Source organism: Anastrepha ludens, chromosome 6 (genome assembly GCF_028408465.1).
Source record: "Anastrepha ludens isolate Willacy chromosome 6, idAnaLude1.1, whole genome shotgun sequence".
Taxonomy (NCBI): Eukaryota; Metazoa; Arthropoda; class Insecta; order Diptera; family Tephritidae; genus Anastrepha; species Anastrepha ludens.
Window position 1 is genome coordinate 37,431,457 of NC_071502.1, and position 72,089 is coordinate 37,503,545.

A 72,089-nucleotide genomic window follows, 5' to 3' on the forward strand; every position below is an offset into this window, starting at 1 on the left:
GGATTAAGTTTTACCTCTTTTTAAAAGAAATGGCATACGCACATAAGCACTATACCCTTACATCTGAAAAAAAAAAATTTGTTTGACAATTTTATATGGCATACTAGGGAAATATTCGGGTTACCTTTTCATTACTTTCACGCACGGCTTACGTTATACGTCCAAGTGCGTAGACCTAATTTAAAAATTATTACACACAAATGGCCCACCTGCAACCTCAAATAATCGCCAACATTGATAAACATGAAACGACGGGACGCCTGGAGACTAACGGCAGTCATAACTGGCTTCTGTTCTGCCGGAGAACAAGCAGCTAAAATGGGAATCCCTCACAACAGTAAAGTAAAAGTATTACAGAAAAAGTAAACAATCTTCCATTTCCTCTGAGAATGCCCTGCCCTTTGGAAGGACAAAATGTTAACCCTGGGCAAACCACAGTTCGAGAGTCTCGAACAATGTCAACAACCTAATAAGGTTCTTAAAGCGCACAGACTGGATATAGTCTTGTTGTAAATAACCGATAAACAAGTTGGTAACGAGGATGTGGCAACAAAATGGTGTGGAAGCGCTTGTTGGATTCTTGATGAATCACCTCTTTAACCAACCAACACACAAATGTTGCCAATATATCAACCTTTTAATAGTACTTTTTATAAATTATCATTAAGAATTAATAGGAATATTTTAAATTAAAATGCTTATTTTACTTAAATACAAACACCGAGAAGGAACGGTATTCATCTACGAGTATAAACACTCTTTATTAATTGAACATTTGATTTAAAGCTTTTTTTACTAAATAATACTTTATGTTCTATTAAAATTCTCTTATTACAAATGCTCTTCTAATCCTTTATATAATAACGTGCATAATAAATTTGCGGGACGAACTGTCATAGGAACGATAGTGAGAAAAACAAATAAAAAGAAAATATAAAAAAAAAGAAAAGAAAAAACCCAGTCAACCAAAAGGGAACATTTTTTATATACTATTTATTTCAGAAAGCAGAATTCTACATATTAGTTGGGGGATATGGTCTTGACCGCATCCGCACACCGAAGGCCTATAGACTTCAAGCGGACGAGCCACACCAACTTTTTAACTTTTTCAGGGATGAAGAATCGCTATTCTGCACTCTTTTTTCGAAAAATTCAAAATATACTCTTTTTACCCATTATGAATTATAAACCTTGCTTAAATGTTAATATTTTAAGATATAAGTAGGGAACCGTTTCGCTGGAAAAAACCAAAAAGTGAGGTTGGGAAGAATTTTTGTGGTTTTTAAAAGAGTGAAATTGACCTTTGATCTTCAACAAACTAATGCTTTCAAAAATAGTGAAAGTTTAGACTAAAAAATCGTATTGTGAGGCTAATGGGATGAAACGAACAAATAAATAAATAAAAATTGATTTATTTGTAGTCTTGATTATAATTAGAATCTTTTTAACATTTTTCTAATTTTTTTTATTTAAAAACTCTTTAAAAAAATTGGTTATCAATTTTTGTGAATTTTTTGTTTGTAACACAGGCCGACAAAATTTAACCAACATTCAGACCCAGAAGCCAGACTATATATTTCCGAAGGTTTATGATGCGCTAAATCCAAATCTGGCCACAGAATCGCTCTATCAGTTTTGGTTTTCGAGATATCCTAACCTAAAAGTGCAAAAAACACCATTTTTGCCCATATTTGAGGTTATGTAACCTTGCAGATGTTTTCTTTCACCAAAATTAAAGGATGGTATCTTTAAATACAAGCCTTCTTTTTTCAAATGGCGTTGAGTTTGCTCAAATATCATTTTTTTTTTGCTGAGATATCGCATTTTGAAATTTTCATGTTTCTAAATTTTCCTACACCTGAAAAGAGATTGAGATAACATAGACATGATATAGTCGATTACTAATTTTCTTGAATTGAGTCTTATTTTTCTTAAACCAAACTCACCACACTCCTACACTATCTAACCTTTGGGTACCGAGTCACACACAGCCCTAACCCCTAGAAACCACCCCTACTATACCGCAAGCAGGCTAGCCCACTTAACCCTGGAGACAGTGAGTTTAGTCACATATCTTTCTTGAAAAAAATCTTATTTTTCTTGATGTCTCATAACACAAGTAGGCTTAACCACTTAACTCCTAATCCACCAACCCCCACGTATCTCCTAATCCCTAAAAACCATCCCTACCAAACCACAAACAATTTAAGCCACCTGACCCTAGGGAAAGCGAGTTAAGCCGCATATTTTGTTTCTTGTAGGGTTAAATGAGGTAATTTCAGCTATTAATAAAAAAAAAGAAAAAAAAATTTGCAAGGAGTTGTTTCTTACCTAATAATTTTGAGAAGGAGATACATTTTTTCCCAAAAATTTTTTGTAAAAGGAATATTTTATAAACAAAAGTTTTTTAAATGTTAAAAAGATAGAAAGATATTTCACTTTAAAAAAACTTTATAAAAAAATTTTTAGCATTGAATAAATCTTAAAATTATTAAATTTCTTTGAAAATTGTTTCAATTTATTTCTTATAATTCTCAAGCTTTTTTTCAAATTTTTCTTCCATCCCCCCTTCAAAGTTCAAAGAAAAGCGACTCCTCGGCGTGTAACTTAAATAGCTATTGGACTTTAATGAGTTCAGAACCATTCATTTCTTACCCTACGCCAATTAGTCACTAAACACCGTTCAAACTCAGGATGCCCATGTACTTAGGTACTTATAAATTAAAACAAGTGCAGTTTTTTATATTACAATTTTTTCTTATTATTATTTCATTCAGTTGATTTAATTCAATTTATCCACTTTTTCTTAAACTATTCCATAATACTTGTTTCGCCCTTTGGGCGCTTAATTGTAATATTTTTTTTTACAATTTAATAAAACGTTTGTTATTTGCTCTAACTTTTTTTGAAACAAAATTTTCATGAATAGTAGAAAAACTTAAAGCTACGACTAATTACACTGGAAAATATTGGATTTGCATATTCTCGCAATTAATTCAGTCTTCAGCTTACACATCTACAATATTTATGGAAGTAACAATAACTACATATAATTTATATTTCCATGCATGCATATACATACATACATTCGATTCATATTATTATATAATAGAATATATGTATGCATTATAAGCAATAAAAGGGTTAAAGGCTTAATGATTTATGTATTTAGAACTATTTAACTACGTTTTGCATGGCAATCATTGGCGATTGTCAAGGTGAGTTACAAAAATATTTACTACGTTCGTATGCATAAATGCATATTTTATATGTAATATTATTCTTTTCTGTTAACTTTATTGACTTGCAATGAAGCATCAAAGCCTACTTAAATATGCAAAGAAATTTAAGCGTATACAACTTCAACTACCATTATATCACAGTTCATTTGAGACAATTTTCTTCGTTTCGCTTTGGAAATACCCACATACATATGCAAACATGCATATGCATGTACATATATACTACTTGTGTACACATGTTTACAGGTAATTAGCTTTTATCTAGGGCTAAAGCAGTCGCCCTAGCGCGTTGACTAAATTAAATAAAAAATAATGCATGGCCTAACCCGCGACGCGGCATTGATCATTTTGACATGTTTCAGATATTTTATCAGGATTAAGCCTTGCGCTCAAACTCAAAAGGCCTACATAATGATCGCCCACTTAACTCGAGCAACTGCTTTAGATATCTGCTTATTGCCTAGCTGTTAAACTAACATCCGAATTTTTCCAACTCATTCACCGTGTAGAAATTTATTGCTGGTGTTGTAGGCGTCTGCGGCGTATGCAAACTACTGCCATTGCTGTTGTTGCTAACGTCTTTGCTTCCTGGCACATCCAATGGCGCAAAAGGTATCACAAATACGCTCGTTTTGGCATCGTGTTGCATTTTGATCACTGTCTCGTAGCTGGGTGGCGCAAATTCACTGTACGATGGCGATGGTGTGGGCGGCGCGATTGGTGTTTCATTGTCCAAAACATTGCGCCGATTCTGCGTACAGCGTCTTTCTGAGCAAGCCATTAGTAGAAAGAAGGCTGCCAATGCCAGAAATGTGGCCACATACCACACGATCGTTATGATATCCATGGCAGTCTGTGATAATTCGTGGGATTGTTCACGCAATGCTGAAGAAAAAAGTAAAAAAAGGAAATGGTGAATGGCGTTAATGAGCAAAAAGATAAAATTATACAAGTAAATACAAAAGCTGACGGCTGGGATTTAAGTGTGCTTTGTGTGCCCAATCTATAGGAATGGTAATTCTACAGTCTGTGCCAGTCAATGTCCAGTCTGTATTTTTAATATTGCCTAATCCTCACTCCAGCGACTACTCAACAATTCATATTCTTGACTACTGCCAAAAGTGGAAGGAATGTAAAACTGCGATGTTTCCTAACTGCAAGACCACCAATTTAATAAGAAAAGCAGATATGAATAGTAATAATGTAATTTGTAAATTCATTTCACAAACTAGATTGCATATATAGTAAGCTCAGTAAGCTCTGAACAAGTCATACAATCCACATCAGCTAACCCCTGGGCAGACCGCGGCGTTAATCGGGATAACCGGCGCAGTTAATTCTAATTAGAATTGTAGTCTGACAGACGGTTGTTACGTGGATTAGTGAACAGCTGATTTGCTTATTGGATATTGTTGTTAGCAAAAGATTAACCGCAGGCAACAAATACGAGTATTAGCTATCCTGGTACTAAGAAATAATGCAAAAGTTGCATTATATTTCATTAACAATAGATATTAACCGCCATTTTTCGGCAATGTTGCCATCGAAAACTCCCGAAGTTTGCTTAAAACATGAAAATTAAATCTAAGTCTCTTAAGTAATTCCAGAAATAATTCCAAATTAAGTCGTTAATCCCAATTAACGCCATCGTCTGTCTAGGTTATTAGAGAGTTCGTGGAAAGTATTCTGTGGATGCTTTATGAGTCTCTACGGCAACTGCGATTATCGCAAGTTTCATCGCCGCTGAGCTGCGAAATGAAACGATGGCACAGACCAAAAATGCGAAATAAAATACAGCATCTCCGCTCGCTGCAGCTGATGCGGTGACTGCAAGTGAAAGAGAACTTGACCACAAATGATTTTCCTAATTGACAACAGTTCTTCAAAAAAAAAGCCAACAAAATGCTTTGCTAAAACGTCATTTAGTTATACAGCAGTAGAATGAGTCATGGATAAAAGCGAATACCCACTCACTCATTCAAGTTGCGCTTTGTGTATGCTTTTTTACCTTTGTTTTGATGTTATAATCTCATATTCAGTTTACAAAGAATTTCACCACAAAGGATTCTGCTGACTTGCAAAAGTGATATTCAATAAAACTTATATACAAATGTGTATATGTATGCACATATGCCGTCAATGCAAGCTGAATATTAGCTACAATTGCGAGTTCTTTATAACTTTAATCTCTCCCAATTACACCTGAGTCAGTCGCGTGTCATTAACTGATAAACGACGAAACTTCAATTAATGGGAACAAATTTACTTCCAGTACTGACTGGCATAAGAGGGGAAAAAGTACTGACTGCCAAAGAGAAAAAAAAATTACCAAAAAGTAATTAAACTAATTTATAACTTCAAATAGTACAAAGCATCCTTAGGGTAAATATATACAAATAGGAAAGTTTGTTGGTTTGTTTGTAATTTATAGGCCCCTTTACCGCTCATACGATTACATTGAAATTTGAGCTATTGTGAGTACGTCGAGATATACCGAAATATCGGCAGCTCTTCACCATAAATACGGTCCGATTTAGTTCATACTCGGAGTGTGTCTTGTTTAGCTAAAATTAAATGTATTGGCAAGAAGAATACTAGAAAATGTTTACAAAAACCTGGATATCATGGTAAAGTCGCTCGACTTTTTTTCACTTGTGATCAGAATAAAGCTCTTTGAATTTACTAATAACTATACAAATAAGCCTCCCGAGTTTTGGAAACAGGTAATTTTTTCAGACGAAAGTAAATTTTGTATTTTTGGGATAAGTGGTCCTCAAATTGTTTGACGCAAATCAGGAACTGCTCTTGAGAAACAAAATATTTTTGGTACAGTCAAGACTGGCGGCGATAGTTATGATGTGGGGATGCATGATGCATGGCGGCAAGTGTGGGTCAGTTAGAATTTATTGAATCAAAAATGGATAAATGGACGTATTTGAACATTTTAAAAATGAATTTGAAACAAAGTTCGAAAAATCTTGGCTTACCAAAAACGTTTTGGTTCCACAAGATAACGACCCAAAGCACATAGACGAGATTGTTAAGCTTTGGATCTTGTACAGCGATCCAAAACAGCTCAAAACACCCCCACAGTCGCCCGATCTCAATCCTATTGAGCAGCTGTGGGATCTTTTAGAAAAACGAGTTCAGCAGCATGTATCATAATAACAAGAAAGGAGGCTTTGCAAAGTGTTATGTGGGAAGAACGGTCGAACATTACAACTGAGGAAACAGAGAAGTTAGTAAACTCAATGCCAAATAGATTGAATGAAGTCCTAAAACATGGTGGCTGTTCAACAAATAATTATTTTCGTTTTTTGTATATAAAAATTTCTCAATATGTTGTAAAACTGGACTTGTTGAGAGGCGAGTTCGGTGAACATTTTATTTCACGTTCGGGACCTGTCAATTGGCCACCCAGATCGTGCGATATAACGCCTTTAGATTATTTTTTGAGGGCTATGTTAAAGCTCATGCCTATTCAGACAAGTCTGCTTCAATTAACGCATTGGAAGATAACATTAAAGCATTTATATAGGGTTTTTCAGTAAGAGCGCTTCAACTTTTGAACTTTTTAGAATAAAACACAAACGGTTTGACTTTTTTAACTAATTTTTTTTTTATTATCGAGTTTGAACATATACATTTAAGTATGAAATTCGATTTCTTTTGCATGACCACCGCGTGCACGTTTTACGAAGTCCAATCGTTGAACCCAATTTTCGACCACTCTTTTGCATAAATCGGCCGAAATTCCAGCAATTTCGCGTTCAATATTGGCTCTGAGCTCAAAATCGTCGCCGGCTTTTTACTGTAGACCAATGACTTCACATAACCCCAAAACGGGACGGCTTGTTAAATGGACCGTAAAATAGCCGTAAGGCTCTTAAAGTAGCAGCAACAGAACGATTATTTTCATAAAAAATTTGCACGATTTGCAATCGTTGCTCAAGTGTGTAGCATTCCATGATGAAATGTATTCTAATGAAGTTTACAAATGACAAACGAAAAATAAAAAATATTGCGTCGTTCGCCCTCCCTATCGGAAAAAAGTTGAAGCGCACCTATTGAATAACCCTATATGTGAGATACCGGCCGAAACATTGGAACGAGTATGCCAAAATTGGACTAAGCGGATGGAATTCGAAGCGCAGTCGCGGTCAACATTTGCATGAAATAATCTTCAAACATTAAATTATATGGGCTGTACTATCGAATTAAATAAAAGTTGCATGCATTTTTCTGAATTTTACGTACGTTTTTTTGAAAAAATTTCCTATAGCTCTTAAAAAATCACCCTTTATTTATAATTGGCGCTTTTTACTCTTTTCTGGGTGTTTGACCGAGCTCCTCCCGATAAGAATCATATTTGAGCTCTCCCAGGTAGTCTACATGGCTTGCTTAGATGTATTTATTATATTTTGCTAGATAGTCAAACGTGTTTATTCTCTTATGCGCTGTAAAGATATTGGGGTTGCCCTACAGATGGTCGGTCTTACTGTTGTATGCCCCCTCTGAACGATTGAAGATTTTTTATGCGCTGATTTTTAATGGCAGAACAATTCAAACAATTCAAATCATTTTCGAATGGAACAAATAAAAAACAGCAAAATAATTTTTTTAGTGTGAAATGTCACCTTGGAAACGACCATCAACTTTAAATTGTTTGATCGATCCTTTAAGAGATATCGGTCACTACAACCATCTACCGAGAAAATAATGAATTTCGAAAACGTACTATTTGTTAGAAATAACGCTTCCATGGCAATCTAAACTAATTTGATTATTTTTTGACTAGGTCTTAGTTTTTTACGACTCATAAGCCCCAACTGCCTGACTAGATGGTTTTAAAAACTTGGTTGGCCGGTTGGCCCCTGCCTGCCGAATAACGAATCACCTTAGAAAACTGCTTAAACCATGTCAATATTAACCTTATCGCAACACTTCTGTTTCCGATGTGTTTTCTTAATTATTTCCATTTTTTGACAAATCGGTGTAATCACAACTTTCTTATAAATAAAAATTAAAAGTAAATCGATCATGCGTTTATTTATAGAATTTCATAATAACTGCAATGCAATCAACTTATCGAAATGGGCGCATATATTTGTATGTATAACATAGAGTATTTGCTATTTGAGTTGGCACATTTAGACGTCCATTAAACCATCCCCTCTAAAGCAAAAAAAATTCGAACATTTTACGTGTGCTAATAAAAATAATTAATGGCACCATATATTGGAATATTCATGCTGTGAACTAAGTATATACAATATCTGTTATGTATGTACAATATTTGGCAGTAAATAATTTTAGTTGTTATGTCATTTTTGTTAGTATGTCAGTGTGAAGTCGCAAATGGGTCGTAGGTAATGAAATTGCTGATGAAGTCGCTAGGGCGGGTTCGGCAGCAGGTTTTCACGGTCCAGAACCATTCTGTGGTATCAACTGGGCAGAAGCTAAATGCAGGGTAAATAGTTGGGAGAATACGCGAAGACTTATGCATTGGGAAGTCACACAAGAACTTCGTCAAGTCAAAGGCTTATAAGGCCTCTTACCTACACTAGGGACTGACACAACACGACATCAGGAAAATCTGATACTAGGTTTTCTGATTGGTAACTATAATGATGAAAATATATATAAATAATGATGAAGAAGAAATTGAGTTGATACAATATCTCCTCTGTGAATGTCCAACACTTCAAAGAAGCCGTGGCAAATAGGCGGTACCTAGGCGATGACTTATTTGAATACCTGGAATATTTACAAAATGTCTCACTAGAGGGACTAGTTACCTTTTTAAAAAGTTCTAGTGGGTTTAAGCAACTTAGTTGGGGGATAGAAATCAAATGCATGTATCACAATGGGCCTTAGAGACACCGAGTGTCTTTTCTTAGACAAACAACCTGGCTAGCCTAACCAAACCTAGTGAATCAACTAACGAAGAAACTCGATGGATAAATAAGAAAGTTTTGAATGACCAAATGAAAATACCCCACTAGCGAAATGTCAATGGATGTGTGTATACCTGCATAAAGGCAAAATTGTATATCCTGGATCTCAAACTTATATGCTTACATATATATAAATGTAGTTGTACACAAAATAACAGGCACAAAAATATCAAAAGTTATAAGCCGGTGTTGTTTATCCCATGCATAAGTTTTCGCAAGGCACGAGCGAGTGCAATCGAATGCAATCGAGTGCAAAAGAAATCGTCTATGAAAATCACTGAATTAGAATTAGATACTTCTCACATAACTGAGTATTACATTTTGACTACTCTTTGGGTCTTCGTGAGCTCAGTTAAAAATTTGTGCCATACTAACGAGGCGATAATATACAAAGTTCACAGCCAAAGTTGAAAGCTAAGTATTTCGTTGTATCTTTCGCTGTATGGAGCTGATTTAACACCTTTCACTTTTTCACTTTTATCTATCATATTACCGAAAACCAATTGCGGATGGAAGGAAATCACGATTCGATTTAAGCCATACAAGACGGCGATCACAAGAACTCTTAACAATATTCATAAAATATGCGTGCATTGATAACTTCGAAAAAAGCGCAAAATTGTGTATCGAAGCAGACGAATGTATTGATTAAAAAATATCTATTTTGCGCGAAACACTACTTTTTTTATTAGTAAAAACCTTTTTTTTTTTTGTTTTTTGAGTTCGAGGCGTATTTGTTTTGTTATTATTAAAAAAATTGCACATTTCGATAAAATAAACACCCCTTCATAAGCACTTTGCACTCTTTTTTCCACTTATTAAAGATTGCATCAATCAGATCGGCACCAATACTCACTGCTTTTAATAACAATTATCGTTGTGTTGTTGTCATCAAACTCGTCATGTGTTTCCAAATGCCTATTCGAAACTGTATCCGTGTAATTCAGATGAGCGCTTAAAGGTGTATTCAAGAAAGCTTCCCGTGAATTGCCCTCCGCAAAGAAGTTGCGTTGATTTTGTCCCAAACTGAGTAAAAACGATTGACCGAGCGTTCCTTGCACTAGTACAGTTAAAACTGAAATGAAATAACATACAGAGAATCAATATTAAAAACTTCAGAAAAATGATAACAAAAATATGATAAAAAATAATTATGTGCGCTGTGGTGAATTTAAATGAAAAAAACGGAACATTATCAATTACTGAGTGGTGAATAAACGCGATAACGGTTGGCGACGTAGCCAAAATTTATACTCAAAGGTAAAATCAAATATTGTTGCATATGAGCTCAGTACATATCTATAAATGCCGTAATCGCAAATATAATCCGTGCACATATAAATATAATGACACAGCTGGTCCTACATACATATTTACACATCCATACGTATTTGCAAAAGCAACCGTGTCATCACCGGCTGGCATTGGCATATGGCACAGCGTTCGTTGGTGTGGACAGGAAGGAGAGTAAGGTGTGATATTGAGTCGCACCTCGCTTTCAAATTTCTTGGACAGAAAGTGCACGCGCTTTCGCTGTGATAAGAGAGGTAAACAAAACTCACCCTCCATCAACGGCCGCGCCACTTGTGCTTACATACATATCCACATATATTGCAAGTGCGCAAAGTACGTTGCGCGGGAGTCCCGGATGAATTCAATATTGCCCTGAAAATTACGTTGCAAATTGCGCGATTTTAGCAAGACTAGTGAAATTTTATAAACTTATATTTCTCTTGGAACGCTGCTTGTGCAAATCGTACATGAAAATAATTACAAATATAAATGAACTGTAAAATTTAACAAATACATATGTATGTAATAAAATAATTTCCTTCAAAAAAACTTAAAGGAGGTAGTAAAAAAACGGTCTACCTACATTGGAAATTCTCTAGTTGTATGCTTTAAACTTATTCAATCATTTTCATATTAAAAAAATAATCATATTATTAAACTATCTACATCTACTTTTTATAAAATAATTTCCAAAAATTTGCATGTACAATAATAACATAACTATGCGCAGAACGCTGCGATTTACAAAGGGCTCATTGAATTTTTAAGCTAATTCTTCTTGTAAGATGTTTTTCGCCATAAATTGCGCAAACTTGCAAAAGACTCGCAAAAACTTGCTTATACATATATAGACTCGTCATAAGCTAAAATGTGTTAAAAAATCATAAAATTAATTTTCAAACTGCAACAAATTGAAAATGGATTCCACCGAGTGGAGCACTGTTTTATTGCTATAAAACTTTGAAATGATTACTATCACTCTGCATTAACTAAATTTATCATAGCTTCTTAGGTGAGGTTAGCTTTAGAAAAGCCAACTTACGTCGACCATGTAGGTCCGATGTGTTACCACAGTGTAACACGGGAGCCTCAGAGTGTATTAATCATGGAATATTTAGACGCTCTTGTGAAGCGTAGGATGGGTTTTATCCCACCAACAAGTTTTTCCTAACAACTCTGCTCTACTCCTAGCTAGGACCGGACAATTACAGAGGAAGTGTTCTACTGTTTTTTCATCTTCCAATTATTTACAACTTCTGCAGAATTCATAAGAAAATACTCATAGTCTAGAAGAGTGCCTACTTAGCAGTCATTGACTGCTAAGGCAGACCACGACCTTCGAGATGTTTTCAATTCTCCTGAACTTTTCATATCTATCTGTGGCCAAATTAGCCATCATTACTTCTTATTACTATTACAATACAATTTTGAAAACAAAAGGAACATTTTTTCAAAAACTTGCTGTTTTTGTGAATGCTCGCTTTGGGCCAAGCTCCACTAAGCGGGAGTAACCATTCAAGGAAGAGATAAAAAATGTATCTTGTAACACCATTTTGAAGGTCATCTTCATCGCTTTAGGCAAAAAATACCACCTTTGGAATAGCGTTGCCACCTGTGAGTTAAATATATAAATGAAATAAAATATTGGAGTGCGTTTAGCTATGGAAAGACATTCAAATCCACTTTTATCAAGAAATAAGAATTTAAAATAGGGCTGCCACCTACCAAAAAATTTAAGTTAAATATATATATGTATATATATATACAATATTAGTAAGCGTTTCTATTAGGAGTACCAGACCAAAGGTAGTTGTGTAAAATGTATTTATACTCTCAAACTGTTGTACTCGACATTAGTTCGGTCGAGTTTAGAATACGCGGTATTCGTTTGGAGACCGCTTCAATCAGTTCATATTAATATATAAGAGTCTGTTCTGAAGGCTTTTGTGCGCTTTGCTTTGCGCTTATTAATCATTAATTTAATTAATTTTTTACTGGCTAGAGTAATAAAGAAATAAAAAAAATCCAAACGAATTTTTGAAACCGTTTGTCATCTACCTAAAAAATTTAACTAGTTTAAATATCAAAATTAGGATAATCACTGAAAAAAGTTTTCCAAGATTTCTTAACTTTATTTAAAAAAAATAGTATCCAATAAATTTCCACTGCACTTCAGTGCAGAAGGTGGTATCTACGAGAAATATTGATTTCTTAGCTTTTGTTGTTTGAATTTGTTTATAACTTTAAGGGCATCAGATTTACCACCACAAAAATTGCTTTTGAAGAATAATAAAAATAGTAAGTCAATAATAAATTTAAACACTAATCTGGAACTGAATACGTCACTACAGCTAAATTTATTCACATCAATAAAATATCTGATATCCATCTGATCCACCCATGACCTTTAAAATGATAAGAGAACAATTTCCTGTACAAGTAGACTTCGCTTCTATAGATAAAGCACAAGGTCAGATACTTCAGTGGCAGGATTATAAGCATTTACCGCGTTATTATATTTATTTACAGCTGCTCGTGTATGTAACTTTTTCACGCGATCACGTAGATTCAGCGATATTTGAGTTTGGATTAAGAGAACGATGGCCACTTTATCACATCAAACATCAAAAAAAACAACTAAAGTTACTTTCGTTGATAAATACTGAAATTTGTATTACTTACAATTTGGTAACTGCGAATAATTCGCACAGTTAGCGCTAGTATTCCCTTATTTCTTTGTTTATCTGCTGTGAAAAGTACAACTACGCATTAAATTATTAAAAAATACTGGACTTTAATGACAAAGCCATCCATGCCGCGTATTTGATTATTTACTGCGTGGAAAATATTTTCATAAGAACGAAATAAGAATGTATACATGCAGTGCCTCACAAAAGTATTTTTTCTCGGTTATAAAATATCAGAAACTCCTTTCACTTTTTTATCTATTGCTCAAAAACTAATTCAGTCATTTCATTGTGGTCTACGCTTTAATTTAAACATAAAAATATTTTTTTTTTCATGCAGAAGCGTAAGAAAATAATACATTGACGTAAAAACTATGTGAATTCATGTCACAAAAGTATTCGGAAAAACAATTCCAAACAAACATTCATGATAGTTTTAAATAATATTTAGTAGCGTATCCTTTCATTTTTCTTCACTTCTCTTAATCTATTCTGCATTGAGAAAACCAATTTTCGCGGTCTCAAAGCTCATATCTCTGTCGATTCTTTGTGAGTATCGCTGCTTTACGGCCGTCTGTTAACGCTTCGAATCTAACCACAAGCCCTCGGCCAGACTTAGATCCGGCGACTGAGCTGATGTTTCCAAAACTTTCGGAATGTAATATAATATCCAAAGCTTCGTATTGTGAGTGTATGATTTGGGTCATTATTTTGCTATATAATGACCCGAAAGCACAAGTTTATTGGCGCTAACACTCAATTTCTCATTTAATATTTGAATTAAAGCCCAGCAGCTTTATGCGTTCTTCGCACAGTTTCAACAGTTTTGGGGCCAGAAATGCGTGGCTCTGGCTTGATTTTCCTAATTAACGGCCTTATCGCGCCATTTCAATTTCTCAGGCCTTCCTGGTCGCTATCCTAAGTTTATCGAATTCCTCTACAAAATGCTGTGGATGGTTGAATACATCTTTTTGTGGAATTTGATATCTATTTTAATATTTTTCCTGCATTTCGTAAATTAAATATTATTTTTCTTTCATCCAAAGAAAATTGTTTTGACCTTCTACCCATATTTTAAACAACTTCTCGTATTCGTATCGAATTTTACTAACAGAATGAATGTTAAATTGTACCAACAGTGACGCGCTTTTGTGTGGATAATGACGCCCTTTCAAAGCCTATTTCGATTAGAAATACCGAATACTTATCTAATGTGGATTCAAGTCAGTTCATGTTTATAGCAGCTTACACTCATAAATTTTTAGAGATGTTGAATTATTTCTTTCAAGGACTTACTATATACCATATGAATTAAAAAGCTAGTTTTGAATGTGAACCCGTGATAAAATAATATTTTTTTGGACTTTCTACTAGGAAAATTTGAAACTTTTGTGAGTCACTGTATGCTACATAAGCTTTTAACAACAACAGAAAAGGTAAATAAATCAATATTTGTACATATATGCATATTTTAATACATACAGATTTTGATTTTTTAACTTGAAAAAATGATTGAGCTCCACACCACACCAACAGTGCTTTTCACTTCATTCAATTTTTTTTTTTGGTATTAACTCTTTTGCTGCCACCGAAACCCACACCATATTGATTTACGCATACATGCAAACAATCGAAGCCATATTTGTGACTTTGCCATTTTTTGGTTTATGATACGTGTCAATCGCAAAAAAGGTAGACCGTAAACTCTCAATCATATATTTCTTTGGTGACAAATTTATATACATATGAATTTATACACAAAGCAGATAAATAAGTACATACTTACATATGTAAATTGCATACAACTTTTTCGGGAACTTAGTAACAGCTCAATACAGACTTTTTTTCGCTAATCAGAATTTGAGAAAATTTCAAAACTATCCACAAAATTGACTCTTTCCTTGGTGTTTGTTAGCCAGCCAATTCTATAGTTCTAGCAAATGACACTCATAATTAAATGTTATTATTGACAATCAATCGCAAACATAAATAAAACGCTTCAATTTACTATGAGTTGTTTGCCTTAGTCAGTTTACTATGAGTTGGCAATTCAGCTGATCGATATGAGTAGAGTTCAATGTTAGTAATGTGAGTTGTAATTGTTCGAGCAAATATACCTACATACATATGATAAATGACGGGAATGATATCGATACTAGGAACCACTACATAATATAATATGTGAAGCAAAGTACTTAATGTGCAGCATTTGTGTATGCATGTGCTAATGTACTGTTGCTGTATCCGCATGCTTTGTACATGTCCACCATGTGGTCGATCGTTATGAGGCATCAAATGGTAGGAAAGGGTTTTCAAATTACGATTGCCTCTTGGGAGGCATAAGTCTCTAGTACATAAAAATAGCGGGCATTCATAAAAATTTAGGAACCCCTTTATTAGTAGCACAAATTGGGGAATAAACTTAGCCAAATACTCAACAAAGGATCTACTAGATTTGCAGCAAGTATACACTTTACAGTCCGCGGCAAATGATAGCATATTAACATTTCGACCTCGCACTCGCGTATCGGCACCCACGTCATTGTTGATAACTATAATTTCGAAGTTTTAAGAAACTTCGTTTATCTAGGAACAGGCATCAACACCGATAACAATGTCAGTCTTGAAATCTAACGGATAATCATGCCAACAAGTGCTACTCTGGACGAAGTAGACAATTTACTAGTAAAGTTCTCTCTCCACGAAAAAAACACTTTATAAAGATCTTGTCATGCCCGTCCTATCGTATGGCGTGGTAGCTTGGACGATGACAATATCCGATGAGGATGACAATATCAGTGAGCTGTATGAGCGTTACGACTACTTGCTGAATCGAATAATGACCCATCGGCTACGTTGGCTGGGTCATGTCGGCCGAATGGATACAAACGTCCCGACTCTGAAAGTATTCGATCCGGTACCAGCTGGTGGAGCAGCCGAAGAGAAGGTCTCCTGGTGTTTTCAAATGGCGCCGGTTAGCACGAGAAAGTAACGACTGGTGCGCTTTGTTAAACCCGGAAAAAATCGCAAAATCGCAAAGAAGAACTTTTCAACAAGTTTTAACTATTTTTCTTTCTTTTTAATGTTCATTGTTTCTTTTATAAAAGTATAGCTCATTGTCTAACAAAAATCTAATCGTTCCATTAATTTTCAAACTTAATGCAAAAATTAAAAAAATTTCACACATTTTTCATCACTATTCCAAATTTTTTAATCACAAAAAAAGAAAATTTTGGTATGCAGTTTAATAGCTCATAAAATTTTAGTTAGTTAGTATAAAATAAAAGTGCGTTGATTTTTTATAATTTTTTCCCCTGGCGGCGTTGCGCATTTTCTCTCTATAAAAAAATGCCGTACCTACCAAATATTTGCTAAGTAATACTGAATTTATTTGCTTTAAATCTAGTTGAATCCAACATACGTAGCAACAAGAAGGATGAAAAACTTACTAACTCACAAGAAGTAATGGGAAGATGGGTGGAGTGCTTTAAAGAATTGTTCAACGCCGGAGATATAATCACACCTGCAAATGAAATCCTTTTTCATGTAGACAGTTTAGATAACAACGACCGCGATAGATAATAGAAGATACGGTTAACCAAATGAAAAACTTTAAATTTCTTGAAGAAGACGAGATTACGTGCGAGCTTCTAAAAACTAGAAGCGGTGGTATTTATGGAAAAATTACATCATCTGATGGCATTGATATGAAAAGTCGAAATGATACCGAGTGTTTAGAACACGGCACTTATAATACCAAATATCGCAGAATTTTTCTTCTCAATAAAACATATAAATTTCTCGCAAAACTCGTCAACAAGAGGCTTATTCGTGACGCTGAAAAAGTTTTATCGGACAACCATTGTGGTTTCAGGCCTGGTAGGTTTACGACAGATCAAATATTATCCTTGGAGCAGTCAATCAATAAGTTCTATGCGTTCATCAACTACACATGCTGGAGACTTAGAATACATAGACTTTAATCTAGCATTAACAGAATTATAATAATATACCCGTAAAATTTGAGCAATGTGGAATACCCAGAAAATTTACGCGCGCGGCAATGATGATTCTGTGCAATATTGAATCGAGAGCCTTTTCAATGCAGACCGGAGTTAGAGAAGCCGACACACTTTTCTCAACCGTTTTTAATCTTTTACCGGTAAATACGGATTTAGAATTAATGAGAGGAAAACAAAATACTGTGAGGCCTCTTTTTATGAGGATTATTTTTATGCGATTTTGGAGTTGTGTGGTTTGTACACGATCCAAAAAATCTGCCTATAGACTGCCTCCAAAAATCTAAGATCGCTCAAAGCTCACAATATTAGTTCACTGACTTCGTTTATAGGACAGCTAGATCTATAGGTCAACTATAAAACCAACAACTTTAAATGCCTGTTGGAAAAAGGTTTGGCCAGGATGTGTAACAAGCAATACAACCATTCAAACATCGGAGATGGTTTCAATACCTTCAGCCATGATGATCTAGATGGATTGCTTGCGGATGGTGCCTTAAGTGACAATGACATTATTGATCTAACTTTCGATGCCTTTGTTGGTCTAGAAAGCTATAATGTTGAGAAAGAAAAACGAATCCCCCTCACTGCAAAATTAATTCGCGAAGGTCCTCCAGTTGCAGTAAATTAGAAAATCATTTTCTTATTAATGACGCCAATTCTGAACGAGTCTTTAAACTACAACATTAGCTGCAGAGCTACATGTTAGGATGTCGTGAGCTACATAAAAAATTGGTAGAATAGGGCAAATTTTAATTATTGTTTACATTGTCAGCATTTGTTGTTTAAACTAAGGCACGACAATGCAATGAGCATCACGATCGCCTAAATAATACAATCAGCATATACATGGAGCATTCTAACTTTTTAAATCAAAGTTGTTGAACAAGCCTTGCAATATTACGTTTTATAAATCTGAAGTACGACCAGTTCTTTGCTACGGCTCAGAGTCGTGGACAATACGTGAAAAAGGCAAAAACAAACTCCAAATATTTGCGAGAAGCAGGCACTACCCTGAGATAAGATATCTCACCCGACCTTTTGAGGTGAAATATTCAGCCAAATAGCCAAATAAAGGTACCATTCCTAATGGTTATAGATCAGGGGAAGCCTAAGCATGTGCCATTATAATTATAGGTACATACAAGTAGGTACTCGATTCGCAAGTAAAGTACCTTGTTCTCGATATATTCGTGAAGTGCGTACAGAAAGTACTTTGATCGGTAAAAAGTACTTATATATTTTTATATGTACGTAGGTGTTGTTAAAAATTACGATATTAAGCGAAAAAATCGAGATAATCTTAAGTGGAAAACTCAATAAAACTGGACAAATACTAAAATTTATTGAGGAAGTTGGGTTCAGGGAATTAGATTTTTCAATTGGCAATGCTTAAGCTCCTCGTAATATTGTAATAATAATAAAAAGTAGAAAAAAGATGAAATCACTTTGACGCTATTTCGACCTAAATATCGCTGAATACATTCTGATACTTCGATTTTTGTGGAATAGGCAAATACCGTAATTTTTGAATACACTCGTCTAATGTGGAATGTGCGCCTTAATGTTCTCTAGCAAATGGGGGGCATACAATTTTTATGCCACTACGAGTCGGTCGCTGTTTCCTTAACTAACCTTAAACTTCGCGGGCTTCTCCAATTGTGGAACAACATTAAGACACACACCACAAGTAGGAGGAGGAGCTCGGCCAAACACCTAACCTTATTTGATTTTTTTTTTTTTTCAAATCCTAAACTTTCTAATTAGATTAGGTCTGTGAGGGGGCAGCAATCAACTAGTCACTGCGACCAGAATTAATCTTTTGCACCATTCGGTTACGAATCTTATTAAGAAGTGTCGCAATATCCTTGGGCGATATACCATTTTAGTCGTTTGTTTTCAGTTTCACTAATCCTATGGTCATAGCAGGTGAAGTATTGGCCTGGTAAGAGCATAAAAAAAACGTATGTATTATTTACTCAACGGCTTCCTCCTTCGACTTGTCTGTTCTAATACATAGTAAAACCACTATAACGTCAAGCCTGACAAGATTAAGGCGTGTTTTGTATCTCCTTGCTAATATTTCCGAAATTAACACCTTGAGTATGGATTTATTTTAGAAAATAATTGCACAGTGGGTTGGAGTAAATGTAAAAGCAGTACATGTTGCATAATAAGAATTAATTTATTTCTAGAATATTAGGGGAATATTTAGTATTAAGATGATTCAGGTAATCAAAATTGCAAAACAAAAATAAATTAATAAAAACAAAACACGTCATCCGCTCCTAGGGCAAACAAGTGTCTCATACGTCAAATGTATGTTCGCTCAGTACTTTTGAGTTTTCGTATTCATCTAATCTATTTTCTACAATAGACAATACTATTTGATCTTTGGGCGGGTACTTTAACGTGTTAAAGAGCTGACTAGTTACACCTCTCTAATTATTCACTCGTATGCTTTTGCAGAACGTATCCTAATACAAGGGGTGACTATTAAATAACGATACTAAAGCTGTTGTAGAAGAAGTGCACACGCGCCAAACGCCATCAGTTGCATGCTGTTTAGCGGTAGTTCCATCTAAACTCAGACCTCTTTAATTACTTGTTCTTCTACTTTGTTTTTAGTTACTAACCTACTTGCCTGAAAATTTTAATTTTACGAAGTTAATTAGATAATTTTTTTTAATTTGAACTCAGCTGGTGATTAGTAGAAATTTTATAGTTGCCTCACATCTGCTACAATTCTACCTGCGCGTACTATCAAAGTTAATATCAACCACTACGAGTAAGAATGAAGAATTATGGAAACTGCTGTCAAATAGGTATCAACTAGGATTTTGCGGAATATAACTTACGTGCATACAAATTGTTGAGTGCCGAGCAAAAACTTGCTTATCAAAATGTCCACAAAAATGGATGTACATATGTATGTATAGAAATGTGCTGGTAAAACAAGAATTGGCACTCGGCACTAAGGTTTTGCAGAAAAAATGGTAAAGGTTGGAGAATTCGAAGCTATTGATATCACTTTAGACAATAAATATTGGATCAGAAGAATTTCGTGAATTTTTTCTATCACTAGTCGTTTTCTCTCTCAAGTATTGCGTAATTAATTTATTCATTATTTTACATTCAACAGTGTTATCTTATGAGTGGGCGAATTTACGGTTATATTCCGCCTTCGTGCGACTAATGGTTTTTATGAAAAAAATTATCATAGTAGAAATGCACTTGGTGGTTTGTCATAGCCTGTCGACAGGTGAGCGGGTTTGAGAAATTATTTTTTAATTTTTAATATCTCAGTATTTGTCAATTCGGCATAAGTAGGAAGTTAATCTATTACAATATCCGGTACATAATTGTGCCAGTATAACGCGGGTCTCCCGAGGTAGCTAAAGCTTTGCATCTGTGGTGGGACTTATTGAGTGCCCTTTCGAGAGATAACTACCGCAATATGACTCCATTAAATAGAATGATTTATAAATAGTACGACATTTGGGTCCACATTGGATTTTTAAGTCTGCTTAATTGTATTTATATTTCGTGTATAGCTCTTGAATATTGCAATTCTAGTATTCTCAGAGAAACCTATACTCCATAGCTTTTAAAGAAAATTACTGGAAATCCGGTCTTACTTCAGTTACTATACCGGAGACTATTTTGGCAGGAGATACTCTGTACCACTACAAATCATAGTTGCCAACTTGGTGTTTTAAGCACCAGATGTAATGCCTTTTAAAAATAAAAACACCAAAAACATTTTGTTTAGTTTCTAGTGCCCTTTTTAATGTTTTTTTCTGAACTCAAGTTCAATTTGCATGAATTTCTTATAGAATAATTTTAAATATTTATTATATATAATATATATTATTATACGAGGACAATACGAAGTACCTGCTGTCATCAAACAAACAGTCGGCGCACTCGCGTATCGGCACCCACAGTTGACAGCTATGATTTCGAGGTTGTAAAAGACTTCGTATACTCAGAAACCAGCATTTACACCGATAACAATGTCAGCTTTGAAATCCAACGTAGAATCTCTCTTGCCCACAAGTGCTACTGTGGATTAAATAGGCAATTGAATAGTAAAGTCCTCTCTCAGCGAACAAAACTAACACTCTACAAAACTCTCATCATGCCCGTCCTTACGTATGGCGCAGAAGTGTGGACGATGACAACATCCGATGAGGCGACGCTTGGAGTGTTTAAGAGAAAGATTCTGCGTAAGATTTTTGGATTTTTGCACGTTAGCAACGGCGAATATCGCAGACGATAGAACGATGAGCTGTATGAGCTTTACGACGACATAGACATAGCGCAGCGAATAAAGATCCAGCGGCTACGTTGGCTGGGTCATGTCATCCGAATGGATACAAACGCTCCGGCTTTGAAAGTATTCGATGCGGTACCAGCTGGTGGTAGGAGAGGAAGATTCGTTGGAAAGATCAGGTGGACAAGGACCGGTTAGCACGAGAAAGAAACGGCTGGCGCGCTTTGTTAAACTCGGCCAAAATCGCATAAGCGGTAATCGCGCTAATTAAGAAGAAGAATATATTATATAATTGTCGCGTACACCCTTTTTCGGTGTTTGGCCGAGCTTATCCTCCTATTGGCGGCGTGCGTCTTGATGGATGGAACTACAGCTTTAAACTGACTCCAAACGGCAGATGATTTTTATGAGAAGATTTTTCAGGGCAGAAATACTCTCAGATGTTTGCCAGGGTTTAAAAACAAACGTTTAATATGATTTAATGTTTCATGCAAGGGCATTCGATTCAGCGCCCTTCCGAATGGTAATCACGAACTAACCCATTCGGCTATGGTGGCCGCATTACATTTATTTCTACTTCAAAATGTTTTTCACAGAATCGTTATAAAGGAATAAATTTTGTGTTATAAAATTATATTGTATGATACAATATTTGTTTGTGGTGGTAAAGAGTATTCTTTGATTAAAAATTTTTTTAATTTGAAATAGTCTACTAAGAGCACACTCCCCACATCAGAGAAAGAGAGAGAACTGCTGCATGGTTTTTCCAATGAATTATTAACTTGGCACAGAGACCTTAATGACAGTCTCCAGATGGATTATGTTAGAGCACTAACTACTTGGAAGAAGTGGAGGGAGCTTATATCACTCTCTATACTGAAACAGATTTCAGAGAATTCAATGTTTACAATTCTGATGTAGAATTGTTAGCAAGTAGATAGGCGAATTTCGAGATTCTTGTATGTGCAGAGTATAAAACGTAGAAAACTGGGGAATTGGTATTTTTTGAGAGAGAAGACTAATGCCCGTAGACACAACAATATTGGTAGAACCGATTTATGAATTGCACGCATGGATACGCAAATATAGTCATTCTAAATAGTTGAAAATTCAAACCATTGATTATGTTATGATATTCGTATAGAGTTTATTCCAAAAAACCAAAACCCGAACTTTTTATAATTAAAAATAACCAATGCATAGGTAGTTTGTCACAGATATTTTAAAATCAGTATCTTCTAACTACCTCGATAAACAATTTTGTGCATTTTTCCAAGTTCTAAATTGAACCAATTTTTTATTTTTTTTTTCTACATCAAATGTAGAGTTGGGTGTTATTATTCCATACTCCTTTAGGAGCTTAAGGATTCAACAAAAGTATTCCAAACATTTCTATTTCTAGACATAAATCTCAGCTCTTTAACGATTTTCCAGTTTCATTGCGGATAGTCCTTTGCCAAGTCCTCACTGGTCTGCCTCTTCTTCTCGTTCCTTGCGGGTTCCAAGTCAAAGCGGCATGTGGTATTTCCTCATAAGACTTTCGCAGAGCATGCCCTATCCATCCATATTTTCTTTTCTTTATTTCACTGTTGATGCTATTTTGGTGCCTACTTCTCCAGAGTTCCTCGTTTGTTATAACTCTTGGCCACCATATCTTAAGTATATTATGCAGACACCTGTTTATAAACGCTTGCAGCTTTGCGTTCGTTGCCGATGTCGCAAGCCAAGTTTCCGATCCGTACAACAGCACAGACTTAACGCACGCGTTAAAAATTTTAACCATTGTGCAAGTTTTGATGTTGTTGGAGCGCCATATATTTCCAAGCCTAGCGAATGCGTTACGTGCCTTATTTATTCAGTTGTACATGTCACTTTTCGCACCACCGTCTATGGAGATCGTACTTCCCAAGTAACAAAAACTGTCAACGTCTGCAATGGTTTCATCACCAATTGTAAACAGCTCAGCATTGTTAGCTTTGATGCGCATAGATTCCGTCTTTTTAATATTAATTTTGAGTCCTGCTTTCGCGGACTCCTGCTGAAGCAAATTAAATTTCATCTGCATGTGTTTATGCGAATGCGAGAGTAAATGTAGGGTGCCAAAACCGGAAAATGCAGTAAATGGTGCAACGAAATTCAGAAATTCACTCACCACTATTAACCGATGATTTGGTGCTTATCGTAATCTGTCTGCTGTCAAATCTCGAATTGAGCTTGCGAAAATCTAAAGATTACTACAAAATGCAAACCACACTCCAGTCTGACAAATTTCCAAATCCATTTCAATGGTTCTCACATTTAAATTATTGATCACATATGTATGTATCTTATCATCGTTTTCTAAGAATAATTTACTTTGAGGGATTTTCGTACATTTTCAAACAAAATTCGCACATTTTTTAAAAGATGGCACCATAAGCTCTTTTAAGTTAAAAATTCGGTTTTTCCGGAATAGAGGGTATATTATTACTCATTGATTGAACGTAGCTAAATTGCGTGAACTTTGTATTTACTAATAAAGTGGCGTGTTCTAATAAAGTATTTTATTAATGCTAATATAAAGTATTTCCTATCACTCTTGAACGCATGCAATTCAATTTTTTTATGACGGATTGATACGCCATATAAATGTCTTACTGCCATTCATAAAACCAGAAGCCCAAAGTCAATAACTTATAAACTTACTAAGCGGTGAAAGTTTAAAGCGCAATAAGCAATCAATATACCGTTAATTTATTTATAATGAAAAAATGAAGTAATAATATAAAATCATAAAAGCATATAAAAAGTGCCATTAAATGTAATGAGTCTAAAAATGAGAAAAAGATTTGCTAATGGGCGAACAATAAAATTAGTAAGGCGTATAAGAAGCTTAAGCTCAAATATTTATTCACCTCAGTAAAAAAAACAAAATGTGCTAAAAAATACGTACCAAAAAATAAGGTGCCTTTTTGGCTAAGATTAAAAATAGAATGCCATTATCTAATTAGATTTTTCGTACGTTACTGCATCTAATTTTATCAGCAAATATTAGTCAATAGAAGGTCAAGGAACATAGAAGGAAATGAGAGAAGTGATAAGCTGGAAAGACAGGGGGCTTCCTTTAGAGTATTCGAAGTGGTAGAAATGGGTTATCCACAAGGCGTGAGCAAAAGGGAGACCTTCTCGCTATTTCATAAGCAGGCCGTAGACAGATGGACTAAGACGGATACAAAGATGAGAGTAATGCCTGTCGTGCGCGCTGAATCATTAAGTTTTTCTTTACACTATATGACGATTTTTCAATTGGTTATAGATGATTTTAAGCTAAAATTACTACTTGACTATCTGAAAAAATACATAGTTCCGATAGTTTCTAATTATCCTGCAAGCTTCACTTATCCAGAGAACTTCTGCTTGAAAAATACTATTCCAAATCCCAGGTTGAAAATACTTGAAAGTCTCGAGATCTTTCGAATGTACACCGACTCCGCAATCCATTATGGATCCGTCAAGTATTTTCTTTGACTACTGAATTCAAATTCCATTCCTTTGCTAGGTCTAGGGCAGCGATAGTAAAGGGTTTTCCAATTACAGGTGTTATTGGTGAATGGATTGCCCTATCGAGAGATGATTAACGATTTTTTATGGCCGGAATTGGATGGTATTGATCTGGGCAAGGTTTATTTTTAACAAGACGGCGCTACGTGCCACACAAGCAAAGAAACCATTGATCTTTTACGGGAAAAGTTTCCAGACCGTGTTATCTCTCGAAGAGCTGATCACAATTGGCCACCGAGATCTTGTGATTCAACATCTTATGACTTTTGTTTTTGGGGCCACATGAAAGAGAAGGTCTACGCCTACAGCCCAGGGTCGATTCAAGACCTCAAAGATGGAATTCGTGAGGCTATCGAGGACATAGGGCAGCCACTTTGCAATTCGGTAATGGAAAATTTCATGAAAAGGATATTATCCTGTAAGCGTGGTTGTGGTGGTCATTTGCCTCATGTTATTTTCCACTATTAACGACATACCTTCCTCTTTATAATGAAATAAACATCCGATCATCTACATATATTAAAAAATAGCATTTTTCTTTGAATATCAAAATAACACCTCTTATTGGAAAACCCTTTAAAATCTGATGAGTTGCTAGTAAGCCTTTGGCTGTCTAAAAAAACACTATGGTAAAGCATCCTGGCATTCCAAAAACCATTCGGTATTCATTCCATTGCCATACTCCAATAACTAAGTTGAGCCGACTTCAGCGCAATTAATACTCTTAAAATTAAAAAAAAATGGCATTGAGTTTATAGTTATTCGCAGCACTGTATAGACTTGTATTACAAATAAATTTATTATCTAAAAAAAAGTTCGCTGATGCACTAGAGCCCTAAGTCATGAAAATGCTATAAATGCTCTTGCAAACTCAACCACTCTATCCGCCTGATCTGGCCCCAACTGGCTGTTTTCTTTTCCAAAAACTGAAATTACTGCTTCGTGGCAGTTGCTTTGACTATATTGAAGACATAAAATAAAATTCCATCCCATCTTTGAATGTCTCAAAAAATGGAACAAGCATCGGCAACCTTTTCTCTTCCATCTGGAGGGCATTACTTTGTAAGCAACAAAATAAACTGTGTGATGATTAAATCAAACTTCTGCGTTTTACTGACAAATTCTGGGTAGAAGTTTGGCTGTGTGTACATATGTAAATTTAATCTCCGACTAGGGAATCTGCCGCATTTCATTTCATACGATTATCCAAATAATTATCATTAAGCTAGAAAATGTTCCTACAATATTTCAATATCAAATTAGCACCGCACAGATAATAACAGCTGACGGTTGAACATCAAAACAATAAATAGACTATAGGGTGGGGCTGATGATAGTACCCACAGGAGATGGCTCCATATGCGTCAATGAATGTTTTGAATTTTCAATTACAAACAGAAAATACCTTTTAGTTAGCCGGGTAAACATCAAACTTCAGTGCTATTTGTATTTGTATGATTGCTATTAAAATATCCACAACACTTCAACTTCGTACAAGTTGATGCATTGCACTCGCTATTAGTGCGCCATTATTAACATTTAGCTTCATTTTGTTTGTTTAAATTAGTGTCAATATGCACAAGTATGTATGTACATACGTATATACATCACACAAAGTTATCGGTATAGTAAAGTTTATAATTTTAATTTCAGCATCTCATTCACTGTCACACCAATTTAAAATGTTTACATTAGCTTTTGGTTCGTTGAATGCCCAAGTGACATACAAATAAAGTGATATCAATGACTTATACGAATACATATGTACATACTTATTTACTCATACACTAATGGTGAATGGTGAAAAAATGTATGGAGAGAAAAAATAAAATAATCTATTAAGAATGCCCATAAAAATTTAAATAGATTTCATTCCTTCCTTTTTAGTCCACGGCGCGCCAGTCATCTGACATTTCATTATTTACTAATTAAAAATTATCTAGCAACACAACCAGAGCTTTTGTCTTTAAGCTCGAAGCCACGGACATGAAACAGCAAATCATATACAAAGTTTTTTTCAAAAAGGGGTTACCGGCAGGCAATGTAGTGTATTTTTGCCACGGAAATGCTCCTCCTAAAAAACCATTTGGCGTTCGGAATGGCATGGAACTGTAGGTCAGTTCATTGGTCGAAAAATATCTAGACGCACGACAGACATTGAGAAAAAGCTTGGCAGAATATCCAATAAACGGTGTAAGCGCCAATTATATATGGTATATACAAGTAACATATGTCTGAAAGTCATCTTAAATCATTTCTTATTCATATATTACAATATTTCATCAATTATTTTGCATCCAGGTTTTCAATGCATTTATGTATATTATTTATTTAGATGGCCATAAGTGTATAATTTGTATAAAAACTATTAAAATAATGGATTTAATTTAGATACGCTGGTCTTCAAAGTAAAAAGGTTTATCCACATTAAAATCGTAATTGTTTGCCAAATCATCATCATCATGTAGAGCACTACCCCTCAGTGTGAATCTTAACTTCCTCCATCATTTTTCTCCATGCATCTCGGTCTATAGCCATACTACGGCAGTTGGTCACTCCCATGCTTCTAGATCGCCCTCAATATCGTCTAACAATCTTTTCCGCTATCGCCCTATTCGCTTTTCACCATACATGCATACATCCAAAACTTTGCGAGGTATTCTTTCATCTGGCATTCTGCAAACGTGTCCTAGCAATCGGATTCGCTGCGATTCGGTAAACCGCACAACGTTTCCCCCTTTTAGGAATTCGTCTAGCTTGCTCTTATATCTGATGCGATAGAGACCATTTTCTTGACCAAGTATTCTCCTCAATATTCTTCTTTCCAATATGCTTAATTGTGTAATTGTATCTGCCTTCAGAGTCCGCGTTTCACATCCATATGTCGCCACTGGTCGAATCAGTGTTTTATATATTTTCATTTTCATTCTTCTACTCAAGAGCTTGTTTTGAAACAGAATCTATAAACAGACCATGCACGTTGATTTTCTAATCACTAAACTTTTTAAAAATTTGGCAAACTTCAAAGCTATGATCACTCGTCGACCTTCCACGCCTAAAACCACTTTGGCGCTCGCCCGTACCCATTCAATCTCTAGTGTTATACGCCGTACTTAATAACGAAATTCAACGATAGTTGTTGCAATCACGTCTATCATTTTTCTTATAGATTTGTACAATTATGCAGAATGGCAGATTAATTCTCTTACATACATTCTGTCAAAAAAACATCGGAAATTGTTTATTTAAAAAGCGCGGTACGCATATGGCTAATTAATTAGTATCGCAGAGTTCGAGCGGGATCTGTCAATTAGCTTGTTTTTGGCATTTAAATACTATATATCAGTCAACCGAAGGTGTGCACTGCGATTTTCACTATGGATGAAAATATCGAACAAAGAATTTGCCTTCAATTTTGTGTTTTGAACGGCATTTCGTGTGCCGAATCGTTTAAAATGTTACAGAAAGCCTCGCCATAGGCTTTATCAAAAACACGAGTGGTGGAAGGCCTTTGCAGAGGGCCGAGAAGTCGTGGAAGATTTGCCCCGATTTGGTCTTCCACGGATGAAGTTCGTGACCTTAGTGTGTCTCACGAATCAATTTGCAACATTTTACACCATCAATTGGGCATGAGAGGCGTGGCTGCTCGATTCGTTCCAAGAGAGTTGAATTTCTTTCAAAAAATTCATCAGAAGAAGGTGGCTAAAGACATGCTTGAGAAAGTGAATTCGGACCCAACCTTTACCCAGCGCATCATAACAGGTGATGAGACGTGGGTATATGAGTTTCACATGCAAACCAGTCAACAGGCGGTTGAATGTCGCTATCCACATGAGCCGAATCCCAAAAAACCACGTCAAAGTCGGACAGAAATGAAAGTCATGCTACTCGGAATTCGTTCCAAATGGTACTACGGTAAATAAAAACTATTATTTGGAAGTTATGCGACGTTTGAGAGAGAATGTGCGTAGGAAATGGCCCAAATTGTGAAAATAAATTTAATGGGTCTTACACCATTGAAGACTTTTTTGCCCAACAACTCGATAAAGATCATCGAACAATAAATTTTGATTATTAAAAAATTATTTTCCGTTTTTTTGAACAATTCCAGCTACTTTTTTAACAGAATGTATATAAAAATATTCGGGAATTTCGGAATTTCATCTGACTTCACAATAATTTTCAAAATGGCACTTTTAGGTTGAATAATAGTGGTTACCACTCTCCTTGAGGAGGTAGAGGGCCCACAATGGCAAGCCTTCCAATGCATTTCTGTCAAAAGCATATAAGAAAATATTAAATGGCGTTCGCAAGCGGCATAAAATGGCGGAATAAGCCATAAAGCAACATAAAGACGTTTGCAATAAATTAGAGGAGCAAAACGTCAACTGCAGTCAACCTCAGTTAAATAAAATAAAGCAAAAATTAACTGGGTATAGTTAGTTTTAAGATCCTCAAAATCTGCGAATCCATCACAGTAGGTAACGAAGGCTGTAACTAATGTTTTAGATCTGATATTTAGGAAGAATAAATGTCCGCCATATGAAGTGGGATACGGCGCAATAATTTCTCAATATCGCTCGGCGCACATGCGACGGAATTGGTTGCAATGTACGTGAAAATTCTCAGTTGAGAAATCCAAGAGCACCTCTATATGGCTCTTGGTGCAATTTTTTGACCCATACTTCATTAGAAATGATACTGTTTCCAACCTGACTTTCGAAAGACAACAGAAGGAAGAGGAAAAAAGTAATGGCTAATAGTGGACAATTTATTCCTTTTATTATTATTGGTCATAAAGCGATATAATCAAGTCTCAAATATGTAGTACTAAATCAAATTCACCTAAATTTCACATATTTTGTTTTTTTTTCAATCCAATTTTCCCATTTTTCAAAAAAAAATATTCAGAATGATGGAATAAATCGATCGAGCCATGTCTAACTATCATTTCATGCACAGTAAACTTCAGTAAAAATTGATCTATCTTAACGACGACCTTTTACTCTATGGCCTGAGATAGGTATTCAATATCAAAAATGAATTATAGTAGCTATATACTACAATAATAACCGAAGAATTGATTGATTTTTTTTAATTTCTAGAATACGACTTTTACATCTTTAACAAACACTTCCCACCCGCATTGCATTTAATTTTAGTATTTTTAGTATTATAGTTTTTTTATTTTTATTTTAGTATTTAAATAGTATTATCTGAAATATGTATGAAAAAATTAGAGATAAACCACCACCGTGCGACTGCTTCTATATGACTGTGACTGGGGTCAAGTTGAATTCATTCAAGCTGCTCAAGCGTTATAGCAGCTGATTTGTGTCTTGACTGTCGAGGCAGCTTGCTCCTTTGTTGCTGTTGCTGTTTGTTGTTGACATTCCTATTGAAATTTTGGCATTAAGCATCACTTTTAAAAAAGCAAAGTACATGTACATGTTATTGTTGCTCAAAAGATATCACTTTCAATAGATTCCTTTTAGCTAGGACATAAAAATTTCGAATTTATACGATCTGAAAGATTTCTCTACATGCTATATTGTATTTTTCGCCCTAAGTGTGATTTCTCTCTCAATAACTGTGATACTCAATAATGATAGATTACCAAGTTTGGCCATGCCAAACAAAATTGTAAGAGTAACCACTGTATAGATTGATAAGTAAAAACGCTTTCAGTTGGTCGTCAAAAATGGCCACAGCTGAGATCACCTGATTCCGAACCGCACTTCTATGGTTGCATGAAAAATTATTACAATTCCCAAACAAAAATTGTATACAATTTTCTTAAAATTGTCGTACGAATTTAAATATATCTCAATAGCTAAGAAATATTTGTTACTGTAAATTTTCCAAGTCAAAGATATTATATTATTTTGTATTTTTTTGTTGTCGATATTCTATTGTTCTCAATGTTACTATAAAATTCTAATTTGGCATATCAATCCCGCCAATACACTTAACCAATACACAAACACATACTATTACACACTTAGGTGCCTGTCAAAAAATAGAAAGAAGAAGAGTGTTTGTACTTATATTTTTGTACGATGGGACTAACTTCGGCTATCACGTCACCGGGAATTACTCAGCAGAATTCAGCCCGCTTATTTTGTCAGTTGTTGTTCAGACGTCAAGGAAATAAAATCGGGTGTAACTGCGTTGATTTTTTTCGTATATGACCAACACAATCTCAGTTTTTTCGTAGAAAAACCGCCGCTATAATCCCAATTTCATCAGGAAATCAGCTAATTCCTTAAAAATCGCTGAAAGCCGGTTAACGATCTGATATTGGCCACACCTCTGCATTCTGTACATCGTGTATAATAATGAAATTTTCTACCATGAGCATCAATGAGCATAAATGCCTAACAGAAACGCAAACATATAGTGCATACATAACTATAGGGTGAGCAATGTAAAATTTGCTTTTTGAATCGGCTATAAAAAAAAATCGAATCAATATTTTTTCAAACTTTTTGTTTTATTTTGAAGATTGAACATTGTCATTTATGAATGAAAAATAATATCGTTCAAATGACTGCCACGACTGGCTTTACAGTAGGCCATTTGATCAACCCAATTTTTAAGCACGTTTTCGATTGCTTGGGCTCCGTTCTCCCTGAATTCTGAATGGTAGTCACGCACAAACCATTCGGTTCGGCGGCCGTATTCGTTACTGTGCAGAAAATTTCTGATAATTTGTGGGTGTATGTCCACAATTCCCGACTTTTCAATTGAGTTAGAAATGTTAATTGCAGACATTTTCGAGTTCTCTTTTATTAAACGTATAATTATTAATTTGGTTGTTTTTGAGCTAATTTTGGAAACTTTTACAGTACCACTTTTTCTAAAAAAAAATGGTTTTCATTATATGTTCTCAATGTATTAAATACTGTCGAATTAGATTTTCAAAATTTCCGCGATTCAACGCACATTTTTCCCTCCACTCTTTTTTTAAATAACTCGATGTTTGCTTATTCATCTGCACTCTTAAAAACTTCCAACGTCAATGGCAAAATGTGAGAAATAGAAGTAACTTCGTCAATTCCGTTATGAAAAAAATAACGGAATACACATATTTTATTTAAATGTGCTAAAAAATGTTGGTGTTCCACTCTTTGTTTGAATAATTATGCTATTGCAGCTATTACGTAAATAAACGGAGTTGCCGTTAATACATATTAAAGCAACAATTATGCATATTGAATAGTTATAAATGAAATATACTCCCCGCAAATGAATTCTTAAAAACCGTGAATAATTTCTTTACTTATATAAATTTATTTATTTTTTTTTTTAATATTAGTGTCCCTGTTTGTTTTTGGTTCAACTGTATATGTACAGTGGCTCAATAAAGAACTCGGACACCCAAATGATATGGTTTTAAATAAAAAAATATATATTAGAACGCAAATCTAATGCATTTATAGGTCACATTTATTTTCGTTCTTCAAACGTATTTTTCAAAACAACAAAAAACATAAACAAATTTCAACTTATTCGTACATAGAAAATACAAACATATAAACTTTGCAAACTACATGGCAAAAAAGGAACGCGAACATGTACAATATATAAAGTAGAGTTAGGCAAATAATATTTAAGAAAAAACCACATAATTAATATTTAGTCGGCAAGCTTTTATTTTTTCTCACAGCATTCAGTCTACTTGGAATGGATTCGACCAGTTTCTTGCATGATAAAGATCTATTTTCCCCCACTCTTCTTCAATAGCATCTTCCATGTCTTCTTTCTAATAACATACTTTTTCAATTCAAATACGTTCAATTACATTGACGTCTGGAGATTGTGAAGGTGTTTCAAGTGTTTTAGAGCAGTTGTACATAAGCCATAGACGTACATCAAGTGCCTTATGCTTGGATTGTTGTCTTGATAGTACTGGAAATTGTCCTTAATTCTCAACTTGGACCAAATTTTTTTTCATAATTGTTAGGTATTGTTTGTGGTGTGTGTTAATGAAGTGCAAATTGCCAGTACCAGCAGCAACCCCATACCATTACCGACCCCCATGTTTAACTGTCGGACGTTAGTTTTTTCCAGCAGCTCTAATGAGGTCTTCGCCACACATATGATTGTCCATCTAACCTAAATATGTATGTTAAACTTGCTTTCATCTGCAAATAAAATGTGCTTCCAGAACTCGAAATCCTTATTCCCATGACGGTTTGCGAATATTTTATTCTCTTGTGTCGATTAATCTCGTTGATGAAAAGTTTTTTCGAGCAACTCTTTCATTATAATAATTTTTTCGCAACACTATAAGTATACTTTTTGGGTTGCAGTTAATATTATATATTATTAAGGTGTTGGGCGACTTCTGTTGCGAGCTTTGCGTTCCACTATCCACCTTTCATCTACATCCGAAAACAGTTTTGATCGTCTCGATTTCTTCTTATTTTCCACAGATTTTGTTTCTTTGAAACGTTTTATCACGTCGAACAGAGTCTATTCACTATTTCCCGAACGGTTTAACCCTTTTTATGATGACTAATAATTAAATTTCTGACTTCAATTGAGCTTTGTCCACGCTGCCTCCTCATGTTTAGAATTTGGACTTTTATTCAACAAAACACGACTAATTTTGATTTAAGGTTTGGTTCTTTCATTGCGCTGTTCTAGTGAGAGATAATAAATTGTGGGACTTCTCGTTTTAAAGTCCCAAACAACCGCATTAATGCCAAATGTCCGACTTCTTTTTTAACACCAATTTCGCGAATGCTGCACTATTTTCTAAATGCTATTTGAATGCCCTATAGAAAAATATAAAAATAAAAAATATTTAACTGCATTTCTTACAAAAATTTTGAATTTGAAGCTGCATGTTATGTATGTCCGAGTTCTTTATTGAGCCACTGTATGTATGTTTTTGTAATGCCATATTGCGTATATTCATCGGTATTTTTTGATCGCTTAACCAGAGATACTTAAAGGCGCATTTCTTTTAGATAACACGTGCCAATTATGCCATACAATTTACGTGTATTTTGTAAACTTTATATAACATTTTTGGCCGAGCGGCTGGTCAAAATAAGCGGGGAAGCACTTTAATCGGGGGATACTGAATACAGCTCAGCTGTATTTCCCAGAAAACGCCATAACTTTGGTTCAATATGTATGTATGTACGTATGTATCTGCGCACAAAACTCTTTAGAAAACCAATCATCTTTTATCAGCTTTTAACAACTATAGAATTAGATTAAGGAAATTTCAGGAGCAAGTACATATTTAAGTGTGAGCTTAATATAAAGACTTTCGAATATTATTTATAAGCATTTGCTAAGTTCAAATGTTGAGGCTCACCTGTGATTAATTTAAAAATAAATTTCAGCTTTTGATTGGCGTACGTTGACATCTTGGCGCTTGTTTGCTATTATTTCTTCTTTTTTTTTTTGTTAAATCAATTGATTGTTTTACTATGTATTGTTGTTTTATTTTTATTGTATTCGCTGTTATTGTTTTGATTAATGACTTTCGTGGTTTTATTTCTCACACTTCTTCGGTATTTTTACTTCCTCGATTCACGCGCACTACAGCACTTGTTGATCGCCTACTGGCGGCGGCACACTGATTGAGAAGAATGAATCAAATTTAGAATTTATTCTTTATTTGCCACTTTTTTCAAGTACATGCATATGTACTTACATATGTTGTCTTTCAGTCTAAGCAACACAGTCACGCACTAAAGTGAAATAAATTTTGTTTAACACATAAAATTTTGTTTACGTGCGACAAACAACGATAACACTTTGCGACTAAAATGCAAAAAGCAGCTAAACCGGCTGAGAGATCATTTATGTAGACTGGCTAAGCGGTAGGTCGACCGGTCGGGCGGTTGGTCGGTTGATCATCTCGCAGCTAACGATTCAGCGCTAACAGCCGATCTTGGGAAGTGAGATGATAGCCGAAGAGCGGGGCGTCCCCAAGCCAATATAGCAGTTATCAGCCTCTACCAATGACTTTAAAAAAATCATAAGCATTAACTGAATCACTGCCCGCTGGCGTTCGTAAAAATGTAGGTACCCTTTTTATAATCATGCAAAATTCCTAATGACTAATGCCATTTGTATACTTGTGTAATTCTATGTATGCATGCTTACATATCTACATACAATCGAGTATATGTATATGAACAAATATCGGTGAATAAATTTGTGCCATTTGTTTCAAATAAGCAAATAATAAATTTGCATACATTTTTTTCGTAAGAATGACTTTGATTGCAATCTGGAAACCGCGAATATATGTACGTAGCACAAATTGCTGATTCTGCATACATACATACAGTACAGGCTACAGAAGGCGCGCGCAACTGGATTTTATATACATAGCTAACTCAACGACGCGGGGTAAAGGGGTTCACTGCAATTAAGTTTAACTGTCGCTTTCTAACTTTTTTATATTATTTGTGCTGCTGTTGGTATTTGCAAAGTTTATTGACGTATTGCATTTTTTTTTTCTTATGATCTTAAAGTCTGAAGTTCTCATATTAATGAGCGCTAGCACTGATTGCTTTATGATCCTTATTGTCAGTAGGAAAAAATCCCTCTTCATGCCCATGTATGCGAATGTGTGTGTGTGCGCTTGTATCTGGTTGCAATTAAGGCATAAAGTGATGAAATCTTATCTTTGTCACCGCATTTATGGCAAACATCTATTAAATAAAAATCCTAAAGATTAATATTTAAGAAAAATACTTATACATATACACATACAAATATACATATATATCTATGTATGCGTTAAACATTGTTAATATGTGCGTATTTCAGTTAATAAGTTTTAGCGCTATTTTCTAGATCACGCTCTAGATTTGTTATCACTGACACTTTTTTCTATTCCATTTACTTTTTACTTTACTTTAGTTTTTTTTACTCTTGCTCTCGTATGTATGTATGTATTTTTTTAATGTCTGTTTATTTTGTCAAAGGTGCATTGCCAAATCGTCGATTTTCAAAAGTGCACGTATGTAAATACAAACATACGTACGTTCTAGATTTACACTCACGCGTTCTATTCCACTGAATACCACCTTAATTGCGTACAAGTAAGTGCTTTGGTACGACACACCCGTTTTAAGTGGAGTCACGTTCTCGAATGACCAAGCCCGCGCCGGCAAGTCAAGCTCAGCTGACTAACAAAGTGATGATCGCAAGACAGTAGACATTAAGTTGACCGGGACGATTTTTTTACCGGATTTTTAGAGTTTTAATTTAATTTTTTTTAATTTCTATTTTTTCGTTATTAATATTAGTTTGGAGGAAAAGAAATCCAATATTTTCTCGGTAGACGGCTGTAGCGATCGATATCTTGTAAAGTATCGATCAAACAATTTAAAGTTTATGCTCGTTGTCAAGGTGACATTTCACACTAACAAAATCGTTTGCTGTTTTTTGTTTGTTCCATTCAGTTGTGAGTTAGAAGGTGTTAACAATGGAAGTCAGCAAAGGGAATATTCGGTACATTTACAGTATTCGTTGATAAAGGCGAAAATGCTAGCCAGGCCTGTGAAATTGTGAATGGTGTTCATAGTGTCAATACTGAGACAACTAACTACGTGCGATTTTGGTTACATCGATTCCGTTCACACATTTTTGATGTTAATGAAAATGCCGATAAAATCACAGAAATAATCAAAGTTGACCGCATCTTCGTAGTCGTAAGCAGTTTTAAACCATTTGGGCACAAATACGCAAAAATAATAGATATTTCGAAAAATACTGCGCAAGTATTTTTAATAATTTGTAACACTCTTTTACTGGTTCAGATGATAATAGCGATTTCAGAGCTACCTGACTATCGGAGTAAATGATATTTACTTTCAAATTAATAAAAAAACACATAAGAAAAAAAAAAATTGTTCTCAAATATTGGCTTCAAATGTATAACATTTTCAAAAAAAAATATGTTTCCATGCATACTCATGGAAATTACTCATCCGATTTTGAATCTTTTTTTTAGATAAATGAAAAATTTGATTTTAGGCGGTGGAAATATTTTGTAGCCTTTACGCGCTTTATTGCTTCTCTGTTTGTATACTACAGTTCTCTAGCTCTCACAAATTTCAAATATGATTAACCTACGACGCCATTTAGTTAGGAAGATGACCCACCTCGTATAATTATTTTGTATTCAATATATTCAAGCATTTTATCAAATAAAAAAGATCACACTTAATGCAATAAGCTGCATGCAATTTTGGTTTTTTTTTTTGGTTAAAATCCTTACGCAGATCTCAAGAAACTCAAAAACTCCATATAAAAAACTCTTAAAGGAAAACGCTTTACGAATCCACAAAAAATTTTGTATCAAATTTTCTTATGCAGTACGCAGTTATCATAAACTTTGCCACACTTAGTATTACTATTTTCCAAGGTTGTCAACTTTTTTTTTGGGAAAAGAGCACAAGGAAACCCAGGCTTTGAACAGAAAGATGTATGTGCTTCATTATTTCTCAGAGAAAAACCTGACAGTGTTGCTTTCCTCTCCTATGAACTTGTCAAGGGTTCTTCGGCACTGCGAGTACTACTTCACACGCAAAGAATAATGGCAATATTTTTCTTGAGAGTTCCGTGCTAGTTTTTAATTACAAAACGCGTTATAAAAAATATATCTATTATCAATTTTTTTTTGTAATCTGTGGATACACTACTTATTTTCACGTTAGCATAGTTGAAATAAAATGTACCAAAATGCTAGTAAATTGTGAGTACTTTGACAAGTGCTTCCATTTTGACAAGGCAATTTTGACTGACTCGCCGTTTTACTTCGCCTTTGGTTCGATTTTTCGTTTTATATTTTGCTATTAATTTTATTTCGTTTGATACAAATTTTAATTTTAACTTATTTTCGATTTAATCGTTTTTGAGAAATATTTTAAATTTATCACAAAAACGACTACTCAAACTCGCTCCTGAAAATTCATTAATTCTGGTGTGCTTCTTGATGTTTGCCACAAATGGAGGTACCTACAGTTTTGAGCCACCTCCAAACTGTAAATGATTTTTTATGAGGAACTTTTTCATGACAGAAATACACTCGGAGGCTTTCCCATCATTAGAAAAAACTTTTTTTACCAATTGGTGTTTTGTGACCGAGGTTTCTCACCTCTGCACTTCCGAATAGTAGTCACGCACGTCGGTTACGGCTACCATTTATTATGGATATTATAAAAACATTTTGCGATAAGTGAATTTATGAAATTTAATAATATAAAGAATAAGAGAATATATAGAAAAAGTTAATTGGAAAATAAAAAGCCTAAATGCTTTTGGATAGAATGAATATGATTTTCCCTAAAATTGTTTGATTTCAAATTCAAACTATGTGTTTTAATATAATTTCACCATCATTTTAATATTATTTTATAATGTAAAATGTAAATTTTGTTCTAAACTATTTTTTTCTTCTATTGATTTTTTTTACATTCCTATAATCCGTTCAGTGATTTCGTAAATTTTGTTTAAAAAACAACTATGACTGTGGATTAATCGACCACCTTAGTATATGATGAACTGCTACAACAACAACAACAACCTTAGTATATAATCGGTCGCTAGCCGAATACCTCCATTCCGAGATGCTTTTAACTAGACGACTCACATCACGCACAGCTTTTGCTCTGCATTTACCTTGTGATCACACATACATACATACAAGCACATGCGCTGGTCGTTTTAGACGATTGGCTGCTATTTTTACCCTATAAGCCAAAAATATTAGGTTAGTTCAAAGTTTGTAGTGCATTTTAAATTTTTTATAATAAAATTTGTCTTGTACTTTTTCTAACATATTTGTACTTGTATATGTACAAATTATAGTTTTTGCATTTTTGTAGAACAGTGCTCGCAAAGAGACAAAAAAACAAGACAAAAAAGGGAAATACTACTTCGGGGCGCACCTGAGGTGAGGAAGTACTATTGGATTGTGACAGCAGTGCTATATGCCCGTACTCCACGACTGGAAGCATGATAAGGAAGAGTGGGATTCTCAATCCTATGCACCAATAGCCTTTGGATTAATTTCCTCTATAACGTATCAACCCCCCTATCGCTGATATTGAGTAAATGGATGCAGTTCATCGTAAACCAGCTGATTAGATCCTATAAGTGCGATTTTGAAACTTCAAAATTCCGCAATATATCAAATTTTTGCTATTCATCAAGTCTTTAAAAAGTCACTTGACAAACCAATCGAAATACTAGCACTACACTTGCATTAGCATTCGAGATTAACATAAACTCACCGTTTCACCTACTTATTCAGATGGCACTACAACCGTACGTCGGTTTTGGCAGAATCTAAAACATTGCGCCATCTAACTCGGTTCGCTGCTTGCTTGCGCCAGTTGTTGACACCGAGTGCTCCCAGGTTATTTATCACTTGGTCTCCCCACTTGGTAGATTAAGTCTACTTCTTCCTCGTCGTCCACAAGTGGATTTCCTCTCAAATGACTGCCGTATTTTAATACGCTTCACTATGCCCACATTTCGGTAGAACTCATACAGCGGATACGAAACTCATTCTCGCATATGCAAAAAGGACCAAAGGTTTTTCGGAGAATTTTTTTCGAGGACTCTTTGTACGTTGACAGCAGGTACTTTGGTACTTAATAGCAGGTACTCATCGCTTTAATCCAATATTTTCCTGAGTATAGCTGATAGAAATCCAAAGATGTATGTCTTTTCCGGCCGCAAAAAAAATCGTTTCTTTTTCTAAATTTTTGTTGTACGAAACTTCCTTCGCAAAAAGAGCATTAAAAATTACTTCCATTTTTCCTTCAGGGTCCGGCACTCGAAGTGCTGGTTTGAAAAATTAAAGTAAAAAATATGTGAAAATAATACAAAATTAATAATCCATTTACTTTTGCTCGATATGACCACCTTTTGCCTTGACTATGGCCTCGAGACGGTCCAGAAACGAATCGGAAGCTGCCCGAATTGTGACTCGCAGGTATTTTGGCCCACTCGGGGACAATGGCTTTTTTCAGCGCCTCGAGACTGGTGAATCTTTCAGTTCGGACCTTGCCAAAATGGCCCAAAGAGAATAATCCATCGGATTGGCGTCTGGTGAATTTGAGAGCCATTGTATGGACGTTGTGAAGTTCGGAACGTTGTTTTTTAACCATTCTTGATTAACTTGAGTTTTGTGAGGCGTGCCGAATCCTGTTGAAACATCCATGATCTGCCACCGAAATGTTTGTCTGCCCACGACTTCAAACCAACCTCCGGAATACTTTCCCGATAACATTTCACATTTACCTTGACACCAGGCTCGATGAAAATGTTTTGAGAGCGCCCATCTGCGGCTATAGCGGCCCAAACTATTGCCTGTGGCGGGTGCTGCCTCCTGGTGGTCAATCGATGACTCAAATTCTCCTATGAACGGTCGGTCAAATAAACCGTATCGTTTTGGGAGTTTACGAATTGCTCAATCTGAAAAATTTTCTCGTCAGAAAACACAATGCGCGGAAATTGACCGCTTTCGGCCAAGCGTCCGTGCATCAGCTGCGCGAGCAGTCTGAAGTTGGTTGCACTTCGACTACCGTATATCCATTAGCTATTCTGGTGTAGATTTTAACATACCACCATTTGAATATTAATATAAATAATCAATAACTTTCGTATAATAAACCCAGCTATGTATTGAAGCTCATACACAGCGCACCGTTCGTAATTCATTTTCATTTTATTATTCGCAACTCACAATTTGAAATTGAAGTCACAGAATTAAAATTACGAATTGTAAGGGGCAAAGAATTGGCATTTCAGTCGCAGTTCAGAATAGAAAAATGTCGAAATCACTTCTACCTTATTGGATGTGCCTTAATATGAACTGCAAGTGTAGGGCGCATTGCAATGCTACATACAAAATGTGTTGCATAGTCTAAGGCGTTTAATAGTTTAATTTACTTATTTTCACTTTAACTTATTGCAGTTTTTAGGTCATAAATACATATGTAAATATAATATTTTTACGAAAGACACCACTCTCAGCATTCACAATTTTTCTGGTTGGGTTGTACTTAAAACATATTTATGTGTGCACATGGAATCGCATATGAATATTCATACACATAAATATTCATATGCATATGTACTTATGTAGATGCCTGCAGCATCCGACTTACTTATGGCACTTCTTAATAAGCTACAAAATGGGCATTCTTGAAGAAGTGACAAGAGTCTGTGAAAGTAATAAAAATCTCACATAAGGTAATTGAGAAGACGTGTGCACATAATTAACGGGCACTCACATGAAGTGTAAACAGAAAAATAAAAATATTAAGCAACAAGTGAAATAGAAGCATTGTTACAAGCTCCAAACAATAAGCAATCACGGCCAGTAAAAAAAAAATACGAAACCGGTAGCAGTGTTGATTCAATTGAACTCATTAATTGAAGAGTTCAAAAACTTTGCTTTTTTGTGCTGAAATTTAAATTTTTCCCAACCCGAATTGCGTCACATTGGTCTCATTGGCATGCACTCAATAAATACAAAAATATGTGCATAATCGTACTAGTATGTGTGTATCGGGTGGTTTTTAGCTGCATGAGAACTATTGATATCGTTAACTAGGGTTTGACAGCAGAGAATGGCATACTGTGTTGACATTTCCGTTCAGTACGGTTTAGCAATTCATCATGAATCGTTTAACGGAAGAACAACGCTTCCGATCCGGAAATTTACTTGGAAAAAAACTAAATGTTTGCGAACTTCATAGATCACTGGAAGCAGCTGCCGTTACGGTGAATGGCGAACGCTATCGAACGTTTCCGAAAAATAATCAGCTAAACATCGACGTCACTTGGTTCATTCCAACAATATTTGTGCTTTGTATTATCATTTTACGTTCTCAAGCTCACAAAAAAACACCCGAAATAAAGAAACGTTCCCACGGCGGTTGTCTGCGAATACTGGATTGGCCAGATTTAGCTAAATATATTCGGTCAAAGATGGCTTGTTGCTACAACAGCACTCAAAAAAACCAAATAAATTATTTTTTGTGGAATATCTTATTACCTAATTGCATACGAGGTGTGTTGACAAATTAAGCACTTTTTATTTTTCTCGAAAAATATTTATATATTCATACATATCTATTTGGCTCCCTTCAAAGTAATCCCCTCAGACCTAATACATTTGTGCTAATGATTTTTCCAATCCTCGAATCCCCTCTAACCAAAAAGCGGCCGATTGTCGCAAATTTCTCTTCTTTCAGAGATATTTTCTGTTTCGAGTACTGGACAAGCCCGTTGAATACGGTTGCTTGAGGGAAGATTACGGTGTTATTTTTTCCAAAAAAAATCACATTTTTTATCCGAAAATCATCGAATACACCAAAACACCTCTAAACTTTATATCTGTCAAAAGCAAACTAAACAGGTCATATTATACATATGTACGAGGTGTGTTCAAAAAGTATCGCGAATTTTGAATTTTCGCAGGTTACGTATATTCGAATTTCGATTTTTTTGTGGCGATATGTTGGTACTCATGTCTCTCACTTATGCCGACGAATTCAGCAACTTTGAATGTTCAGTTAATTGTTGACAGCTGCTTTGCTTGCACGTGTTTCGGCTCGTCTTCGATGTTTACCTATTCAAAAAGATGGATCAAAGAACCCGTATCAAATTTTGTGTGAAAAACGAGATTAAATGCGCGGATGCATTTTGAATGTTGACTGCGTCATACGGAGAAGCTACTTTGGACCAAAGCAACGTTTATCGGTGGTACAAAATGCTCTCAGAAGGCCGCGAAGATGTGAACGAAAGCGTGCCGGACACCCGAGCACTTCAACAAACAACTGACGAAAAAATTTATGAAGTGAAGAAAATTGTATTGGCCAATCGTCGAATCACCGTTAGAAAAGTTGCTGAGGTCCTAGACATTCGTGCCATTCGATTTTTTTCGACGATTTGGGCATGAGACGGGTCGCCGCAAAATTCTTACCAAAACTGCTCAATTTCGACCAAAAGCATCATCGGATGAACGTTGCTAATGAAATGTTGGACTCTGTCCGCGACGACCCAAATTTGCTCCAGAGCGTCATAACTGGTGACGAATCGTGGGCTTATTGTTATGACGTGGAAATCAAAGCCCAATCATCTCTATGGAAGCTGCCGCACGAAACAAGACCCTAAAAAGCGCGCCAAGTTCGGTCGAATGTACAAGTTTTGCTTACCGTTTTCTTTGATTGCAGGGGCGTTGTGCATCATGAGTTCTTGCCACAGGGTAAAACGGTCAATAAGGAATATTACCTGCAAATTATGCGCAATTTGCGCTAAGCAATCTGACAAAAACGCCCGGATTTGTGGAAGACCAAAAATTGGCTCTTGCATCACGATAACGCCCCTGCTCACACATCGTTGCTTGTGCGCATCTTTTTGGCCAAAAACAACACACTAATGATGCCACATCCACCGTATTTCTCAGATCTGGCCCCCCTGTAACTTTTTCTTGTTCCCGAAACTGAAGAGGCCCATGAAAGGACGACGCTACGCTACGATTGACGAGATAAAGACGGCATCGAAGGAGGAGCTGAACAAGATAAAAAAAAATGATTTTTTGAAGTGCTTCGAAGATTCGAAAAAACGTTGGCACAAGTGCATAATATCTCATGGGGATTACTTTAAAGGGGACAAAATAGATATTAATGAATAAAAAAATAATTTTTGAAAAAACACAAAATTCGTGATTCTTTTTTAACACACCTCGTATGTTCAGGACATGTCTACCAACACAACAAAAAATAGGAAAATCGAATGCACGCTTCCCGCGAAATTCTAAAAGTCACCTTACTTATAGAACACACCTCGTATTGTTTAACGGCAACGCACATTTGCATTTGGATATGACCTCACCTTCGCTTTTTCCTTAGCAAACCAGAACGTGAACTTTGTCACGGTGTCGTTGCTCAGGCTAATTGCCATTTAAGATATGACCAATTGACTTATATATTAACCTACATCAGCTCTTATGGATAAATACAGCCACACATGCACTTGTATTTATGTGGAAAAATAATTGATATCGTAGCTGACGGTGTCCGCGTTGTTACTTTCGCATATCTAACGGCCTTTATATTCCCCGAAATTCAAACATTGTACTCTAGGATTACGCACTTACATACGAGTAAAAATATGCAAAAACAATGAGTACGTATGTACATACAAATAGGTGTATTACGTGACGCAAAGTGCATGCGTTTAAGTACTGATGATTGCACCAATTCAACGTCTTAAGAAATAAAATCGATTTGTTGGTCAGTGGCCTTGCGCCGCCGATAAGAATCAAAATTATTGCTTAACGTTCATTAATACGGTTTCTTGTTTAAGCACAAATACACAAACACGTTTTCATAATATAAATTTATTGTTTATTGGCCAGTAGCCTTATCAAAGTGCAATAAATTGTGCTTCTAAAAATAGAATCGCAAGCAATGTGGCAATAAGAACCACGAATGAAATGTAATTGCATATTTAATTTTTTTTAATACAAGCATCTACATGCAAAAACTCTAAACATGCTCATGATACGTGGAGGAACTAGAAATTTATAAGTTCTAAACAGGGTTGGGCATAATACATTACAAAATAAATGCAATAAGCGTTTCAATACCACTACTTCTTCAGTGGTAGTTAAAACACGAATTTCATTATCACTGAATATTTAGTGACAGTGAAAACAAAATTGCATTACAAGTAAAGCTGTAGTGATAGTGCAAAAAACAATTACACCACCACTCTATCATTAGCGAAAATTAACATTTCTAAGTAACAGAACACTGCTTCTTGAACAATAAAGCAAGAATATGAGTATATGAGCTGAAACAGTTTAAGAAAATGTTTTCACAATACCATAAACCATAATTTTGAGTGTAAGCTTTTATTGTACCGCACCAAAGCGATCATCGTTCTTCAAGTACAAAATTACTTCCGCCATGGGAGTCTATAAGTATACCTATACTATAATAATTTTCATCTAAGAAAAAGAAGTTATTTACAAAAATTTCACCTTCTCTTCAAATTCGAGAAATGATGTATTAGCACTTATAGAAGGCTGCAATTACTTTCTTCTCCTATCGATTGTCTTTTAATCATCTAGAGCACTTTCCATCAAGACTTTGCAAAAGTTTAATTTGTTATCGGTGATGTTGATTGCTGCAATAACTGCATCAGGAGTCAGGGTGCAAGCGAAACTATTTTTCAAACTTTTGCAGTAACTTTGATTGCATTTGAATATTAATTTCCGAAATAAATTTGAAGTTTTCGGAAGCTAAACGTCGCTTTTTTTATTTTGATAGACACTAAAGCAGGAATAAAATTCCCAAAGAAAAGTTGACAGCTTCCGCGATAGGTTACATTACTCTTGCATATTTTTTTTTAAATATTAAATTTCTGCCAGGGAGCAAAGGTGGTCGCTTCTTAACACATCAGTGCCAAAGACCTCAAAACTAATCCGAGCGAAGGCGGGTCAGACGCACAGGAAGTGGTCCGCCGTCTCATCCTCCTCTTCACAAGCTGGGCAGAGTGCACTGTATGAGATGCCTACCTTTTCCATGTGCTTCGTCATCAGTCCAACCAACTGTCTGCAGTCCCTTCTGCTTAATGACAGGAGGGTTTGTTTTTTGTTCCATTATCACTAAATTGATTAATTGATTTTACATTTTAACTGAATAGACAGTGGTAGTGCAAAAATGCCCAACCCTGGTTCTAAAAAGTTTTTCACAACATGAAAACTCTGGCTTACATTTCCCCCAATTATTTCTAAATATTCATAAGACAAAGTCACTAACATCTAAACGTACAATAATGAGCCATTATTATACAGGGTGATACGTCTATCGCTTGGAATTTAATTAAATTCGGCAATAAATACAGCACGTGAATACTTTTCAATCAAATTTTATTGCCATTGCAATCAATCGGCTTCCATAGTTGGTTTTACAGTTCATTTCTAAAGCTTTACTCTAAATTTGCTATCTTAACAACTCACTTTTTCACTTCGGCACTTATCTCACCAATGGCAAGTTTGATTTTATTTTTGAGCTCTTGAATCGTTTCTGAATAATTTATTCTTAATAGCTTCCCATAAAGTATAGACTAATTGGGTCAAATCGCACCTTGTACGTCAATGGGCATCGCCTTTTCTACTGATTATTCGATATTCCAGAATTTTCGAATGTTCTCAATGTTTCCCATCTTTGCTCAAGCAAAAGTTACATCTTCTGTAAATGTCTAACCATAAACTAAATTTCTCACTCAAAGTCAAAGAAATTGACAGCTCAAATTGCGAACGCTAGTCGTCCACTATACTTCTTCCATCAAGTAGAAAGCTAACAGAAAAATAGAAATCCATTATGTTCTCGGTAGACGGCTATAGCGATCGATATCTCGTAAAGTATCGATCAAATAATTTAAAATAAAGTATGCTCGTTGTCAGGGTGACATTTCATATTAAAAAAATTCTTTTGTTGTTTTTTGTTTGTTCCATTCAGTTGAGAGTTATAGGGTGTTAACAATGGAAGTCAACAAAGAGACAATTCAGTACACTTTACAGTTCTTCTTCGATAAAGGAGAAAATACAAGCTAGGCCGCTGAAATTGAATTTGAATGGTGTTTATGTTGCCGATACTGTAACAGCTAATTACGTGCGATTTTGATTCGTCGCTTCCGTTCAGTCATTTAATGTTGAAGAAAATGCCGATATTGTCGAAAATGTCGATAAAATCACAGAAATAATCGAAGTTGACCGGCACTTTAGTAGTCGTAACATCGAACAGGAGCTAAATATCGCCCATAAACACCTTTAAACCCTTTGCGCAAAAATTTTACGTACAAATAATGGATTTCCTCTCAAGCCACGTGTCGTACTCTGGATCTACCAGTTAGTGGTTCGGCTAACTTTGGCATATGGTTGCCTAGTTTTGTGGGTAGCTCTTCAGGAGGGCTACAATACCACTAAACTAGAGAGAATGCAGAGAACTGCCTGTAAGAGCATCACTGGTACTTGTAGAACATGTCCCACTGCTGCTCTCAACGTCATTCTGCACTTACTTTCCGTGGATCTGCAAGTGAAATCCATTGCTGCTCAGAGCGCTATTAGGTTAAGGAGATTGGCTTCTGGAGGTAACTCCCTGTAGGGCATAGTAGCATCTTGAAGCACATCTCTCCTTCCTTCTCAATACTTTGACTTATCTCTCCATCCGCAAACTGGGTTTTGAGGGTTGTGCTAAGGCTATCTTTCCGAGCAGGCAAGATTGGAAAGAGGGGAGAGTCGGCACGGATATAAAGGGTTTTCCAATAAGAGGTGTTATTTTGATATTCAAAGAAAAATGCTATTTTTTAATATGCATGATCGGATGTTTATTTCATTATAAAGAGGAAGGTATGCCGTTAATAGTGGAAAATAACATCAGGCAAATGACCACCACGACCACGCTTACAGGACAATATCCTTTTCATGAAATTTTCCATAACCGAATTGCAAAGTGGCTGTCCTATGTCCTCGATAGCCTCACGAATTCCATCTTTGCGGCCTTGAATCGACCCTGAGCTGTTGGCGTAGACCTTCTCTTTCACGTAGCCACAAAGAAAAAAATCACAAGATGTTAAATCACAAGATCTCGGTGGCCAATTGTGATCACTTCTTCAAGAGAGAGAGAGAGAGATAGAAACAGAAAGCTTAAGGTGATGGAAATTCCCCGCCATTCAATTTCCAAACTCATTGCGGTGTTCACTGGTCACTGGGTGATCGGTACTCAAGCGGAGAAGCTTAGAATTCCTTAAAACCCCTATTGCAGAAGCTGTGGGGATCCCGCAGAGAAAGAAACTGTTGAGCACTTTCTTTGCAAATGTCCGGCTCTGGCGGCTAGATGCTTGATATTCCTTAGCGTGCCCTTTGGGGATGGCTTGAGGAAATTCTCCAGCCTAGATCCACTACATCAACAGCACTGGATGGCTGATTTTCTTTTCCCTAAATTTTTTCGCAGTTAGTGGTCCACATTATGGTATCAAAACGTCACGTAAGTGCTACTTGAAGTGTACCTGTGGTACTTTTGCCATCTAACCTGCCTACCTACCTACCTAATGGATTTTATTTTCCCCAAACTTATACTCGTAGATGTGCATAAGTACATACTTCGTATTGCCTAAGCCAATTTCAGAAATCCTCAATATTTTTACAAAGGAAAGCTTTCGTCGCTCTTCAAAAAGGGGTAAAGCAAAACAAGCAATCAATTTCAACAATTAATGGTAGTTAATTTGGCACATATTTGATTCAACCAACATTTATTTACCATGTCGCCGAATTCTGCCCGCTTTCATTTATTTGAAACCATAAGCTTTGATTCGCCTCTTCAATTCACACAAATAACATATGGATATGTACATATATATATGTAAGTAGATATATAAGCTTGATGACGAATAGGTTTGAAAGTAAAATGATTCTTCGTATAGGTATCTTAATCATGCAAAATTACTCATAATATAGTAAAATGTGTTAGTAATGGTATTTTCATAAGAAATGCCTCTGAGTGAATATTTACTGATCACATTCTAAAAAATTAAGAAGAAAAGAAGAGTTGAGCATTGTAATTGTAAGCAAAAGAAATCGAGGGAATTGCCTAGTATTTGCCAGATTGACAAAATGGCGGTTTGTCAAAAAACAAATTGACCAAAATTTCGACCTTAAATTGTTTATAAAAAAAATATTTATCAGTGAGAAAAAATCTTCGATTATCTACTAAAAAATATATTTAAGAAGTTCGTGTTAAAATTTGAGACTAATTGGCTTAGCCGTTTTTGAGTAATGTTGGTCACCGACTTTGAGAACACCATTTTGAGAAAAACGCGTTTAAAGTTTGAAAAGCACTCGGTATATTAAGAAAATAAAATTAAAAAAATCGATTTTTTGAAAATTCTAACTGTATATAACCCCTTAAACAATTGCCATTTTCATAAAAGTTTGACTTTTAACGCGTTGTCCCATCGTATAAAATTGTCCATCTGTTCACGTGACAAATGTTAAAGTGGATATAGGAATTATTCACTACTAACATTTAGACGCCACTTTTGAAAGACCCTTTATAATACTACTCACACGAAGCTCCAAGGAAAATCAAGAGATTAAGTGTGGCGAGACTTAGAATTACGAAGTTCTTACTGTATGTGTGTGCTTTTAGGAAGAAGAGAAGTGCAAAGAAGCCTACGTTTCTAAACAGTATTCAATATTAGTTCAAAACCAATTTTATTTCTTCGTAACCATTTTAGCCTAACCTAACCTAAACTGCCATATCACTATTATTTTGTTCCGCAACTTTCTGCCATTAGAAATGTCGAATAATCGAACACTATGCAAGTTAACAAATGACAAATAAAGTTCACAAATCTTTCAAAGATGTGGAACAACTATTGGTAAATTATGTGTATTTTCTTCCTCCCAGATACCTATACCCACCCGGCAATTGAACTTTAAGCTGGCTTTCATTCGACCAAACTCTGATATTACACTTAAGTATTTATCCGCTTTTTATAAATATGTTACAGTGTATTTTATTTTTAGAGTATTTTTAATTCCAAAAAAATACAAAAAAGTCAGTTACTTACATACATGCCTATGATGAAAAAACTCAGTACACATTTTCCGTATTTAATTACATTTACTTGTTGTTTTATTTTGTTTTTACTTTTTGTTCGTTTACAATCGACGTAGAGCTTATTTAAATACAAAGTAAATTCACACTAACCATATAATATGCAATATTAGTTAGATATCTTACAATTAATGAATTTGAGTATTATTGACTTCATTTGGAGCATTTTCGAGTTTAAAAGTAGAATATAATGACCATTATCAAAACACAAGTAAGAAGCATAAGAGCGTTAAATTCATTTGTGCGCTTAAATTGCATATAATAACATAAAAAATAGTAAACAGAAAATAGAACTAAAAAATAAATAACATAAAATAACACTTATTGAAAATAGTCTTAGAAATGAAGTTACAAATAATACAAGCGTATAGTATAGATAGTAGATAGTGTTTATAGCTTCAAAGAAAAAATTAATACAATAAATGGCATTCAAACATTAGTAATATATAAAAGGCAAAATATATATATAAATAATAATAACGAAAATACAAAATTAGCTAAAACTTATTAGTGGTTCAGCTCTTCGCCACATTTAAAAGGCGCGCCTTCCAAACAACTTGGAGTTAAATTAGCAAACAACTTGTGCGACGATGTGTTTGGTTCACTTTGCGCAGCTCATGCATTTTTAACGCTTGAGCCATAAAAAAATGTATACTTTGTTCACATACAAATGTACATAAATAAAAACTCAAATAGTCAATGTTAAGGAGCGTGAAGGGCGATTCTATTGAGATTCTATTTACTTATTCTATCAGCTACGAGATTCTCCTTTTCTAGTTTTTGTTATTTATGTGATGACATTTCTAAAATTGTTGATGTCTTTTCAGTAAACAACCTTTTAACAGGTACAGCTAACAAATGTACATTTAAAATACTTATCATACGTTTTGTGTCTGTATCTATGCTACACAATGTCTTTCCTTGCTCATCTCTATTGGAATCTCAGAAACAAGATATTTTTGCATTAACACATTTGCTACCTAAATCAGTTTTATACATATGTATGTATGTAGGCAAATCTCTTTGTAATATCGCTTTATAATCTCAATATTTAGTTGGAATAAAATTAGTTTATATATATGTTTGATATTGACTTTATAATTGTTTTTGTTTTTTTTGCGACAGCTTAAAACATTCCCCCATAAGCTTATGGAGAATGGCGCTGAACATTAGAATGGTTAACGTTACTTTTTCTCATCTTTGTATGTAGATCTGTTCATAATTGAGTAGTTTGTGTCTTCGAAGGCAGTTACAATTTTTAACACATAAAGTCTAGTTGTAAATATGAATTAGGAAAATTATGTGATTAATCTCTTTGCATCATTCGACGGAATTATCCGCGAACAAAATCTCTCGCTTATCACCAAGAGCGGAATAGTCCGGAATAAGTTATTTTTTTGTTAAAGTTTGGGGAAGATGAATTACTCTGCAACATTCTTTTTCATTAGAAGACACAGTAAACGTCTTGCCGACGTAAGGTATTTTGAGTACATCGCGCATTTCAAGTGGTGATGCAAAATAGTTAAATAGGTAAAGCTGTTATACAATTTGAACTATACATTTGATGTAACGCTTTTACATTTACATACATATTAATATTTCATGGAGACAACCTCATATGTAACCCGAAAATAAATACATAAAAACAACAATACTAGACCACGAATTGTACAAGAAAATATGACTTACATCATACTTTTGCGTATGTATACACACAATATTACACAGTAAAATGCTGCTGGCACATGGTTTACTTATATATGTTAATTAACTTACAAAATTGGCTCTCCTACATAGGGTTTTTTAGTAAAAAAAAAAACAAGATACTCCTTAAACATGTAGATAAAAGTAGTTTGGCTCGTGGGCAGCTATGGTTACTGCTTATCTATCGGGGAATAGTGATTCATAGCTAGGTGGTAAATCTTTTGGTGTTTGTGGTTGTTGACGTTGACGTTGATTATCTTGTTCGTATTCTATGCCCGATGTGATAGCATCACTAAAAGCCGGTGCAGTTGGTAGCTCAATGACAGGAGTTTCCTATAATGTAAAAATTGTTAATTAAATCACAATTAGTGGCATGATCATGAGTTTATTATTTAAAGTGTTTTGAATTTATTTATTAAAGTCTTTTGAAATGAGCAAAAGTCACTTTTATGACACATACATACATATATGCTTACAAAGAAAAGGCGCATATATTCAATAAATAATAGACAAATTCATTTTCGCACTAAATATTGCTCACATTCACTTAATTAGCAATGAATGAATCACTACGAATTATAAAGAACCGCTATCTACTTACTCTTTGAGGTCTAAGACGTGCCGCCGCAGACGCTTCATGTGCATGTTGTTGCACTGTTATGCAATTCCAATATTTCCAACAAACCCATATGCAGAACCCCACACCCAACATTGTAAAAATTAATGATGTTAGTGCAGAAAGTGCCACATTTGTTGTATCCATCTCCTCCGTTACAAGCGCATCGTTAAAGCAGGATATCTCATCACGACATGGACCCATACAGTTCGTTATATTGTCACGTACAAAATGTCTGGAAATACAGGAGTATTGATCTTTGGGATCACACAGAAAATCGCCGGTGTATTTGCACTCCGAATGTGCGGTCATCACCATACGCATTTCTAATGGTTCCCTTATCGAATAACGTCGATCAATGTAAATATGTACGCCAACGTCCCGAGCACGTTGATCGAACATTAATCGGACTGGGCCATCTATTGCTATATCAGTGCATATCTTTTCGGATGGCGAACGATTACCGCCAACAAATTGTATGTAATCTAGGCAGGTATTTGTCACGGGATCACGTCGAAATTTGAGTCGCGTTATGACGGTGTAAATTCCACGAGGCGGTCGATTAAGTGTTTGTACTCGAAAATTACAATCATATTTCAGTTTGTTGGAGGAATAAAAACCAGGTAATGTAGTATTCCACACCTGCGTAATGATTGCGGCTGAATCACGGTCTTCTGTAAGCGTAAAGGAAGGGTGCCCACGAAAGGTCGCTTTTAGTGTTAAAAGGAAATTATCATCGCACAGATAATCCTTTAACATGACTAGTATAATGAAATCAACATTAATTTAATACTCAGTGCGATAAACAAATTTTCACTTACTATTACGATAGCCATCACTTAAACGGCATGTGCTTAACAGCAATGCACTTAGGTATATAAACATTTGTGGTTTTGTTTTCATTCTGTGGGCGCCCACAACGCTTTACTGCGCTCAAGGCCGACACTTTTTTGCGTCGTCCGGATGATGAAAGTGCGCAGATTATAGATTAAGTTTTGCTTGAGTTAGAACTTGCACTTAAATTCACTAAGCTAAATATTTGGTTTATTTCATTCCTATTATTATTTCAACCACTTATATCCCACCAACTTATTGGATTACTTTTATAAATGAAACGAATTTTGTTAGTTGCTGTTCTTTTTTGTTTATTCGGTGCACATAGTAAAGCGTTGCCACAACGGCAAGAAATGTTTGTTATGCATTCTTGCGCTTAAAATTGAGAAGTTAAAGAGCTGCGTTCAACTAATCCTTCAAATCAATAGGTCCATTGACCACATTAGCATGCTGGTACCCATAATATTGGACCGCATATTGGACTTAATCGTTTCTTCTTATTTCCCTTTTTTGCACTAAATGCTGCGCATATTTAATAGAAAAAAAAAACAAAAAACATTGAAAATACAATATTAATTTCAGGCACCGCTTTTCCAAAATATTGGAAATAATAAAATGTTGTAGGTTTTAAGCTTATGCTGGATATGTGAAATTACCCGAAAAGTGAAATGACTTAGTAATTAACACACTGTGGACAACGTATAGCGCCATTCATTGCAGAGAGTAAAAAAATATTGGATGTACGTTTGGTTTGACAATTCTCAAAAAGGAAAATAAGTTTACTGTAATATTTGAAAGTTGTCTTAATGACGGCTATTCTTTGCAGCTTGAAGTGGAGTTTCGAATAGCGCAATGTTCTGATGATGATAAACGATTCACTAGACAGGGCTAGTTTACTGGGGCGTCCGGCCTTGGTCGGGGAAAACCCGAGTAATTCCGGTAACGTATAACTGGCTGCCATTGGAACGTGCAATATTCCATTTGACTGCGCTTTGTCGGTCTTTCACATTTCAATTTCTCTCATCGCTTAATTTCTTCCTATCTTTCTCATATCGTTAATGTTCTCCGGTTCAAAGTCACCATTTGACCGTAAATGTTTTCAAAACAAAGCAAAGCAACAGAAGACAGGAAAGATGGACAAGGCCAGGACCTTTCTCTTCTTCTTCTTAATTGGCGCTATAACCGCATACGCGATTTTGGCCGAGTTTAACAAAGCGCGCCAGCCGTTTCTTTCTCGTGCTAACCGGCGCCAATTGGACACACCAAGTGAAGCCAAGTCCTTCTCCACCTGATCTTTCCAACGCAGCTACCACCAGCTGGTACCGCATCGAATACTTTCAGAGCCGAAGCGTTTGTATCCATTCGGACGACATGACCCAGCCAACGTAGCCGCTGGATCTTTATTCGCTGCGCTATGTCTATGTCGTCGGAAAGCTCATACAGCTCATCGTTCCATCGTCTGCGATATTCGCCGTTGCCAACGTGCAAAGGTCCAAAAATCTTACGCAGAATCTTTCTCTCGAACACTCCAAGCGTCGCTTCATCGGATATTGTCATCGTCCAAGCTTCTGCACCATACGTTAGGACGGGCATGATGAGAGTCTTGTAGAGTGTTAGTTTTGTTCGTCGAGAGAGGACTTTACTGCTCAGTTGCCTACTTAGCCCAAAGTAGCACTTGTTGGCAAGAGAGATTCTACGTTGGATTTCAAGGCTGACATTGTTATCGGTGTTAATGCTGGTTCCTAAATAAACGAAGTCTTTTACAACCTCCAAATTATAACTGTCTACAGTGACGTGGGTGCCGATACGCGAGTGCGCCGACTGTTTGTTTTGTCCTCGTTCACCACTAAACCCATTCGCTTTGCCTTTTTATCCAGTTTGGAGAAGGCAGAACTAACAGCGCGGTTGTTAAGGCCGATGATATCGATATCATCGGCATACGCCAACAATTGTACGCTCTTATAAAATATTGTGCCTGAGCGATTAAGTTCTGCGGCTCGTACGATGCTCTCCAATATCACGTTAAAGAAGTCACACGACAGGGAGTCATCCTGTCTGAAACCTCGTTTGGTATCAAACGGCTCGGAGAGGTCCTTCCCAATTCTGATGGCGCTGCTGGTGTTGAGCAATGTCATCTTGCATAGCCGTATAAGTTTTGTGGGGATACCAAATTCAGACATCGCGGCATACAAGTAACTCCTTTCCGTACTGTCGAATGCAGCTTTGAAATCGACGAAAAGATGGTGTGTGTCGATTCTCCTTTCGTGGGTTATTTCCAAGATTTGGCGTATTGTAAATATTTGGTTCGTGGTAGACTTTCCAGGTCTAAAGGCCAGCACCTTTAGAAGCCTAATATCTAAGCGAAATATATTTCTAGTGGCAACGCTGCTGAGCTGTGGTCAAACTTCATATCAAAAACGTCATTTTTTGTTTACGTTCCTATTCGTAGTTGAAAAATTGCAAAAAAAGTTTGCCAATTTTTTACGTTTTCAGCATTTGTTAAAAGATAAACGAAAGTAATTAAAATAAACTATTGAAAAGTGATAAATTTATAAGACGGTAAAATAACACAAATTAACATGCAAGTGCTTTCCTTGATAATAATTTTCGCTTTCCTCTAGAATTGCTTTGCGTCCAGTTACACGCTAAAAATTTGTTCCCATAAAAAGTTGATTGGAAGTTTTCTTTATCTTCTGAGAAGATCCACACACCAAGGCATTAAAATGACTGAAGCAAAAAAGAACGCGCTTACAGCCGCTTATCGTGCACATAAATCCCTGCAATTGGAGTTAACCGATTTCGAGGATAATACAGCATTTGCTGCACACTTGGTTGAACAACTGCGTCGTCTGCCTACCGACAGTCGTGTAAATGCTATGGCCGGCATATTAGCTATACTGAATCGCTTTGTACGCGTACAAGGAGAGACTCAGTAAGCATGTATTAAGGAAAGTTCATCGCTTGTTTAGAAGCCGCACAATGCGCACCTTAAAGGATAACGTATTAGTATGGCAGCGGCGGCGGCGGAGAAGACGACAATTGTTAAGGAGAATGTGTTACTAAAAGCAATGCATCTAGAGGTGGTTCCTAATGTGCGATTATACATTTTGTTTCCTGTTATGTTTTCCCTAAAAGAAAACTGTTGCGTATGTGCTGTTTTTTCCTACCCTATTTTCTTCGATAGTTCTTTATTAAAGTACATATATAGATGGTATTCGATAAATAATCACGAACGAAGCTCATAGTTAGAATGATTTATTGATTCATCACAAACTTTCATACATATATTTTTGTTACATTAAAACACATCGAAAATAAACTGTAATAAGTATTTAATTTAATATATAATGGAGCATTCTTCAAAAAAAGAAAAAATAGGGAGTATCGAAAATAGTCAAGGTGGGGCGCTTTGTTGCAGTGCTTGTTAATGCGAATGATTTGCATATGTATCTTTATCGTTACTGCTATTTTTTTGTAGATTTGTTGTGGATATTTGATGAAGACTTTCAAGAGCCGTACGCTATATATGAATCATATATATACATGCACTTTATATAATCCATTATAATTAAAGTTATGTATATATGTATTTATATTCACTGGAAGTTTTCAAGGTAACATTCTTTACATAGATCAAGTTGACATCCGGCATGTGAGGGTACCTCGCACGACACTAGCAGCCTATTTACATGCCCTCTCAAACCCACTCACCTAACACCCACTCCCTCTGGACCCAATACGTCCGAATAACATGTTTCCTGAGCCTACAGATGGATGAGTTAGACGATGACGATCGGTGACTGCACCACTCTGGCTAGCAAACTGTTACAACAACAGCAACAACAACAATTCTTACATTATAAAGCATATAATATATTTTTTTAGATTTACTTATATTTCTTCAGTGTACAAATGGTACTATGTTCTCTTTGTTGTTGCGGTAAACGTTCGATATTTATCTCTGGCTGTAATAAGTATATCGAAAAACAGTAGCAGCAATGTTGAGTGTGGTGCCTGCCTTAAATAATTCGCCCAAAACCCTTTATACAAGCCACGTATTCCCTCCGTTCGAAATATTTTAGAAATACAATCCAACCAGCCTTTATATAATACACCTTTACCGTACGTATCCACTCCCTGATTATATAGCCGTGTTGAAACAACGTCAGGCGGTGTAATAGCAACAGCCACAACAGTGCCTGCCATAAATGCAGCGCATAACGAATTCAATGTGGACTGTGTAACAATGTCATAATCGCGTAGGATCTCTTTTGTCTTGCCGAAAGTGGCTATTTGAGTGCTGGACCCGATTGCAACACGTGGAAGCACACCGGTAGCACCACGCCACAGACTGAAAAAACCCTGCTGTTTCAGGATGTTACGAAATGCATTTATCATGCCGCTATGCTGATGTTGATACCCAACAGCGATATTATCGTTCGCACGAGATTGTAGTTGAATTTTTACCTGAAAGGGTCCAGTATTTAGTACATAACATAGGTGTAGGTATTCAGGTCGCTAACCATAAAGAAAGGACTTGCACAAAAGGAACCAGAAACGCCTCCAGTAGCGCCCCATAATAGACCGTAGAAAAAGGAAACGTCACCGTTTGTATCATGCATCCATTTATTATTCATAGCCATTTTATATATGCCCAGTCTAAATCAAATATTGACCATACCAGTAAGTAGTTAATATTAAAACAAAAACGTCGTCTCACCTTACTGAATTTAATATAAACTGGTAGTGCAGCGCGGGTACAAGCCCCTTTTCCAACGCCAGCCAACCGTCACATCGTATCACAGTGGTAAATGCATGAAATATTCCCTTGTAAGGCTCCGCATACGTACCACGCGCGGCCAACTCACCTTATAATTGTATACGTGTTTTTATCACCTAAGATTTAATGAAACAAAATTAAACGGTTTTTATTTGTTACTGATATACATAGTTATGTGAGTATATTTAAAGTTTGTATGTATGTATGTACCTCAAGTGGGTTTGTAAAACAGATTGCACCTATTGCAGCGCAACCACCTATTAAGAAGTCTGAAGCTTCCATGCTCCCTTTAGTTTAGGACAACTCGAATTCAATGATTATTCGACTTAAAGTTGTTTTCAAAATGCTGCTATGGAGTAAAAAAATTACATTTATATAAATCAGCGTAATCAGCTAATCATCGTTTATATTTACTGTCTGTACAATGCAACCCACTGCGTATGTTTATCGCTTGATCGCTGCCGACTGAGTATGAAAGTTGTAACAGTTGTTAACTATGAATAGTGAGAATTACAAAAACAATGGGTAATCGTTGGAGAGTCAATTATCTTGAAGCTAAAATAATTCTCTTGCGGGCAGGTGTGAAATAAAGAAAAAAATAATAAAAATTATAAGAGAAAAATAATTATGAATTTTCGATATCATTCACATATTCAATCATGCATTTACATTTGTATTCTATTTTCAGCCCGATGTGTCGTAAAGAAATCTTAGGAGGGCATATATCCATTCACATCCAAACCTTTGTTGCAGAAGCGAGTTGCTATAACATCAGCCGCTGTAATGATTATTGTTATTATACTTCCAACCAAAGAACCACCACAAAGCGAGCTTAATGTAAGTTGTACGATTAAATTACTTTCGCCCAGCAATGCTTTTGAATAGTCAAAATTCGAGATTTGTGAACTATAACCAGTGAAACCGTGTAACATCAAAGCTAGAGAACCGCCCCATAATCCCTGTCGATAAATATGCTTTAAAACATCAAGCATACCAGTATGTTGATGTTGGTAGCCAACTGCTTTTTTGGAGTCTTGCGAATAAAGAAGTTATATACTTATGTTTTATGTATGTCCTGATAAGAATTCAAAAGTATGTGTTTTTTAAATTATACGAAACTAAAATTAGTTGGCGTACAAATCCGAAAAAAGGGCTCCTACTGCGCCTTCGCCTGCTTTCCATAAGAGAAGCAAGCAAATGGACTATTTTGCGTCTTCAGTGTGTGCCCAATACTTCTCAATAGCTTCTCAATAGATGTGGTGTACATAGCCAAGCTGGAAGTAAAAATAATAATTTACATAGGTTGAATGTGTTTGATATACACATATATGTACGTATTTGTATTTGAATAGAGCTGCTTACCGTGTTCCATTAAATTTAAATAGAAAGTACATTGCGGGCACCAAACCTTTTTACAACCCCGTTCAGCCATTATTTTGAAGAATTTCGATGCACTCTTATATGGGACATCGGATGTTCCATGTAAAGTGTAGATTTCAAATACAAGTTGATATTATTTTTTTCAATTCATTTTTTAAATTTAAGATTGTGTTTAAAATATTTACTATTGAGAAGTAGTGGCATTTTTTTATTCAAAAATTAAATTGTACTAAATACAGCCATGGTCATATAAATATCACATTTAGACTTTGAAAGCAAAGAGTTGAATATATTTTTAAATAATTATTTTTTATTGGGAAAAAGCGCAACAAAAAAAAAAACGTATTTACTTCCACTTTCAAGCAAAAAAATGGGCAAAAAGAATTTCAGTTCTGATTTAATTTACGAGAACGTTGATAACTCACGAAACCTCATGGGCACATCCTAAAAAATTCCAAATAAAAGCAAAAATAGTAAACAATTCAAATAGTTAAGTAATAATATGGTTTTATCAGATTAGTAGTTTGTACTATATCCACCGTTTTTGATTACTTCTTCAAGCCGTAGCTCCATGCTTTCTACAAGCTTGTGGCATCTGCGGCCCACAAATCACCAACATTTTTAAAATGTTTGTTAGCGATTTTGACCTTAACGTCATTCCACAAATTTTCTATTGGATTGAGATCGGGCTCTGGGCCGCCCAATCCAGTACATTAATTTTTTTCTCTTCTGAGCCATTGCTTCACTGTCTTTGCAGTATGCTTTGGATCATTGTCCTGCATAAATGTCCAATTTAATGGCATAAACTCAAACACTGGCTCCATTTTATTCTGGAGTATATCCAGATACTGAAATCTGACCATTTTACCAACCACGCGAACAATCGGCCCAACACCATGCCAGGAAAAAGCTCCCCAAACCATGATGTTTCCGCCGCCGTGTTTAATCGTCTTTTTTGTGAACCTAAGATTTAGCGCTTGATTTTTGGACGACGTACAATAGTCCTGCTTTGCTCTGGCGTATTATAGCTCTATCCACATTAACATCAGTTTTTCGCGGCTTTGGTTTTCTTTCCGTTTTTTTGCTTAGAAGGGATAAATCTTTCTTAACTAAATTAAGAGCATTATAAACCATTTTCCTAGAGTCCATCATCATTTCAGCTAATTCTGCATAGCTTTTTCCGTTTCGACTCATACGGTATATAAGTGCTCTTTTCTCCGACGTACAATGTTCTTCACGGATCTTCTTTAGTAATTACTTTAAAATTTTATTTAAGAAACTAAAAATTATACAAAAATCGCTGAAACAATATTAAAGTTTTACTCTTCGCTGCACAAGTCAAAATGTGCTATTTTTGTGTCCATTTCAAAACAGCAATGCGCATAAATAAAATAGAACGCAAAAAATTCCATAAAAAAACGGTAAATTCCTCGCATAAATGTAAGCTTAATAACGGTAATAAATTTAAACAAACAAATTTATTTGATCAAAGCAGAGTTCGTACGAAAATCTTAACTTAACATATAAGGTTCTCATTTGTGCTAGATATTTATCTGTCCATGGCTGTATATGTATATCGACTTATATAGTTGCTAATACAAACGAGAAGATGTAACTCCTCTAGGAATTATGTTACTTTTATTTATCTTCTTTGACTTGTTGAAACCAAAAAGTGTATGTATCGAAGAGATGTCGTAAACTATGCTTTCTTTTGTTACAATAAAATACAATTTTTTATTTTTATTATTTTTTTAATGAGTTGTCGACTTATTCTGGTTCTACGAAAATTTCAAAATTATTACTATCTTTTTTAACATATTTTCTTTTATTGTCGAAGTCTTGTTTTATTTCTTATTTTAGATTGTTTCGAAACAAAACTACCGGGTACTCTAATTTCAAAATTAATTTTTTGTTGAAAAATGTCAGATAATAGGCTTTCTTTGTTATATTAATTTTACCTCAAGACCTTGAAAGAAACCAGAAAAGAAAAATACTGTACGCCATTTTCTCATTTGGTATATTTGGTTAACTTTCCGTAGCCTCCAACTTATTTTCACGGCTTGGCCAAAATGCGATTAAACGCATCTCTTAATTAAGGCACCGCTAATCAATAATGCATTATAATACTTAGCAATAAGCCCGGAGAATAGTAAGTGAATGATTTTAGGTGATACAAGTATATAAATATTTAAGCATGTTGACTTTAATATGCTCATAGGAGTTAGTCGTTTAATTGACATGGCGTATAAGTAACATAAGTTATTGTAGCTTTTTCTGCAATGTTTGTCTAAGTATATGTATGTATATGAGGTTCGCCCAAACACCCAAAAAGAGTGTAAGTGCCAATAATACATAGTAAAGGGTTATCAGATTGGAGGTACTTTTTCCAATAGGGCTTTTTTGATGGATCACGCGTGGCTACTGTCAAACTATAATAAATACAGTGTTTACAAATCGTACAATTGTATTACGAAAATCGACGCTCTGTGAAAAGTGTTCGTCGCGCACGTTGGGACCCGAATTTTGTTCAGCGATGAGGTCCATTTTTGGCTTAATGGCTACGTCAATAAGCATTTCCGTATTTCGGCTGAAGAGCAACTCGAAGCCATTCAAGAACAGCCATTGCATCTATTGAAAACAACCGTTTGGTGCGGCCCTATTTCTATATTTCTTCAAAGAAGAGACTGATGCCAAAATAACAGTGAGTGGCGAACGCTACCGCGCCATGATAAAGGACTGTTTGATGCCGAAAATTGAAGCCACACACGGAAATTGATATCTACAAAAATTGGTTCCAAGAAGACGGCGCTAAAGCCCGTGAAGTAATGGATTTATTGCATCATCGTTTCGGTGAGCAATTTATCTCTCGTCCCGGACCTGTGGATTAGCCACCAAGATCATGTGATATCACACCTTTGAACTTGTATTTGTGGGGGCATGTAAGGTCTAAATGTTTTATGGATAAATCAGCCTCGCTTGAGGTATTGGAAGTCAGCAATACTAAAATTATTCACGAGATATTGACCGAAGTCCTCCAGCGATTCATTCAAAGCTGGTGTTTACGGATGGGCGAATAACGTCGCAGGTGCGGCCAACAAAGAACGCCCAAGCGCAAGAAAGTACAGTTACCAGGTCATTCCGCTAACAAAACTATTCAAAACAATTTCATCACACAAATACTTATTGGTTCTAAGCTAATTCTAGTTAGTTCCAAATGGTTTTTGGGTAGTGTAATTTCCGGACGAATATTTTTTAGCGAAGCGGGCCGGAAACTACACCTGGTTTTGAGGTCAGTCGATGAAATGTAAGTACTATTTATAAAACTTGTATACATTTTTTAGTTTTTTCAAATATGATATGAAATTGCCTATTACTAGATTCAAAAGATCTTGAATGCTGAGTTTACAAGTACCTGAACTTTGTCAATAGAAGGGACTGGGATTAATGCTTCCTATATAATATTTATACGTTCTTTGCCACAGCAGAGAAAAAAGAATATATAAAGACAAAAGGGTTCAGTTCCCGGCCCATTCCGCCTGGTTAATCAGAAGGAATTCACTATAATAAGAATCAGATAGGAAGCAATTAGCTTTTGCACGGAGACCTCAGACACAACATTCGCCATACTAAACACCTTTGATATGAATTGTCATCAGCATTGGTTTTTTTGCAGAATGAATATCGTTGGAAAGTTTTGGTAAAGGAAAGCGCCGGCAGTCCTGATTTTTGGTTTCGGATGGTGGAAGTTTGCACATTCTCTCTCAACCGGACCTTGCCTAGATTTACTTGCTGGATTTACATGTGTACATATACCTTTATAACAAAAAGAAAACTCGCCTTTTCGCGTTGAGAGTTTGAAAGCTTGTGATGTGCCAATTTATTTCAAAATTAAACTGATTTTTTTAAATAATTTTGTAATGCCTTAAAACATCTAAGTTGTAATTCTATTCTCAAAACTAAAAGGGCTATTATAGTAAAATCTTAAAGCTTATTTTTTAAAACTAAAAGCTCATCGAAAAACAATAACACTAATGTTGAATGTGGAGCCAGTCGCAAGTAGCTCGTCCAAAAACCTTTATATAATCCATATAAACCTTCATTGTGTGCAATTTTCAAAAAACAATCCAACCAGCCGCTATAAAATAAACCTTTGCCATTCGCATCCAACCCCTGATTGTAGAGACGTGTCGCTATTACGTCAGGCGGTGTCATAGCTACGGCTACAACACACCCGGCAAGAAAACCACCGCCCAGCGAGTTTAATGTAGGCTGTACGATCAAATTGTATTCGCGCAGCAATGCTTTTGATTTGCCAAACGTTGCAATTTGGGCGCCGGAGCCAATAATGCCACGTGGCATGGCAGCCAGCAATACCGCCCTGCCGATAAATATGCTTTATAGCATTGCACATGCCAGTGTGGTGATGCTGATGGCCGACTGCAACTTTCTTCGGAGCTCGCGACTGCAGCTGAGTCTTTATCTGTCAGTAGAAGAGGTGAGTTAGTAAATAAAATAAGATTTGTATAAAAAAGTTTGCCGAAACTAAATTTGCTTGCAAACAAACCATGAAAAATGGGCTGGCAAGGAAGACTCCCACTGCGCCCCCGCCTGCTCCCCATAAGAGACCTAAACCAAAGGATTCCACGCCGCTTTTTGTGCGCGTCCACTGCTTCTCAACTGCTGTGTTGTATATTCCTAAACTGAAATTAAAGTACATATTTTTTAGTATAAACACATTTGATACCTGCGCACAGCTGTGAATTTAATTAGTGCTGCGTACCGAACTGCATTCATGATGAACTGGAAGTGCATTGCAGGCAGCAAACCTTTCTGCAGTCCACTCCAACCATCGTTTTGGACAACAGTGATGAAGGCATGCACTATGCCCTTATAGGGGATGGCATGCGTGCCACGCGCAGCTAATTCGCCTTGCAATTGAATGCGAGTCTTAATTACCTGCCGAAAAAATTGTGCTTTAGAGTGAAAATATTATATGTATATATACATATGTATGTATCAAAGGTGATGTTGAAGCATTCCACGGATAATAATAAATTGCCGATTATTTTTTATATTCTTTTTCGTGTAAATGTCATCAAAATATAGAAGGATGTACTGAATAGCACCAAGACCAAAGTTCTTGTTAGTTGCAAAAAGTTCCAATTTGTTTGGAAACTTTAATAATACTCGCATATTTTCTTAATTATCTTATTTGGGCCGACCAAAAACCCTTGGCTTTCTAAGCTAAAAAAACAATAACTCAGAAACGACACCTGGTTTCCAAATATATCAATTGCCCAAATTGTAACGGTATTTATTAAAAATAAAATGCAGTCCTTATAACCACACACAGATTTTTTCATTAATTTTTCCATACAAATATCATCTCCATTTCTTTTGTCTCACGACAGGTGTATTATTTCATGGAAGTAAATAAAAAACAAAAATAAAAACTACCGGACACTATAATCAATTTAAACATAAAAAATGGTCCCGCAATAAGCGGGCATCTCCCTTATCAGGACAAAAATACTAAAACACTGCGGCGGTGAGTGTCCACTTGTGAGGAATTGCACTATATATAAAATATGGTGGGTGTTTTTGTGCTTTCTGTGGACCCCGAAAAGTATAAAAACCGTATTTATGGTCCGGCTTGTCACGATACATATACACCCTAGAACGCGCTGGATGCTAAATATTTGCAAGAGCCATATTTATGGTATTTGATTTGGCTACCTGAGAAATAATGTTTTTGCAGAAAATTAGCCCACTATGTAGCATTGGTGACCACTGTAGCCGAATGGGTTAGTGCATGACTACCATTCGGAGGTGCGTAGGGTCGAATCTCCTCGGCAGGCAATGGCAAACCTCCGGGTGTATTTCTGCCATGAAAAAGCTCCTCATAAAAAGCTACGTGCCGTTCGGAGGAGATATAAAAAAAACTGTTGGTCCCTCCATTTGTGGAAAATATCAAAACGCACGCTAGAAATAGGAGAAGGAGCTCGGCCAAACACCCAATAAAGGGTGTAAGCGCCAATTATATTTATATATATAGCATTGGAATGAAGATATTGAAGTTAAGTCTCTACCGCTTCAAACGAAATTTAGGCCAAAAACAGAAAGTCAGAATCTTCACGGAGAGCATTTCTTTAATAAATTACTTTCTAACATTCATGCACGTACGAGAACAAACCGATTTGTATTTTGCGAATTAAATCCTTAACTATACTGCCGAATTTTTGAGTACCTTGGATTAGTTGGTACGCTCTGCAACATGAATCCATCACGGTTATGCAATGGACATACACCTGCTATCAAGAATTTGTTTTCGTTGTTGTTTACAAATAAAATATAATATTTTGCCTTAACAGCAGAGCAGCACAAGCCGTATATTTGATAATATTAGGTATGTGTATGTAAAAATTATCCAGTACCTTAATTTCCGAGAATTCGATATCAAAGAAAAAATATCAAAAAAGTACCCTATGATCAAAATGTACCGGGAATGTTTAATTTAAGCGAACCATATTTTTTTCTTATGTACTGGACTGTTAGATACACATGTCTCTTTTTAGCGCCATCGGATCGTTTGAGAGATGCTGTACGTCGCATGAGGCCGGATATGTGGACGAACAATTCTTGGATTTTGCATAATGATAACGCTACATCGCACCGAGCCCAAATTGTGCTGGATTATTTGGCCAAACACCAAGAAAATACCATCGTGTAAGCACCGTATTCACCTGATATGGCCCCGTGCGACTTCTTTTTGTTTCCCAAGTTGAAATTGCCACTTCGAGGAGATCAAAGAGAATGCGACGAATGAGCTGGGTAAATGCTAGCAGATGTGTGTTGCTTCAGACGGGTCATATTTTGAAGGAGATAAAATAAATTTGCCTGAAATTTAACTCTGTTTTGTTTTATGTTTATGTTGTTTACATGAACGCAAAACCAGTAACAATTTGCTTGTTTGTTTTACGAACAGCTGATTCAATTTTTGGCGGGAAAAATCACAAAAATTAAAAATCTTTTCAGTGGAGCTAACTCTTATTTAATAAAAAAAAAACACCAGTCTAACGGTTAGACGCGATAGAAGTGAAACCTTCCGTAAAACAAACTGAGAGAGAATAAGACGAAAGCAGCATTAGGAGCAAGATAATTATAGATTCATTATAATATTGCTATAAAGTTCATATTTTATTTTCTTCATTTTATTATTATTCATCCTCAATGTTTTCAATTTCAACAAATGATACGAGTGGCTTATGATAGCTAAAATATGATACAAATGCTTTGGTTTCGATGTTGTCAACATATCTTTGAAATACCGCGTCAATTGTTGTTTTTGATCGTGTTGACGATTCAGTGCGATTGTTACACATTTTTAAATTGAATGTTGTATTGAGAAAGTCAATTAAAGGAACCGCTGTGTCCAATGCAAAATTTACGTTAAAATCGCCACTTGAAATCATTGGAACTTTATTGTAATCTTTTCTAAGTATCCGCGATACTTCTGGTGTATACTTTATTTTTCTGTCGATATTCACGACACTTTTCTGCATTATTTTTCGGCATAATTGCGGTAAATATTTAAAAATGAAAATATTTACGAATATAAAAATACACACGCGGTTGCTATTATGAGCGTCCTCAGCAAAACCTGCGTGACCGAAACTCTAACACAATTACATTTTTTTGAATGTTACAAACACATATGCACGCAGGTTTTGCTGGGGCGTGACCGAAACTCTAACACAATTACACATATGCACTTGTATTTGTTTGAAAATCGACTTTTTTTTTGGTTCTCCGTCACCTTTGGAAAATGTGTAAACAGTAAGCAAACTTTATTCATATATTTTTCCTCATTTTTGCATCAGTAAAATTAAACAAACGCCATAGCCGAATGGGTTGGTGCGTGACTACTATTCAGAATTCACAGAGAGAACGTCAGTTCGAATCTCGGTGAAAACACCAAAATTAAGGAAAACTATTTTTCTAATAGCGCTCACCCCTCAGCAGGCAATGGCAAAACAACGAGTGTATTTCTGCCATGAAAAAAAGCTCCTCATAAACATATCATAAAATAAAATAAAATAACTGTATAAAAAAATGTTTTTTCTCGAGATTCGAACCAAGGATTTTGGATCGGAAGCTCATATTGCTAGCCGCTCGGCTATCGCGCCATGCTGTCGGCGCTGGCCTAAAAGTTATTTAGTTCGTCGCTACGTGTATATGTAATATTCGTAGCCAAGAGTGTCGCTTTTTTCGTTTCACTTTTTCTCAAATCACTCCCAACGATTCTAAAGAAGTTTTCACTTCAAAAAATTAAGCAAATAAAATGCAAAATAACGAGCTTGGCATCAAATGGTTTTATTTTGTTCACAACAATTTGTTCCGTTTCATCGTCGCTGTTAAATGACGAACATTTCATTAGCATTAGCAATCACAACTTTCTTCATATTTTCCTTGCTTCCGTCTATTCTAGATTCTATGTATGAGAGGTTTGCACTCAACCTCATCTTTTGTGCTGAAGAGCCTGTATTTCATTCGCCGATTCCTGTTTAAAGTATGATTTCAAATCAGCTTTATAGATTTTATCTAAAACCTATTTACTTATATTACAATCTCCACTTTACTCACATTTTCTTATCAATGTTCTAAACTCAATTCGTAAATTTTAATTTGTGTTTACATATTTTTAGTTTGCGATCAGCTGTTTTGCTCTTGCAAATTCTTCCAAGTAAAATCTAACCCTCAAAATGAAATGCCATTTTGCTTTCTCACTTCCCCTTTGCACGTTTTTCGAATGCATGAACATCAAAACTTGATAGTTTGTTATAAATTATTGGATTCATGCACAGACCTATTAAATACTCACCTTTCCATTTTTAACAACTTAAAACCAAATTATAAATTTGCGTGCACATAAAAAATGAGATAGAGAGCTTCCCGCACTAAAACACAATTTCTATTGTACTTCCAAACATTTACGCCAAATGCAGAAGCAAAAAATATTATATTAGTTTAGCACTTCAGCGCGAAAACTTATGATACTTTCCACAACAGTTAAGTTTCTTTTCACACATAAAGTTAAAAAATATTCCATACCAACCATGAAATGCTTCTATTATGGATTACCTCCAGCGGATTTGTAAAGAATATAGCGCCCGTAGAGGCTAAACCACCAATCATAAAATCCACAACGCTCATTTTGAATTAATATTTAGATATGTTTCCTTTCCTTCTTAATGGTTTATTCAATCCTTGAAAAGCAATTCGTTTAGCAATAACTGATAGAGAATTTATACAACTCCATAGCTTGGCAACCTGCTTTGTACAAGCAGTTTATTTGCAAATAAATACCGCGCCGATCAGTTTATATTCACCGTTTTTGTCAAGAGCCAACTGAGCACTAAAGGGCTTTAAGCTTAGTTGTTTAGTTCGTATTTTGTTAAAATGAAGTGCTGCTTATCATTATCATAGCATATCATCTCCCATCTAAAGAACTACGTAATTTTAAATGGGTAACGATGAACTCGAAGAGAAAATTTAAGTGATCTTTGAACACGCGATTACAGTGACGGCGACGCTAATGTTAACGTTTCGACCAGCGAGACGTATGAGCAATGCGAATAAAGGCAATTTTTTTATACATATCTAATGTGTTTTTGTATATTCATATGTAATATACACATATAGTACATATAATCGTAAATTTTTAAAAAGGCAACAATGTCAGCAAGTTAACTTATCCATAACAAGTATATACAGCAGTGTGCCATTTTGGCTTTATGGAGTTTTTTTGTTCTTATTATCCTGCATTCTGCACTGCAGTACTTGCGTACTTGCCTCTTTGCAGTTTAAACCTAAATTACATTTAATTCTTAGAATACGAAGACGCTTTTTGATTCAAATATAAATACTCCCAACATTACATTTAAATTAATTAAAAACAATTAACCGTTGGTGTAGCAAAAAAAGATCTGTTAGTTGGCTGTACGGCGAACCCATTTATACAGCACACTTCGCAATTATTAACGTGTTAATAACCACATTGTATGTGATCAGTAAAGTGCAGTTAGGGGAAGCAAAAGCAAATAACTAAGTAAAAATACTAACGAGTGCGTGATTCTATTTTATAGCACGTCACTGCACGCTTCCTCGCATATTTACCCTATGATCAAAAAGTACCGGGAAGGTGATGGTGACTGTTTTCTTCGATTTCCAAGGCGTAGTGCACCATGAGTACCTTCCATCGGGCAAGCCAGTCAATAAAGAATATCATTTATCCATTTTGAAGCGTTTGAGAGATGCTGTACGTCGCAAACGGCCGGAATTGTGGGCAAACATTTCTTGGATTTTGCATGATGATAACGCGCCATCGCACCGAGCCCAAATTGTGCTGGATTATTTGGTCAAACACCAAGGAAATACCATCGTGTAAGCACCGTATTCACCTGATATGGCCCCGTGCGATTTTTTTTTTTTTCCCAAGTTGAAGTTGCCACTTCGAGGAGATCAAAGAGAATGCAACGAATGAGCTGAAGGTCATCCCTTCTTCGGCCTACCAAGGATGCATGGAGGACTAGGTTAAACGTTAGCACATGTGTGTTGCTTCAGACGGGTCATATTTTGAAGGAGATAAAATAAATTTGCCTGAAATTTAACTCTGTTTTGTTTTACTTAAACATTCCCGGTACTTTCTGATCATAGGGTATATAAATGGTGGGTGTAACATTCTGCAGGTGTTTGGTCAAAATTCTCCAATTTCAATTTACGGTGCGTGTCTTGACGATGTCCTTACATAATAAGATGGTAATTTTCAGCGCAGAAATGCAATCGGTAGTTTTTTTATTGGCTTACATTACGTGAATCCTATTAGAACGCAAAATTCTATCGTTTTTGTGTTTCACGTTTACAGTGAGCAGCAAAACTGAGAAGAGTGCTCATTTACAAAGCTACAAAATGAGTACGTATTTAAATACACGACACATGCACGTACCGTTAAGGGTGCAAGTGTTTACTCCGCCAGCCGAGCGGCAATTAGGCCCTTGGGCTCGTTGTTTTTGCATTCGGGATTGGTCGGGGAATGTCTGGCCTCTCTCTCTATTGCATCCGAATACTTCGATACTTCCCGGTTACAGCGGCATTGAAGGAAGCTGCTGGGCTGATGAGCTGGCTAGACAGGGAACTTTGGAGACGGTTTCGTCGCAGAATGAGAGCATTGCGGTTCCCTTGAGAACCTGTGGTCTGCTCCTAGAAAGATGGATCTCGCGTCAACTCGGCGAGCGCTGGGGTAGTGCGCAAACGAGCAAAGTCGCGAGATCCTTCTGGGAACGGGTAGATCTGGGGCGCTCGAGGGAACTCCTAAAGTTAACAAAGTCGCAGCTCTCGAACTTGGTGGGTGTCCTTACCGAGCATTGCCCGTTAGGTGTCCATGCGATGAGACTTGGAATTGCCTCAAGTCCGTTCTGCAGAAGCTGCGTGGAGGACGAGATGGAATGATCTCAGCAGCTTCTTCTCAGCAGCCCTGCTCTCGACTGGCAAAGATTTAGACATCTGGGCTCTCACTTTTTCGCTACACTTGCGGATATAGCGGGCTTAAATATCATACATCTGAAGTTCATCAGTAGCTTGATGCGGCGGCGTCGTCGTAAGTGCATGGTCATCATCCCCTAATCCTAAGGCCCCTTCTTTAAGTTAAGTTAACCTAACCTAAAGCTGGTGAATTTCACTTATTTCCTTTCCCTTCCGTCAGTGTTTATATTTCGCCAAGTAAAAATTTATGTATTGCAAGTTTATACAGCCATACATACATATGCATATATTAAATTGTGTATTACCAATAGTTGTAGTTAGTAAATAATCACTAAATGTCTCAGACACGACCTCGACCAGCATTTTTGTGAATTTTTTATCATTTTATGTTATCACCATTTAAATATTCTCTAATTATTTGCTTACATTTCATAATCGCATTAATTACAATTTTATTTTATTTGAGCTCGGAGTTCAATATTTTTATTATTTTCAAGATGGAAGTTTTGATATTTGTGGATTTTTTTTATAACTACAAGGCACGCTTTGCATTATTTAAACAATTAAATATATAACAACTTTTATCTTTCAGATTACTATCAAAGTTAAGTCAATTAAAATTAGTACATGCATGCATATCAATTTATATATAAAGCATTGTGCATATTGAGCTAACACGTTTGCGTACTTTCTTCCAAATACATGTATAAGTTATGTGTGAGTTCCATTACGCATCTAACACTTACATATTATCAAAAATCTATCAGCATTCATATCAGCATATGCATGCTTTTTATCACAAATTCTAAAGCAGTTTAAAATTAAAATATTTGTTTCTAATGGATAGCAATTCATCGAAGAATAGCAGCACAAGGGTAGAGTGTGGCGCAATGCGCAAATAATTGGGCCAAAATCCTTTGTATAAGCCACGTAGCCCCTCGCTGCGCACAATCTTTACCACACAGTCCAACCAGCCGTTGTAGAATACACCCTTTCCGCTCGCATCAACACCCTGATTGTACAGCCGCGTCGTTATCACATCTGGTGGTGTTATAGTCAATGACATAATAGATCCAGCAATGCCACCGGCACAAAATGAATTCAGTGTCGGTTGTGTTACCCAACCGTTGTCGCGCAACATAGTTTTCGTCTTGCCGAAAGTAGCAATTTGTGCTCCTGAACCCAATGCGGCGCGTGGCACAGCAGCCATGGAACCGCGCCATAAGCCAGTAATGCCGCTTTGTGCGTAGATTTGCCGTAGCGCTTGAAAAGTGCCAGTATGCTCATGCTGATAGCCAACTGCTATGGCTTTAGCGGCCTGGGATTGTAATTGTGTTTTTATCTGTAATAACTCATAATTATTTAGATCGATAATACCCCAAAGGTAATGACAAACAAAATAAAAATCATGAAACAGTTGCATGCAAATATGTTAAATGGGGATATTTTCTCAATAGTTGGTTGTGGTGAAGCTTAAATTCTTATCAACTTTTGAGTGGCTTGCTTTGTTATTACTACATACATATTTATA

At 35.7% G+C, this 72,089-nt stretch overlaps 3 protein-coding genes, 1 long non-coding RNA gene and 2 pseudogenes across 11 annotated transcripts in view; all 6 read right to left on the minus strand.

Annotated features, from left to right (window-relative positions):
- Positions 1–2,746: 2,746 nt before the first annotated feature.
- On the minus strand, positions 2,747–36,416 carry LOC128868228 (uncharacterized). Of its 8 annotated transcripts, none has more exons than XM_054110073.1 (5): positions 36,054–36,416; positions 34,691–34,727; positions 34,349–34,612; positions 10,056–10,274; positions 2,747–4,127 (listed from the first exon to the last, which is right to left on the minus strand). In XM_054110073.1, the coding sequence occupies exons 3-5, from the start codon at positions 34,398–34,400 to the stop codon at positions 3,715–3,717; spliced, it is 684 nt and encodes a 227-aa protein (XP_053966048.1). In that variant the 5' UTR covers positions 34,401–34,612; positions 34,691–34,727; positions 36,054–36,416; the 3' UTR covers positions 2,747–3,714. The 8 variants fall into 8 exon arrangements, with proteins under 8 accessions (XP_053966048.1, XP_053966047.1, XP_053966051.1 ...); XM_054110072.1 differs by having other exon boundaries at positions 36,035–36,416; XM_054110076.1 differs by lacking the exon at positions 34,691–34,727 and having other exon boundaries at positions 36,078–36,416.
- A 15,097-nt stretch (positions 36,417–51,513) lies between these two features.
- Positions 51,514–53,193, minus strand: LOC128868226 (uncharacterized). The gene is made up of 3 exons (XM_054110067.1): positions 52,845–53,193; positions 52,009–52,784; positions 51,514–51,740 (listed from the first exon to the last, which is right to left on the minus strand). The coding sequence occupies exons 1-3, from the start codon at positions 52,924–52,926 to the stop codon at positions 51,585–51,587; spliced, it is 1,014 nt and encodes a 337-aa protein (XP_053966042.1). The 5' UTR covers positions 52,927–53,193; the 3' UTR covers positions 51,514–51,584.
- Positions 53,194–56,284: 3,091 nt separating this feature from the next.
- LOC128868227 (solute carrier family 25 member 35-like) lies at positions 56,285–58,132 on the minus strand (annotated as a pseudogene).
- A 4,527-nt stretch (positions 58,133–62,659) lies between these two features.
- LOC128868230 (solute carrier family 25 member 35-like) lies at positions 62,660–68,619 on the minus strand (annotated as a pseudogene).
- Positions 67,367–67,755, minus strand: LOC128868231 (uncharacterized). Its single transcript, XR_008455084.1, has 2 exons — positions 67,661–67,755; positions 67,367–67,577 (listed from the first exon to the last, which is right to left on the minus strand). It is a non-coding gene; the product is annotated as an uncharacterized LOC128868231 (long non-coding RNA).
- Positions 68,620–70,823: 2,204 nt separating the features above from the next.
- The window catches only part of LOC128867689 (solute carrier family 25 member 35-like), a 2,072-nt gene continuing 806 nt past the window's right edge, over positions 70,824–72,089 (minus strand). The window contains exon 4 of the mRNA XM_054109132.1: positions 70,824–71,900. Within this exon, the coding sequence (XP_053965107.1) occupies positions 71,364–71,900 (537 nt within the window). The 3' untranslated portion in view covers positions 70,824–71,363. The remainder of the gene's footprint in view (positions 71,901–72,089) is intronic.

Excerpts from the sequence above, each read along its gene's own strand:
- LOC128868228 (XM_054110076.1), bottom strand. The coding sequence starts at position 34,400 with ATGTCAACGTACGCCAATCAAAAGCTGAAATTTATTTTTAAATTAATC. Across the intron at positions 10,275-34,348 it reads TATTTTTAAATTAATCACAG|TTTTAACTGTACTAGTGCAA; the intron begins GTGAGCCTCAAC and ends ATTTCATTTCAG. Across the intron at positions 4,128-10,055 it reads GATAATTGTTATTAAAAGCA|CATTGCGTGAACAATCCCAC; the intron begins GTGAGTATTGGT and ends TTTTTTCTTCAG.
- LOC128868226 (XM_054110067.1), bottom strand. The coding sequence starts at position 52,926 with ATGAAAACAAAACCACAAATGTTTATATACCTAAGTGCATTGCTGTTA. Across the intron at positions 52,785-52,844 it reads AAGTGATGGCTATCGTAATA|TCATGTTAAAGGATTATCTG; the intron begins GTAAGTGAAAAT and ends TCATTATACTAG. Across the intron at positions 51,741-52,008 it reads CACGTCTTAGACCTCAAAGA|GAAACTCCTGTCATTGAGCT; the intron begins GTAAGTAGATAG and ends TTTACATTATAG.